The sequence below is a fragment of the Diadema antillarum genome, unplaced genomic scaffold (assembly GCF_040938485.1).
Source record: "Diadema antillarum isolate AM-2024a unplaced genomic scaffold, OU_Dant_1.0 scf00000215, whole genome shotgun sequence".
Taxonomy (NCBI): Eukaryota; Metazoa; Echinodermata; class Echinoidea; order Diadematoida; family Diadematidae; genus Diadema; species Diadema antillarum.
Window position 1 is genome coordinate 825,596 of NW_027271104.1, and position 72,089 is coordinate 897,684.

At 38.8% G+C, this 72,089-nt stretch overlaps 1 protein-coding gene across 1 annotated transcript; it reads right to left on the reverse strand.

Moving 5' to 3' along the window:
* Positions 1-4,667: 4,667 nt before the first annotated feature.
* Positions 4,668-42,740, reverse strand: LOC139724467 (ATP-binding cassette sub-family B member 6-like). The gene is made up of 20 exons (XM_071635604.1): positions 42,571-42,740; positions 41,065-41,565; positions 40,360-40,555; positions 39,252-39,350; positions 37,531-37,633; positions 36,781-36,870; positions 35,782-35,903; positions 34,757-34,866; positions 33,406-33,471; positions 32,586-32,711; positions 31,753-31,829; positions 31,233-31,296; positions 21,897-21,982; positions 20,383-20,440; positions 19,072-19,176; positions 17,783-17,856; positions 16,373-16,473; positions 9,633-9,745; positions 8,585-8,748; positions 4,668-5,970 (listed from the first exon to the last, which is right to left on the reverse strand). Exons 1-20 carry the CDS (start codon positions 42,706-42,708, stop codon positions 5,844-5,846), a joined length of 2,520 nt encoding a protein of 839 aa, XP_071491705.1. The 5' UTR covers positions 42,709-42,740; the 3' UTR covers positions 4,668-5,843.
* Positions 42,741-72,089: the final 29,349 nt, after the last annotated feature.

Sequence of the window (72,089 nt, forward strand, 5' to 3'; positions counted from 1 at the left end):
GAGCGTGTCATGCCGTCATAACTTTAACCCTTGTTCAATATATCATCATAGTAGCAAACTCGCAATGAAATACATGAACACCGTGTGATTCCAATCTTGCATTTTCGAGAAAGTCTGCTTTTAATGCGAATTGCTTCAGGTACAAATAATAAGACTTCTTTCTTAAATGATTATGGTGCTGAAAAGTTCCACCTTATCGAACATTAAATCAGAATTCCAGCATATTCTGACATTGGACATTGATCAGGAATAATGCAAAGATCAACCACACATCAAATGCGGTGGTTCTTTTATCTACAACCTTAACCATCCAAGGATGTAGTTTGCCACATAGTACTTTTCTCTTTACTTTTCTTTTTTTTTTTCAAATTATTACAACTCCTCAGTTCTGTCCAAATGATTACACTATAGAGTACCAAAGTGTGATGTCACTATTCATTACCATGGAAACAGTTTCTAAACAACCTCAACATTATACTGCCCTACTTTGGCAAAAGGAAGCAAGTGACATACCATCCGATGTTGATCCGATATTGATGCTTTCATAATTCACATAATGATCTCTTCTTCCAGGCCAAATTTCATGTAGAAACACTCATCCTACTAAGAGATATGTTAGATAAGACATCATGATAGTCCATTGACGTCAGTGTAAATGACAGACACATTTTGCTCTTTTACGAGAAATGTCACTTTTATCACTTGCTCCCTTTTGCCAAAGTAGGGCAGTATAGATGGTAACCATGCTCACACCTGGCTCCAATCCAAGCTATGACATAAGACTGTGACATCACTTCAGTACTCTATATGCCTCGAGAGGAAATCATTCCTTCAAAAACATCAAACAAATTTTGCATTTTTTAATTCCATGAAAAAAATATATATATCAAATGTGACTATTGATTACAAATTTGCATAACAAATCACAAACACAGACATGGCCATAATAGCAAGGTGCTCTACAAAAAGACTTTTCAGAGCTAAATACCACTTACTCTCCTCACTCTATCCATCAATCCACTACATCCATACACAAATTCAGACATTCATTATGTGCACACACACATGTGCATATTGTCAACCATTTTGTATAAATCCTACATCGAAATAATAATTACACATATTTCTGGTTATCAATCAGTCAGTCTGAGGGGTAGTATCTGCAATCATCATTCAACCACGCCCACTGGATTGACTGTTCTATGGCTGTGAGTAATACATGTACATTGTACACAGTGAAGTAAATTTGAGATGTACATAGAGTATGGTTATATGTAGCAAAAAAAGCTGCTGAAAACTGCTTATCCAATAGTGGCGAGCCAAAGGAATAAAATGGGAGTCAAAAGGAGCCCGAGTTTTTGATCCTAGCAGAATCTTCATCAGAGGCAAAATGACCTGACAAAGATTCTGTTAGGATCGAAAGCTCAGGCCCTTTAGAGTATGGTTATCTTACAAATGAGACCTGCACCATTTACAGGGGACTCCTGTTACAGCAAAGTCCTTGGGACCGGCAGTGTTTTCTTTTGCATTATATCAAAATGTCATCATAACTGAACAAATAAAGATACATCAAGGACAATTTTGGGACCTCAATTTTATTTTGTTGTATCTGAAACTTTATTATAACCATGTTTGTTATAATGGGAGTGCACTGTAGTATCATTTCATGATAGGATGAGATATGGAAAGCAAATTACACTAGGTATCTCTACAAAACATCCATCGATACCACACTGGCTCCAGACATCTTCTAGACCTGAACATACATACACACATACATACACCAGTCACCTCACTGACACACCTTATGAAAGACAGAATACACTGCAAGCTATTATACATTAGTTGTCTTGTCATACAAGCCCATTATACAATACAGTCAAACTTTTACACCATCCCATCTTTGCAGACATATACCATTGTTAACTCCTACACAGCCAATTACACTGGTGTTTTACACCAAAAGACCCTGTGTCTACCTTTAAAGTGTAATTCAGTCTAAAATTCAGGTTGGTTTCCATGAAAAGAGTAAATCAAAGAGTGGTGGAGGTTTCATCAGAATTGGACTTGAATAAAAATTGTTATGCAATTTTTAACCTTCCAACATCATCCCAGATCAGTGATTTACTATGTACATGTATATCATATCACAAATATATAAACCATCAAACCTGCTTTAGTGGCCACCTGCTATATGAGGCCACTGTAAAATTCCCCTTTAAAATACAGAAAAGCCACATTAATGACCCCCTGCACAGCGGCCATCAGTGTAACGTGGCCAGTGGCCACCAATTTCGTTTCCCTGCAGTGTATTGTATTAAACCCATGTTATAGTGGGCACAGACCCACACGGAACTGCAGCTGACCTGATAATTCAGCGAGATTTTCTGCTTTGCAGCTGTGGCGGTCATCTTATGACCAACAGTTTAGTGATCACCACTGCTGCATTCACCCAAAATTCAGGCCAAATGATATATTTGTGAAATGCTTCTTTGCTGTATGCACGCCATTACTGTGTAATAACTTGATCACTAACGGCATTCTTCAATACATGTAACATGTGCATATGTATGTATACATTATGCAAGTACTTACACATGTAGATGTATACAATGATAATATATGTACAGCTGTACATGCATGCAATACACACAAAAGTGGGATAACCTGTCTATAGCATCCACCTGTCTATAATGGCCACTCTTTTCATCTCCCTTTGATGGTTGCTATAGACAGGTTTGTCTGTAAATAAAACCATGTCCACAGTGTATTCTTAGTGGCAGAAATGATGATGTCATCACCTCACAAGGATCCATATGAACTGTACACAAATCTTCATTAACTTTTCCTATCTGACACAAAATGAACAAGGACACGATGTCCCAGTTATTTTAGTCTTACAGTAATAACCTGATGCGACTCTTCCACGAGAAAGTGTAGTCACTAAATCATCAGCCACAAACGCAATATCAATAGTTTGTTTACAAGCCAGTAGGCAAGATGTAGGGTGATTACACAATCGCCTATTCCAATTTCTATGTGTGGATACTACCAACATTAATTCAAACATGTGAAACTTTAAAGGGATGATATTATCGAGATGGGGGATAGTTGAGATGGGGGATTCAAGTTTTTGCAAGATAAATAGAAACCACTTATGAAATATTCAAGAGCATACAACTGTATTAAAAGCGGATTTCCCAGTTTATTTGAAGAAAATCGGCTTTGAAATGGCTTAGATACGATGTATAAAAAAAAATAAAGCAAAGTGGTCCTAATAAAAAGTTGGTCCCACCTTTTCTTGGGATCTTTGTGTTGGATATCTCAGCCATTTCATAAACAATTTTCATCAAATAAACTTTGAATTCCTCTTGGAATAGAATTGTGTGTTCTTTCATATTTAAAAAAAAAAAAGTATTTTCATTATCTCACAAATTAGTTGGAAACCTGAAACCGCATCTCAACCACAACTACACCAACTCTTTGAAATCCCACAACTTCCTCACTTCATGTTTGACTTAGATATTCTTCTTCTTCAATTCAACATGACCTGGAATTGCACTTTTGTTTTCCAGCTGCTAATCAGACACACAAAATGGATACAAAATTACAATGGATGCCTTGAGGTGTCTACACTTCATTTTTTAGCAAAATTCACAAGATATTCTCATCATCATGGCATCACAAAATATTGCAGAAAATGCATTCAAGGCATTCATTCATGAAGCCATGGCATGAAATGTTCTTTCATTTTTCCTAGCAATTATACAGCTTAATACTGCATGAACTTCACTGACCAATTTCTACATAAACCTGACAAACATGAGTGATTTCACTAGGCACACATAACTATAAACACAATGGAAGAAAGCTGTGACTATTAAGACTTCCAATAAGCATATGCACCTACAAACACAAATTCTCTATACCAAATAAACACACCACTGCAACACATTAGTAGAATTGGTAGATATCTGGCGGCGACCATCACTCTGAACAGAAACAAAGTAAGAGTATCAAGTGAATGTGGATAGCAAATCAAATAAAAACTTTGAGCAAAAGACAAAGGAAATATTCAACTGATGCAAAAATATATTCTATGCTAACTTGTACATCCCAACATTTCACATAATGAGCAGATAAATCTACTTCTCACTGAGTCAACTCCATACTGAGTCAACCTCACAAGGGGTTCGTTCAAACGCTCTCCTAAAGGGTACCATACTGTACCTTACCTGTGCCAGAGGAGCACTTGAATGCTTCCAAAGTGTACTGTACTGACTATGCCATACTGAGCTAAAAGTGGACCACTTCTCGATGTGCTTCAAAAAGTTCATCACAGATGAGTTAAAGGGGATGGCTAGTAACCGATCAGTGGGAATCTGTGGGAATGCTGAGGGATGATTGTTCCAATCCTTGTGGGATTCATTTAAGAGTACATTATATATCTACTGTTGTGTGAAAATTATTTGCTTCAGAATGGTCTCATATTCAAGTAATGTGCAGATTAATGCCCCGTCACTGACCAGGGACGCTTACATGGAAACATTAAACTGCACATTACTTGAATATGAGACCATTCTGAAGCAAATAATTTTCACACAAGAATGGATATATAACGTACTCTTAAATGAATCCCACAAGGATTGGAACAATCATCCCTCAGCATTCCCACTGATTCCCACTGATCAGTTACTACCCATCCCCTTTAACTCCACATTTAGTCAACCTCATACTGAGTCTACCTCACATGGAATCACCCTTATGTTGAGACAATCCTACATAAGTCAAGCACCTGGCCTTGATAATTCTGTTCTAAATGTAGGAAAAGCAAGGTAACCTGAAGAACAGATTTCAAGCAATACAGATTTGACACAAAGATGGTAGATAGGACTATCACACAAGTCTAAAGCCTACTGCCAGTTGATGAAGACCCTTCACTGTGTTTCTCATTAATATTCCAATAAATACAAACATTAGCATGATGTATGGCAACAAAGATATGAGAAATAACAGTCTGCCACATCACACTATGGTAGATATGTACAACTTTTAGAGGCTGGACTCATACACAGTCCAGTTTTACCCATCTTCCTCATTCATCCAAGGCAAATTGTACAAGAAGTCTCACACAAACTGTCTAACCTCAAGTACATCTCAAGGTTGCTACGGGCAACCTGCTTGAGGAAATATACAGCTTTGCATCAAAGCCTTTACGTGAGACTGTCATAAATTTCCCTGTTCAATTAATAAGTTATCAAAGTTAACCCTTTCTGTACCAGGAACTTTGAAGGAGTACCTGTATGTACAATGCTTTGAAGTGTACATACCAAAACACAGAAAGAGTCAAACACATGACTTTCTTCTGATTCACTTTATAATTCTTGGTGTTTTCTACCCTTATTCTTATCATGCTTCTGTGGGATTTTTCTTCTTCTGTTTTTTCTAGGCTCTATCAGGTAGGCAGTTTAGATAGCAAAACAATTCTTTGGCAACAGACACAGAGTCACCCTAAATGCAATGACTTCCAGGCATTCAAGGAAATTCACCTGTGCTGCATCTGTGAGTTTAGTGATACTTGCCTCTATCCAAGCTTTGACATTAGCACAAATATTATTAAACACACTACATACAATTACTATCTACCTATTACCACCTTGATTGGGACCTATGACTGAGTCTGTTCTGAGTCTTCTGGTCCTTGATTGGGATCTAGGACTGGGTCTATTTTGCGTCTCCTGGTCCTTGATTGGAATCTAGGACTAGGTCTATTTTGTGTCTACTTGTCCTTGATTAGGATCTAGGACTGAGTCTATCTGTGTATCCTGGTCCTGGACTAGGATCTAGGACTGGGTCTGTTTCGTGTCTCCTGGCCCCTGGCTGGATCCATTAGCAGCCTCATCCTCAGTCTGAAGTTGTTGTTGCCACATGTCCGCATAGATTCCATTTATATCAAGAAGCTCCTCATGTCTGGGGAAGAAAGATGGTCTATGAATAGTGATGGCCTTTTGAGACGAAAATATGACTACAGCTAGGCAAGGATTCTTACGTGGATGTGGCTTACACTTTGTTTCCATTTTCATGTTGTCATGATTTTGAACAAGTAGCTTAAAGGACAAGTTCACCTTTATAGACATGTGGGTTGAGTGAATGCAGCAATATCAGTAGAACACATCAGTGAGAGTTTGAGCAAAATCGGAAAATCCGTTAAAAAGTTATGAATTTTTGAAGTTTCTGCTCAGTCACGGCTGGATGAAAAGACTACTATAGCTTGTGATGTCACATGAGTACAACGATATAAAGAAAGAATAAAGAAAATTCAACATATTTCCATTTTTCTAGCATAACAAAAGAACACTCGACTTCTCTCTTTCAGAAGGCAGGGGGAATAATATTACCCTTAACATACGTCAGTAGCAAGTCAAAGAACTGTGCACTTTATTCAAAAAGTAAAGTTTTGTGAAATTCTCTTTTTATTTTCCTTATATAGTTGTACGCATGTGACATCATACACTGTAGTAGTCTTCTCTTCCAGCAGTGACTGCGCAGATATTTAAAATATTCGTAACTTTTGAACGGATTGTCCAATTTTCCTCAAACTTTCACTGATGTGTTCTACTAATATTGCTGCATTCTCTCAATCCTTATGTATATGAAGGTGGACTTGTCCTTTAATACAGGTTACAAACTCTTATGATCTCATTTTACTCTCCCACTTTCAAATGCATGCTTATATATTTTGAATTACATTGCTATGTTGTAACTGTCGTATCTGAAAGAATGTGTGGAATTGCAAATAGAATATGATTTGAACTGAAGTGAAATTGAAATATTCTAAAAGGCATGTAAACTTGTGGTATGGCATTGTTCCAAACCTGTCTTGCTGTTACGAAGTGGTACACCTGGCTATGGGCAGGTACTACCACTAGGTCTCACTATACTTAGGTATTCTTACTTTCACTGGCTTTCTCTGAATGAAATCACAATAATTATGTGAGAAAATCTTTGAAGGGCTGAGCTTTATAGGGGTGGAAACAATGACCAATTGATTGACATCTGGGAAATATATGCATTTTTTTTGGTACCCTGGGGTATCAGATGTCAAAACAGGGCTGAATTGGCATTGGGACCATTATCTCTGACTGCTAAAATTTGGCCGGCATGAAGACAGTGTGTACCTGTGCATCTCATTGTAGATGAGATGGCATTTAAAACGTTGTAACCCAAGGTTTGATGGTATCCTGGGATATCGTGTGGTGCATCATTTGTTTCAGACAATTCCTGAATTTGAAATGTTTAAACCTACTGACATCAGCAGGGGCAATATGGAATTGGATTTGAGGGGAGTGGAAACTGGGCAAAACAGGTAGACAAAGGTTACAAAATGAAGACACATTGCTAATCTAAATGAAATCCATTATTTATGTTTAATAGTCCAAGGGCTACAGTGCGAGACCAGTGTACCCTGCACATGGACATGTCAGCATACATTCACCTGTCCATCATGCATGTCTGTTGGTGCATATACAGTATCACACACATTTTTCACAATTCAAATTTGCATAAGGCAAGGATTATATGTGACTGTGCATCACAAAACTAACAAAAAGTTGCACGCCCTGATTTAACGTGAGGACCCAAATGGGTGAAACAGGTCAACATAGCCGCTCTTGAGTTTTGCATATTATATGAAAGAGCAATTCTTCTTCTACATCATTCCAAAATTGGAGATCATAAAATGAACGGGAAATTGTGGGGTTTTGTGTGTGTGTGTGTGTGTGCGTGTGTGTGTGTGTGTGTGTGTGTGTTTGTAGAATAGTGCGATTAGGTACATGTATGTCTTAGAGGCCCCTTCTCGTTTCTCAAAAATCCTTTACACACTCTTCACTTCAACTTTTGAAAGGATGCTACTATATTACTTTGAAAGTTGGTAGCAGTCATTGACAGAATGTATTAAGTGAGCTTAATATCAGCTTAATCCTGCTAATCCCTTCATTGTTGTGCTACAGTGTTCTACATCCTGTTTTTTGTTCCATTCACTGCATAGCTAGCACAGCTTGGCAAGATTAACCTGTTGAGGACGGGCTAATTTTGCTACAACATGCATTTCCCACAGACCTCTCTGCGAGTATACTCGGGACTCATCCTCAATGGGTTAAGCGCTTGAAAGACCCTTTACTTCTGAGCCTCTTTTCTTAGTACACATTTTTCCAGAGTGTGTGCTTTCTTTCCCATATTAAGATAGGTTAGGGAGTCCATTTGAACTGAGTTACACATCATTTTAAAGCTCAAAGTCTCCTCTTTCAGAATCTGCCCTTAACCTGTTGAAGACAGGCTGATTTTGCTATTAAAACACACATTTCCCATAGACCCTTGCCCGAGTATACTCGCGACTCGTCCTCAATGAGTTAGCTAAAATTCATATCTGGCGACTTTGTTGGTTTTGAGATGCAGGGTCACATATTCAAACTCCCTTGGTATGGGCAAGGCTTAGATTTTCACACTGACTTCTTGGTGAATTCCAGCCAAGGGTTTTGAGGCATTGGCAAGTTTGCCTGGCCAAAAGACAAGGTTCTCCACTCACCTTCCTTGCTCCACAATGACACCATCTTGGAGTACAATGATTTGGTCTGCATTGATGATGGTTGAAAGACGATGAGCCACTACAATGGTGGTCCTGTCTTGACACACGTTGGCGAGTGAGGCTTGGATATTCCGTTCTGTCTTGGTATCCAGTGCAGAAGTAGCCTGACCATAAGAAAGAGAGACACTTTATCGATTTTCCTTCTCAAACTGGGGCTAAAATTGTCACTTGTGCCAAATTCTGTCATCAAATACAGCTACTGATACTTCACAGACGTCAAGGACATCAGGGCTAATTTTCTCAGACTTCATGATTTCTTGTATCTGTGCATTTTCAAGAAGCAATATAATCATACCGCAATCCTCTTGTTAAGATTAGTTCCTTAGTACCTTGCATTCCTCATTACAAATTCTTGCTTCTAGAGAGGAATTATTTGTGTAATGAAAAAAGCAGCCACTGATAAAATCTCTATGTAAAATTTTCACTTGTCGTGTTGTCATATGAAGGCACATGGCATTGATGACAATAATCCCTGTCTGAGAACGGTGAAAAAAGCAAAATGAATGTAGTGTGCAGGGACTTTGAAAGAACAATGTTACCTTGAAAATGGAGACTGGATAAAATAGGATCCTGATAAAGTACATAATGAAGATCAAACAAATGGACAGTGCAATAGATTATAGTATAAAACAAAGACAGCAGTGTACAAGGTCAGCTTGTGGTTGCAGGAGATAACATGTCAATAGTTTTTATCAGTTTCATGAAATGATATGCAATTAGTTTTTATCACTGAAAACCGCCACCACCATAGACAAGAATACTGTAAAGCAAGATATTCTTGTGGCATGAAATTTTTGTGAATTGGAGCCACTGGCCCTTTTCGCGGCTCAAAATTTTTTTAATTGCCACAAGCATTCCATTCATACAGTGTAGACTAGAAGTTTTGTGCGCATTTTAATTTCATGAATCTTGGCTCTCGCCAAATCACGAAATTACAATGCATGCAAAGACTTCTGGCTTCACGGTAATTGTGATATCGCCTACTCACCTCATCCAATAGAACAAACTCTGGAGCCTTGAGGATGGTCCTAGCGATAGCGACTCTCTGCTTCTCTCCTCCACTCAGCTTCAGCCCTCGTTCTCCCACCACCGTGTCATAGCCTGTGACAACGAATCATCACTCTCGTTTAACAGCACTTATCATTTTTCCTTTGTCATACATGACATATTGAATAAAATTATTCCACAATTAACAACTTACTTGAATGCTGCAACAGAAAAAGATATAGGCCCAGAATTTTTACAGAGTCACCATGAAAAAGAGTAAAATTTCATTGTTAATTTCAGAATGAGATGTTATTCATTCCCTATTTTTTTTTCTGTTGAACCAACTTTGCAGCTGATAAGAGAATTTACTACCAAAATCATGTATTAAAAACCCTATCTGCTCTGTTATAACTCTGGTGTATCAACAATTTGACAATGAACTGTTTTCTTTTGATGATTTTTTACAAAAGTACCAGGAGCTGATACACTCCATATTAAATGGACCAACTACTTCCCTAAAATAGCCCTTGAAACTCCTAAAGACTGGGGATATGGGATTGTTTGTATGACCCTTCATCACAAAACCACCAAGAAGTTGCCAGACATGAGTTCCTACATAAGGGCAGCTTCTGAAAGAGTAGACACAAAGCTTTAAAATGATGATGTATAACTCAATACAGCTCAAGTTTCTTCCTACACTATCTAAATAATGGATAGAAAGTACACATTTGGGGAAAAGTGTTTACTGAGAAAAGGCCCTTTCAAATCTAGGGTCTATTCAAGTGTTTAATCCTCATCAAGCCCCACTCTGTGCAATGAATGGGACAAAAAACAGGATGTACAAATCCATAGTAACCACAACAAAGGGACTATCAGAGTGGGCTGAATTAAGTACACTCTATTCATAAGTACCTCCAACTTTCAAGCAGTAGCAGCATCCTTTCAATAGCTGTTAGAGTTGAAAGTGAAGAGTGTGCAGATTAGTGTTTTTAAAGGGGCCAGCAAAAGTATGCGTAATCACACCACTCTACAATTAACCCATTGAGGACGGACTGATTTTGCTACAACACTCATTTCCCATAGACACCTGCCCGAGTATACTCAGGACTAGTAGAAAAACTGCAAAAATTCACAATTTCCCAGTCACTTTATGATCCCAAACTTTGCAATTGTGTGGCAGAATTGCTTTTTCACAAAATATAACTAAAGACTGACCACACGGACAAAGTTCACCTACCTTAAGTTCTCATGTAAAATCAGGGCATGCAGCTTCTTCTTTTTTTTTTTTTTTTGCTTTTTTTTTTTTTTTTGGGGGGGGGGGTTTGATGCACGGTCACATATAAGAAAATGTTCTGCCCCTGGGCCAGCATAAATGTTCCTCTACCACATCATCATGTAAATCCAATCAGTGACTGATATTGATCAAAATATACAATACGGCATCAATACGGCATCTATACGGCATCTATAGGCGACGCGGATGCCGAGCTGGTTCTCACAAAAGGAGAGCTATTAAGGTCATTACTGGCAACAGAAATAGAAGAACAAAAACCAGGCCCTGCACCCCCCAGTTACAGAGAATTGAATGCGTAAGTTCCTCAAACTTGCACTATTTTACATTCCCGACTGTTTACCTCTGCAACCCTCGCTCTCTGAATAACAAACTGGATGAATTTGCTATCATCGTCAAACAACTGGGGTGTGACCTATGTGTAGTAAGTGAAACTTGGTTTCGAGCTGACCAGCCCGAGAGTGACTATGCAGTGAACGATTTCTTGTCCTACGCAAAATCGAGGACTTTTCGGCGTGGTGGTGGAGTGGTGATTTACGCTAGACCTGATTTATCACCTAAGACTGTCAGTTTTCTCCCACCACATCCTGATCATGAGATTCTATGGATTCAAATCAGGCCTAAGAGACTACCCCGTGACGTTTCGTGCATTTACGTAGCGGCTGTGTATTCCCCTCCCGCGTACGATGGCGCCGACGATCTCATCCAGTACCTCATGAACTGTGTCGACGATATAAACACTAGGCACACAAACGCTGGTATCATGATTCTTGGTGATTTTAACCGAGCCGACATCTCTCAGCTTACATGTACGGGTGGTCTTGTTCAAGTTGTGAGGAGTCCCACACGTGGATCTGCCATATTGGACCTCATAATCACAAATATGCAAAGAGAGTACTCCGCACCAGACATCCTCTCACCTCTAGGCACTTGTGGCGATCACAATGCTGTGCTTTGGAAACCATCCTATAGTAAAGGTGAGAAACCAAACAAATTGGTCAGTAAAATCACTCGTCCCATGAAAGACTCTGCGATTCGTGAGTTTGGTAACTGGTGTTCACAGCACAACTGGGCTGAAGTCACATCCCCTCAGCTTTCTGTCCAAGAAAAATGTGACAATTTCTATGAAACCCTGCGAGAGAAAAGTGATGTGTTTTTTCCGCTGAAATCAACCAAAATGCACTCAAACGATCAACCATGGGTAACGCCTTTCCTCAAAGCGTTGATCTGTCAGAGACAACGAGCATTTCGAACAGATGAGAGGGAGTGGAAACGATTGCGTAACAAAGTTCAAAGGGTGAAAGCGGAACTGAAACGCAACTTCTACAAAGAGCGTGTTCTCAAATTGAAGCAAGAGAACCCATCAAGCTGGTATAGACATATCAAACTTTTGTCATCTGCAGCGAAACCCGCAAGTACCATCACCATACCGGAAATTCCTGATTTGGACGATTATGCTGTCGCTGAAGCGGCCAATAACCACTTCGCAAGCATCAATCTCGACATACCTGTACTTGATCGTGAGAGCTTACCAGCATTCTTGCCCGCCCAACCTCCAACATTACTTCAACCGTATGAGGTCTTCAAGGAGCTGAAACAAATCAAACCAGGGAAATCAAGCGGTCCTGATGGAATACCCGCACGTCTTGTCAAGGAATTTGCTATTGAGTTGGCAACACCCCTCTGTGAGGTGCTGAACTCTTCCTACCAGTCAGGTCTTGTCCCAAAGCAGTGGAAAAAGGCAATCATTGTTCCCGTGCCTAAAGAGAAATCTTCCTCCTCGATTGAGAGACATAGGCCGATCTCCCTGACTGATCACTTTGCGAAGATAGCTGAGATTTTTGTTTATCGCCATCTGTTGCGTCACCTGAATCATCAGTTAGACCCGAACCAATATGGTGCCAGAGCAGGTCGCTCCACAGCGCAATGTCTTGTTGACATGTACAACTTCCTGTGTGAAAACGCGGATCGCCCTAAATCCATCACTTCCATCGTCTCTACTGACTTCACTCGCGCTTTCGACCGGGTAGACCACTCAGTCGTGATGCAGAAACTGTTCGCTTCCGGCGTGGCTCCATGGTTGATTGAATGGACGGGCAGTTTCCTGATGGACAGACAAAATCAAGTTCGTTACCGAGGCGTCCTCTCACCTCCAAGAGCGATGTCGGCTGGTGTCCCTCAGGGCACCCGTCTTGGTCCCCTCCTGTTTCTAGTTCTCATTGATGATGCACTGCGTGATTCCTCAATTCGTCGGTGGAAATATGTAGACGATATGTCCCTTGGCGCTGTTGAAATCAGTGGTGCTACGCCCAGTGTGTCCCTGCAACCTGTTTTGTGTGACCTGGAAGTTTGGTGTGGTCACAATAATGTCATGCTAAATCCACACAAATGTCACATTATGCGTGTCAGTTTCCGCAAAACGCCACCACCTGATCTTGATCTCATTCTGTGCAACGATGTTCTGAAGGAAGTGTCAGTCATGAAATTGCTCGGTGTGGCTATCCAAAGCGACCTTAAATGGAATCACCATGTGTCCTCCATTACGTCACGCGCAGCCTCTCGCCTGTATATGCTCCGCAGACTGAAACAATTCCGACTTCCTCCTGCTGACCTTGTGACAGTATACACTGGATACATCAGACCCCTCCTGGAATATGCCTCCCCTGTCTGGCACTCCGGGCTTACTGTCGCTCAGTCATCCGCCATCGAACGTATCCAGAATCGAGCACTGAGAATTATCTTCCCTGGAAATTCCTATTGCACTTCACTCGAGCTAGCGGGGATTCAGGACTTGGCCTCAAGGCGTGTCAAACTCTGCCTCTCCTTTGCCAAGTCTTCCACTAAACTAGAGATTGGAAAAAACTGGTTCATGCTTTAGTACGATTGCGCAAGATCTTCAAGACATACAAAGTTGTACAAAGAACCTAGGTGCCGCACCAACCGTTACAAAAATAGCCCAGTACCATTCATGACTAAACTACTGAATTCTAAATGATGTTATACAGGTCTTACATTTTGTTTTGCATCATGTTCATCGGCAAATATTACTTCCTTGTAATGTTTCCTTGTATTGTGAGCAAAAGTCGTCTCTTAGGCTCGGAAATTGTTATCATAATTGTACCTTTACTCATGATGGTATTTTATGCAGCCCCTTGTGCTTTACCGTATCATTGCTTTCTTTGTACGATACTATACAGCATTTTCATGTCACGAGAAGTATAATAATCTCACGCAAAACAATTTTTGGTGCACGTGTATTTGGATGACGAACCAACGATATTTTGATCAAGTTTTATGACCATTGACTGGTTGTCCCCCTTTTATCTACACGTCTATACTGCATTGATGATTTGTTTATACAATGATGCGGGGTTTATATGACATTTCATTTTGTAGCTTTCGATTTGCAATGGGTAGGTTTTTATTTCCTGTTGTGTGTATGTTACGATGTATACTCCTATTTCCCGTTTTCTCTTGGCCTTTCCGGCTTCTCTCATTTTTCGGCTTTAAGCAGTGCTTTTTGTACTGTATGATTGTAATATGTTTGTTTTTTTTTTGATGCAATGATAATCACATTTAACTGTATATATTTATTTTACGAGAAGAAGAACTAGTTTACCCAACATTATGTCTCATGTCGTATTCGGATAATGAGTTTCGTGTCACTTTGATCAATTTTATGCTCATTGATGTGATCCCTCTTTATTTCTTCCTATTTACACCACAAAGATGATATCTTTTGTGTAAAGAGGTATAATGTACGCGTGTAGAGTCTGTGGCTTACACTTATGAAAGCGTTAATTTTGCGTGTTATTTCAATTATTAGATAATCTGTTTGTTATGATACACAATGTACAGGTGTCACGTGCCTCGCAGAACTGTATAATACTTGCTGCAGCCGACACTCCGATTCCTATTTCTCTCTTAACCTCCCTTGGTTCTTGCATGCATGTATATCCCACCCAATATTGTATTGGCGCTCTGTTGGTGTACACCTTCTTATTTCCTTCTTTTTTTTATCCTCTCTGTTTCTTCCGCCCTATGTCTCCTTCCCACCCATACCCCTCTTTCCTCATTCTTCTATTTATCTCTACTCAACCACACCAATTCATTGTCTGGAACATGTTTTGCTGTTTTTCACCCTATTTGTTTGGGAGTGGAATTATATATACTTTGCACATTTTAGAATCCCCCGTAATTAAGTCAGTGCAATATACAGTGTATTTCAATAGGCATTCATTGTGCATATCTCCCGAGAAGAATCTCATTGATCAGTATAGGCTTTGATGATCAGGTGCACGAGAGTGATCACTGGGGTGTAACGAGAATAGAAAATCAGCAGGTCTGATAATGTACCAATATGTTGTGTGAGCGTAGTGGTGCGTATGCAAAACATGAGAGAAAGAGCGAGTGAAAGTGACAAAGAGCGAAAGGGCGTGTGATAGTGTGTGAGGCAGGCGTCGAAAGAGAGTGTGTGAATACCGAACCATGATCATCTGTGTTTTTGTTATGAGATTATGTTTACGGCTTGCCCAGTCTGTAGGTCTACATGTCCTGTCGTAAGACCTCGTTTCTTGATGTCAGTATTTTACGTGTTTCATTTGTATGAATACCTTTTTTGTAATATCTATTGTCTCTTTTACGATGTAATTCTATGTGCAATTCAGTCGTATGACTGCGAGACATGAATACTTCAATAAAATACCATTTATCTATATAGATGTATTTGATACCTTTGTGTTTTATTGCAGCTGATTGCTAAATTGCCTTCATCTCCATAATTAATCACTGATTATTCATTGCTTTACCACTAGCCATGGTAAAAATCATGGGCATACATACGCAGGTCGAACTTGAACCAATGACCTCCTGATTGCCAGTCAGATGTCACATCCACTAGACCAATGATTCTTGAATCATTGATCTGAATAAATACACAGTATCTGCTGCTGTAAGGGATCAGACCCATCACTGGCTATTGGGCAAAAGCTTGGTAGTCTAGTGGATATGACGCCTGTCTAGTGATCACAGGGTCACTGGTTCAAGTTTAACCCAAGTAAAAGTATCATGAATGTCCATGATTTTAATCATCGCTACTACAAAACACTGAATACCGGTAATCACTGTTTATTTACATTGCTGAAGGGCAATCTATCAATCAGTGGGACTACAAAACAGCTTAGCATAAGACTCATTTGAATGTTTCTACAACAGCTATATGACACTATACAAATGCTGTGGATCATCATCATCATCATCACCATTATCATCATCATCATCATCATCATCATCACCATCATCATCATCATAATTTGAATACCTTGGTATAGCGCTGAGATTCAGTAGATGCACTATGATGACAGCTTATATCATAGAGTTTTTAATGTGAACAGCCCTCACAAGATAGGGAAAGCTAAGGAATGTGACCTGGTAGATTATAAAGCATTTACCTTCTGGAAAAGACTGGATGCGGGCATGAATGTCGGCTGCTTGCGCTGCTTCCTCGACCTCATCATCAGGACAATTCACTTTACCATAGCGAATGTTATACCTAAGGGGAGGCGGCAAAAGAGTAAGTATAGGTGTAATCAGAACAAATGCTACAAAATAAGCAATTCCTGCATGTTATTAAAAAGAAAGGCTATTTTAATTGCAACAATGAGAGGGAGTTAAATGTCTACATGTTGCTGCTGTCATTGATGATCATGAGGATGATGAGAATGGTGCTGATGGTAATGATGATGATGTTGACGATGACGACGATGACAATGATAATGATGATGACAATGACGATAATGATAATGGTGATGATGATAATGATGATGATGATGATAATGTTGGTGGTGACAATAATGATGATGATGATGGTGTTGATGATGGTAATGATGACGATGACGATGATGATGATGATGATGATGATGATGATGATGATGATGATGATGATGATAATGGTGGTGGTGACAATGATAGTAATGGTCATGTATACGTTCCTCTGTACTGGTATTACATGATTCAATGCCCATGCTCACATGATTCTCAAACCATACAAACTGCATATATAAGCCATACCATCTAGCTTCAGGGGCTTTGGGGCTTCTTTGTTGTTGTTTCTTTTTTTTGTATATCAATCTAACACTCATTCTGGATTGTACAATATGGCTCATGACAAATTTTTAAAGCTTTGCCACCATATCAGTGTCCTCCAGCTAGTTCGAAAAAGATGCAACATCTACCTCTCAGAGAATGAATGTATGATGACCAGTGCTGCGGTATTTGGTACATCAGTGTACCAACTATATCCACTATTTTCAAGAAGATTTTGTTGTGTTACCCATAGCATAATACTAATGCCCTGCCACAATGGTGGTGGTTTAGGCAGTGCATGCATGAGTGGCTCAGCAGCTGCACTCAGTGGCAGCATCAGCAGTACCACTGCACTATGCCTTATCACATCACATACGCTGTGAAAGACATCATAGGCCGAGTGTGTGGATTGTGTGGATTAAAATGGTCTTCACCTGAGTCACTGACCAAATTTATCACATTTCTAGAAAAAATTCTAAAAGAATCTTTTATCAATTACATAGAACACCTAATAATAAGCATGAACTGGCATTGGGATCGTTATGGCTGATCGCTAAAATTTGGCCACAATGATAGCAGTGTGTATCTGTACAGTTTGAGAAAACGAGGCGGAGCCAAACAATGCCATAACCCAGGTAACGGTTTGCCAAATCATTTGGTGATGTGTTCTTCATGCTGATTAGCACCATAAATCCTTTCTTGCCCTGGTACCAGGGACACCCCTCGATTGGGAGGAGCATCCTGTAACCTAGCGACATAAATTACTGGATGCATACCTGATGTCGTTGTTAAACAGTACTGTGTCTTGGGGCACAACACCAATCACTTTCCTCAGTGATCGCTGGGCAACCTGTCATGAAGCAAAAAGGTGACATCATGAGTCAGGGGTCAAACAGCAGTAACATGCACAAATCCTATCAAGTGATTTTTCTGCTACATGTACATGAAAAAGAAAAGTTTAAAGGGATGGTACAGTATTGGTGGAGATGAGAATTGGGCTTTTAACTTTTTGTGAGATACCAAGAAAACACTTATGATATAGTACAGAGCATACCATATTAAGAGGAATTCAAAGTTTATTTGATGAAAATTGGGTTTTGAATGACTGAAACATCCAAAAACAAAGTAAAACAAAGCGATCGTAATAAAGTGTGGGTCCCACTATTAGAATCACACTTTTTTGGATATCTCAGCCATTTCAAAACCAATTTTCATCAAATAAACATTTAATTCCTCATAGAATTACATGCTCTTTCATATTTCATAAGAGGTTTCTCATTATCTCACCAAAAAATGTTAGAAACCTGAAATTAGGTTTCAACCAAAACTATATAATCCCTTTAAGGACGCTTGTGTCAATATTGATCTTAAAATCAGGTACCTTCATCACGGGCAAATGCATTTTGGTAGAAGTAGCATTATCTCATTTTGGTATTTCCTGCTATTCTTCAATTCCATCTGTATATCCTCAAAAATGTCACTCTTTATATGCCACAGGTGTAAATCCTGTGTGCCACATTATTCTGAGACTGCAACATATATGCCCTGTCAGAAAATACTGTTTTTCAGAGCCATGTAACTTTTTATAGAAGCCTTTATACTAGAAATGCAGTAAAGCAAAGTTTGGGATAACATTACAAGCTTTACTAAGATGTGAACTTCATGAAAAAGCTGTGGCTACGACGCTTTCAATAATAATACTGTCGTGGCAAACTGCATTTTATCAATTACTTTAATTTGTAAGAGGTTGCACATTGACTAAATTTGTAAAGTTGACATGTTGTTTGACTGAGTCAGGCGAGTGAACGTGACACAGAAAGAGTTAAAGTCTCTCATGACAAACTTCTATGTCAATTTTGTTTTCCTGGCACACTAGTTATTAATTTTATATGGTTGACATCACTGGGATGAACCTCTCTTGCTTAACCCGTTGAGGACGAGTCCCGAGTATACTCAGGCAGGTGTCTATGGGAAATACGTGTTGTAGCAAAATCAGTCCATCCTCAATGGGTTAAAACATCAGTGAGTAAAAGGAGAGGTGGTTGATTGGGAGGCGACCACACACCTTGGAGATGTCTTGGTCATCAATCTTGATGCTCCCTGCCTGGAGGTCATAGAACCGGAAAAGAAGCCGGATAATGGTGCTCTTCCCCGCCCCAGAGGGACCAACCTGTCAGAATCAAAGCAAAATATTGATATTCTGGTGAGAAAAGGGAGGTTGTAAAAGTTTTAAATCAGGGCACCCAATGGGTGCGGTCAGACTGGCAAAAGGTCGAGAAGTTTAACATCGCGAAGTCTTCGCAATCTTTTGTCGTGCGATCACACTGGTCACACTGGATCAAGAAGTTTGGGTCATTGGTTCGTGCTCGCAAGAAAGGAGAAAGAGTCTGCCGTCCGATGGCTAGTGATTGTGATGTACAACCAATGCACGCACATCTATACATAACAATGGCCTCGCGCTTTGGAGACACCACCCGCAAACAGATCAAGAAGTTTGTCAGGGTGAGGGAAATATCCCTAGCTGGAGTGGGAAGTTTTGCGAGCAATTTTGAGAGGGAAGTTTGCGGTCACACTGGCAAAACCTCGAGATCTTAAAGATCTCGATGTTAAACTTCTCGATCTTTTGCCAGTCTGACCAAGCACGTTTGAGAAATGGAGTTCCAACTGGCTATAAGCATTCAAACAGCTGTCGGTTTTCTTTTGATGTACAAAAGAATTCCACAAAAGTATTTGTGACTTTGACGATCAGGGTTCAATGCCACCGTCTTTCCGAGCAATGAGATGATTCATTTGGAATGCTAACGTAATGTCGGCTATATTTTGTTTGTTTCTGTATTAAAGGAGATCAAATTTCGGCTAATGATAAGGCATATGAAAAAGAAAATAACTCCTTTTGTGTGAGGATGTAACAGCTGTGAAATGAGGGACACATGTCAAAACTAAAACAGTTTTATCTTCACAAATATTAAAGTAAACTACCTTGAGAAATGAAGTCTATCTCTGTCACAAATCATTTGGGCATTTCACTCATTAAAACAAAAGACTGAATAAAAGAGGAATTTCAAACATTGAAGGGCCAACCTGAAACAAGTTTTGATTGGTTTATAGATTGTTACACCAATTTGACATTTGAGTTCCAGGTATTACAATTGTACGAGAACAAAAAGAAATACTTGGATCACTTAATTCACAGTTTCCTTCATCTGTACTTGTCTTTTTCATGAAAGATTGGACTATTCACAAAATATAATGACAAATGAGCTAAAATGGAACATTTCAGGATACACACTGTACCATAAAACACTCAACACCAAACACAACATTTACCGATCAAGAAAACACAACAAAAACCCAAGACAAATGATTTTACACTTACGATAGCAACGACCTGGCCTGGCTCCACATTGAAGGATACATTGCGTAAAATGGGTTTCCTGCACAGTGCAGGGAGAAGAAAAGACAAGACGAAAATTAATGACTTTACTTGCACACAAAAACTGATTACATTGGATTTACGTAGAAAATTATTTTCATTACTGAATGATCAATTTTCACATGTATACTGTAAATTTGGAAATAAAAGTGGCAAACATTTTTTTTCTTCTCTTATTTATACTTCATCTGTATCATTCATGTTATCTTTATTCAGAGATGTACACACTGTGCTGTGAAGTACTTGTAATTGTGAAAGTGAAGGGCAAGAATTTTAAATTAGCATAATTGAATACATGGAAATACATGGCAATTTGATAATTTCAGTCAACTAAGCCTTTAGATAAAGCAGTCTTTTACACTCTTAGTAACAGATACAGCATGAGATAAAACTGACATAGAAAAATGCAAATCACTGTATTCTCAGCTTTTTCTCTGCATTCTTGATTTCCACTGAAAACAGTTCTTAAGTTTCTACATATGTGTGTCATAACATATAAGTTTGTCCTATCACAATCATGACATGGGAAGCTTGTACACAACAGTGTAGGTTTATTTGTTTATTTGTTTGTTTGCTTGTTTGTTTTTCTTGCTCCCTGCAAGGTATAGATACTGAAAAGTCTTCAATTGCTTTGCTTACTCTGGTATGTGACACTGTACCGTATGTCCCCAAAAAAAATTATAACGGGACCCTCCGCAATGATATCTTTAAAAATATTGAATCAATCTAAATACAAATTATGGGTATGAAACTATAACTCATTGCCCACATCTTACAGAAAACCCCATTCGATTTGCTTCAGTGGTCAAAGAGAAATGAGGAATTTTTAAGAGGATGTCGGAAATCTCTTCCCTCCAAGTTCTGTCTATTGTATTCACACACAAGAGCATCGAAGTGTTAAACTTGGAAGAATCAGACTCATGACATGCTTTACAACAATCCACATTTCTCTGTGACCGCTTAACCAAATCGAATGGGGTTTTCAACAAAATAGAGCTAAAATGTTATATTTTAAGACCCTGAAGTAGCATTTAGACAGTTTAATCATATTGGGTGTCATCAATGCGAAAATCTGATTGCAACTTTTTGGGGGGACATACTGTAGAGGTATTTTTAGCTGATTATACTCTGGTTATAATTATAGGCATGCCATTATACGGTAGGTGCCAGCAGCAGTAGACTGTGTATGTAAAAGCATTATTTGATTGTATTTTGATGGCAACATCTTTCTCACATTTTACATTTCAGCCTGAAATTTTGATCAATGGATATTTTAAATGTACACTTTTATAAATTAATAGCAAGTTGAGAGGGAGTGAATTTGCATAACAAATATCCATGTGAACAATCTCAGGCTTACTATCCAATCTTGCCTCAAACATTGTACACAAGCAGGTTATTGCTGATAATGGCACTGATGAGGGTAAGACAGATAAAGGCTACACACGTGTACTTACTGTTCATTATAGTAGAAGCTCACATTCTTAAACTCGATTCGACCCCGACGGACAACCAAATCCCTTGCTTTGGGGTCATCTGAAATCTGGCATTTAACAAGAGAGAATTGAAAGGAAAGGTAAACTTGGACACTAAGGTATTGCCTTTGGCTAGTTATAGTCTGCTGTAACTGGTAAACCGTAATGCTACATTTACACCATGTTCCCAGTGGCCACAGCAGTCATGTTTCAGGCCACCGTGGACAAAATGGGATGGACACATGACAACGTGCTGAGTCGGGATGGAGAAATGTGACAGGCAGTGATTGCCATGGATGCCGTGTCAGATTTCTTAACTGTCAAAAAATTTGCCACGGCAGTCATGAGGCCAATGAGAAACCTTGTAGACTGTAATAAAACATGGAGAACACAACAACGCGTGACAGCATATAACAGGCCGTAAACAAAACTTGGACGCAGTCCGCAGCAGGATGCGACAGAAAATATTGCGTAGTCTAGCCTGACCAGATGCCACAAGAACGGCCTCTGATAGCCACACGTTCACTGGAGCGAGAACTGGAATGAACAACACTAGAATAAGTTCACTAGGGGAAACAGCAGAGAATATCCCATCTACCCATGGCACACTACGTTTTGGGCCAACAGCCGCCGGGAACATGGTGTAAACATAGCATTATACTTAGTGGAGCGGCATAGCTTGAAAAATTAGAGGAATTGTGCATTTTATGATAAAAGCACCAAATTTCGCACACATCTTGACAATGACATTTGAAATAAATTCAGATATTGGGCCATCGTAAATAGCGCCCTCAGCGGCCGTGGCAGCCATTTTTCAAAAATGGCCACCATAAATGCCATTTTTCGTAAAAATTTACAAGTTTCAGAAGGGAAAATCAATAAGATTTTGCAAACGAGTAGAAAATAACATTCGAAATAAATTTAGATATTCTGCCACCGCAAATTGCGCCCTCAACGGCCATGGCAGCCATTTTTCAAAATGGCCGCCATAAATGCCAGTTTTCGCAAAAAATTAAAAATTTCAGAAGGCAAAATCAGCAAGATTTTGCAAACTAGTAGGAAATAACATTCAAAATAAATACAGATATTGGGCCATCGTAAATAGCGCCCTCAACGGCCATAGCAGCCATTTTTTTCAAAATGGCCGCCATAAATGCCATTTTACGTAAAAATTTACAACTTTCAGAAGGGAAATCAATAAGATTTTTCAAATGTGTCGGAAAAAGCATTCAAAAGAAGTTCAGATATTGGGCCATCGCAAATTGCGCCCTCAACGGCCATGGCAGGGATTTTTCAAAATGGCCGCCATAAATACCAGTTTTCGTAAAATTTTACAAATTTCAGAGGGGAAAATCAATATGATTTGCAAACGAGTGGGAAATAACATTCAAAATAAGTTAAGATATTGGGCCATCGCAAATTACGCCCTCAATGCCAAGGGCGGCCATGTTTAAAATTGGCTGCCATAAATACCACATTTTTCTCTGAATTTCCTAATTCCAGAAGGAAAAGTCAATAAGATCTTGCACTCAATTTAAAAATTTCGTTTGAAATATATCCTGTGCCTTTGTATTACATTACTGAAGTATCGTAAATAGCGCCCTCAATGGTAATTGCAGCCATTTTTCAAAATGGCCACCATGGATTCCATTATTTATTTATTTCCTGGGGGGCATTTCATGAAGCATTTTGGTCGGATATTTTTCTGACAAACTGTTACAAGCTACTGAAATCCTTGCATCTGATTGGCTGAGAGCAAATTTGTCCGACAACTTTGTCGGACAAAATGCTTCATGAAATGCCCCCCTGATTTCACAAAAGGAAAAGTCAATAGATTTTGCACACAATTTGAAAATTATGTTTGAAATAAATGTTTGTGTTAGATTATTATAATACTGCCCTCAACGGCCGCGGCCGCCATATTCCAAACTGGCTGCCATCGTTGTAATCATTTTGTTTTAAAAAATGGTAATTTCAGAAAGAAAAGTCAACAAATGTTTACATAAATCATGTTTAAAATCAAACAATATATCTAGATTGCATTAACTCTAGAAATTGTTCCTTCGCAAATTTTCAAGAAAAAAAATGCTAATAACGGTAATTGCAGCCATTTTCCAAAATGGCTGTCATAGATGCCATTTTACTTTTATGAAGATGTCCTAATGCCGGAAGAAGACAATAAACATTTTTTGCGCAAGTTGACAATTATATACAAAGAAGTTTAGACATTGAGCCATCATAAGCTGTGTTCTCAATGGCTATTTCAGCTTTTTGTCAAAATAGCTACAAAACACTCTTCTTCTTTTTTTGTCTTGAAAATTTGCTTAATTTCAGAAGGAGAAGAGAGTAAAATACTAACAGAGACATTATATAATCTGAAATATGGTGTTAAAGAAATCATTTGAGGAACAAGTAAAATAAACAAGGCAAATGCTTAGCGATTATATCTCACCAATAATGAATGCATATTTCAGGTGGCAAACATGAAAAATTTCCGAAAAAGAGTAATATGAATATCCAGGGATAATGGCGCCATGTATTAACTTTGACAGTAACACCATATAATTGAATATATGGGACTATATGACGTGTATCTATTCTAAAATGTTACTTCCTAAATATTTTTAAGACAGATACGAAAAAAAAAATGGCCTTTCATTTTACGAAAAAAGTTACTTACTATGCTTCCACAAAAACACATACCTTTGATATCCATACTGTTAACCGTCACACGCGAAATACTGCAATTAGAACTAAACTGAAAACATGAATTTAAAACTAACCCATGAATAGAACCTTTTTTTTTTAAATTTAATTTCTTTGAACACCAGATTGCATTAGATATAATGGCTGTTTAGCAGTGTTCTATTGCTTTCTCCTTCTGGAATAAGCAAATAAAAAAGGAGTGTGTGGAAGCCATTTTGACAAAGAGCTGTCATAGCCGTTGGGGACGATGTTTAAATGGTGGCTCAATATCTTCATTTCAAATTCAAATTCAAACTTGAATTCATTTGAATGTCTTTTGTCTTTTTGCACAAGAAATTGTATTGTATTGTCTTCTCTGGCATTATCATATTTTCAAGAAATAAATAGCATCTATAGGGGCCATTTGGAAAATGGCTGCCATGGTCGTTGATGGTGTCATTTGTAATGACCTCATATATCATTTTCTTTTGAATATGATTTTCAACATATGTACAAATTTAATTGGTTTTCTCTCCGAAATTAGCAAATCTTTCCACAAAAAAAGTAAAGAAAAAAGAAGCAGACATCCATGGCGGTCAGCATGGCCCTTGAGGGCGCCTTCTAAGAAGGCCCTATACTTAAATTTATTTTTAAGCATAATTTTCAACTTGTTTGCAAAGTCTTATTGACTTTTCCTTCTGACATCAGCAAATTTTTGCAAAAAAAAGGGGGGGCATCCATGGCAGCTGATTTGAAACTTGGCTGCTATGGCTGTTGAGGGTGCACTTTTGGATGGCCTATTATCAAATTCAGTTTGAATGTAATTTTCCACCTTTGTGGCAATTCTAACTGACGTCTGCAACACTTTACGAAAAAAAAAGACATTCATGGTGGCCATTTTGAAAAATGGCTGCAATGGCCATTGAGGGGGCAATTTGCAATGGCCCAATAAGTTTACTTTTGAATGTAATTTCCCACCTGTTTGCAAAATCTCGTTGGCTTTCCCTTCTGATTTTAGTAAATCTTTTCGAAAATATAGCATTTATGGCGGCCATTTTGAAAAATGGCTGCCCTGACCGTTGAGAGCATTGCTGATGGCCCAATATCGAGATTTATTTTAAATGTCATTTCCCATTTATAACCAAAATTTCTTTGACTTTTCCTTTTGAAATTAGCATTTTTTTAAATGAAAAAGTGGCACTTATGTTGTCCATTTAACAAAAAAAAAAAATGGCTGTCATAGCCATTGAGAGTGCAATTTTCAATTGCCCAATGTGTGGATTTATTTTGGATGTAATTTCCCGCTTATTTGTAAAAAAGAAAAAAAAATGGCTTTCCCTTCTGAAATTTGCATTTTTAAATAAAAAATGGCATTTATGGCGGCCATTTTGAAAAAAGGGTACCATGGCCGTTGAGGGCGCAATTTCCGATGGCCCAACATCTAGATTTTTTTTTGAATGTAATTAACATTTATGGGCAAAGTCTTATTAACTTTTCCCTTCTGAAATTTGTAAAATCATCGAAGAAGTGACACATTAGACAGCCATTTTGAAAATGGCTGTCATGGACGTTGAGGGCGCAATTAACAATTGCCAAATATTTAATTTCATTTTGAATGTAATTTCCCACTTGTTTGCAAAATCTTACTGGCTTTCCCTTTTGAAGTGAGCAAATATTTTGAAAAAATGACATTTAGGGCGGCCATTTTGAAAAATGGCTGCCATGGCCGTTGAGGGCGCTATTTCCGATGACCCGATATCTAGATTTATTTTGAATGTAATTTCCCATTTGTAACCAAAATCTTATTGACTTTTCTCTCCTAAAATTAGCAAATTTTACGAAAACATGGCATTTATGTCAGCCATTTTGAAAAATGGCTGGCATAGACGTTGAGGGCGCTATTTACGATGGCCCAATATCTAAATTCATTCTGAACATGATTGTCAACCTGTGTGCGAAATTTGGTGCTTTTATCACAAAATGCACAATTGTTCGGCTATGCCGCTCCACTAACTATGAAACTTATAATTAGCGAAACTTTGCAAGTTTACATGCATGATGACATTGCCATGTTACTCGGTGTACATAAAAAGTTGCTCACAGGTTCAAGAAAACATATGAATATGCTGAGGAAAGGCACTTTAATGTTTTCCAATGATATTTGATCTTCATCATATTATCAATCAACATATACATGAAGACTCATCTTTTGAAATTTTTGAAGGCTTTGTGGCAGTAGAATGGTGAGTGGCAGAAGGCTTATTAAACCTGTTGAGGATGGTTTTATTTTGCTACAACATGCATTTCCCATAGATGCTTGCCCGAGTATACTCAGGACTCGTCCTCAACAGGTTAACAGTGCACCATGCATTCTTTCTTGGATATGTATATGGCCCTGACCATTCTTTCTTGGGTATGCATATGGTCAGGGCCACATACCAGTACATACCAAGGAAAGAATACATGGTGCACTGTAAACCTTCTACCAGTCAAAACACATCTTTTCTCTTCTGATTCAATATCCTTTGAATATGATACAGCAGGGATCTCGCCAGCGTATATCACCCTTGTCGGCCCCGACAAGCGTGCGGTTTGAAGAAGCAATTGCCGACAAGGGTAAAACTTGCCGACAAGGGTAACACCACGCGTGAACTTTGCGACAAGGGTAACTTGCTTGACGAGCTAAGTTCGGACTAATTTCTCGCCTTTTTCAGTCTTTATTATCTGGCTAGAAAAGAAGCTAGATGTTGAAAGCAGCAGCAGTTTACATACTTATACAAGCGCAAAAATTTATCTACGCAGTCACCGCACCGATCACAACAAAACGGCTCAACAGAGCGACGTACAATTGTACTAGTTGATACACACCACATCACACACTTGCTCACTCACATGCGCTCTGATTTGGGATCCACACACACATGCACAAGCACCCAGCCGGCCAGCACTTAAAGCCGCCTGCGTGTACAACGGTACAGTGTCTTGTGAGAGGGAGAGAGAGTACGGAAAGAGAGGGTCGGAGGCCGAAGGAGGCTGAGGAAGGCTGACACGTGCTCGCTTATTGTCACGCTTGTTGTCGGGTTACGCAAAAACAAACGATATGAAATGCATGCCCCCCTCCGCCAAAGGTTGTATTTTTTTTTTTTTTTGGCTGCTCTGGTTTGTTTGTTAGATTGTCTGCCTGTCTGTCTCTCTATTCGCAAAATCAGTCAAAATTTGGGAACAGATTAGGATGAAATTTTCAGGAACAGTTACAGTTGGTTGGTAAAATGGCGCAAGGAATAGATGATTAAATTTTGATAGTGAGCGGGATTTATAATACCATCAATCACCACCAGGATCCAGGATTTTTAGACTTTGTTTCGTATATTTGAAAGGATTCGTATCAATTCTTTAGGAAGCTGGCCATCGGCAATGACGCAAAATTAGATGCGTTCAAAGCATTGCCGCAGAGAGAAAATTAACTCCATTTTTCGTTAAAAAAGAAAAGAAAAAAGAACGTGCGATGGAGTAAGCAAATGCAAATTGTTATTTAGGTTTTGGTAGTTTCAGTGAGTTATTTTTTTTTTTAAATCTAAAAAGCCATGCGTTCCATTTTAGCCTTTTCAATTTCCATGAATTTGTAAACGTCATTCGTGAATATTCCATTTTCCTTCTCCGGGCCGAAATTTATAGTAATTCTGTCATGATGGTCTTTCAAGTTCAACGTACGTAATGCTCCACGTGCTTCTGGGTTGGTTTGTTAAAAGGTGGGTTAGGGGGCCTTCCTGGGCAGAAAATAAATGGATGATCATTCATCAATATTCCCAGTTGGTTTACATGCTATGTACACGCTGTTTGCGACCACTGAAGCAAGGTGGCAGTACGTGCGACATTCTTTATCTGACACCTGGCTTTCGTGGAAATTTCATGGAAATTTCCACAAGCCATGATATCAAGATTCCCCACTGCTTGAGGTCGTGCTTTTTTTTTAATTCTTCATTACGAACATCAATTTTTTTAACTTGAAAAGAGTAGATAATTTGCTTCGAGGACGTGTTTCTTTCTCTTTTTTTTTTCTTTTTTTTTTCATTGCAGCGTCGGTAACATTTTGTTTTGTTCATCGTCCGTGCATGGCAGGGGTTCATGGGAGGAGAACGATAGGAATGACTGGGGAGAAAATAAACTGAAAGAAGGAAGCATCTTTTGAGCGAGCTGTCTTTGTTTTTCTCTACACCAGCATCAGTTATCGCCACCAAGGTTCATTTTTATTTTCGTTACTCCGACAGATTAATGATAAAATGATGCTAGATTCTTTATTCTGAAGGTTCATTAATCCAAAAATGATTAAGAAAAAATGTCCGTTCATTTCACGACGAAATCAGTTTTGTTATTTCGAACGTTCTGCCAGTGAAATTTCGGAATAAAACGACGGCACAAAACAGCGTGTTTTCGTACTCTAAGGGTCTGTTATTCCGACAGAAGTAGTTATGATGAAATAATAAATTGTAGATTCTTTATTCTGAAGGTTCGTTAACCGAAAATTGAATAAAGAAAAATGTCCGTAAATTTCAAAACGAAATCAGTGCGTCATTTCGAACGTTTTGCCAGTGAAATTTGGAATAAAACAACTGCCCCCCCCAAAAAAAAAACAGTTGCACTTTTCTTACTCTTAGGGTTCGTTACTCCGACAGATTAATGATAAAATAATGCTATATTCCTTATTCTGAAGGTTCGTTAATCCAAAAATGATTTTAAAAAATGTCCGTTCATTTCACAACGAAATCAGTTTTGTTATTTCGAACGTTTCCGTCAGTGAAATTTCAGAATAAAACGACGGCCCCAAAACTGTTAGTTTTCTTTTACTCTGAAGGTTCGTTACTGCGAAAGAATAACGATAATACTTTAGATTCTTAATTCTAAACGATCGTTAATCGGAAAACGATAAAGAAGAAATGAAAACGGTTATAGTTTTCTTACCCTCAGGGTTCGTTACTCCGAAAGAATAATGGCAAAATAATACTCTACATTCTTAATTCTGAATGATCGTTAATAGAAAAATTATAAAGGAGAAAATATTCGTTTATATCCAAACGAAATAAGTTTTGTTATTTCGAATGTTCTGCCAGTATAATTTCGGAATACAACAACGGCCCCAAAACGGCGTTTTCTTATTCTGAAGGTTTGTTATTCTGAAACAATAACGATGATAGATGATAGATTCCTTTCTGAAGGTTCGTTGATCGGAAAATGTAAAGAAAAAATGCTTGTTAATCTTCGAACGAAATCAGTTTTATTTTGAACATTCATCTGTACTACCGACCTTTGGTGTTGTTGTTGTTTTTGATTACAAACCTTCGAAGTACTCAGTAATGAATCGTTTCATTTTATGATTAAACAAACCTTCGGAATAATGACCATCATTACATTTAAAATTGTATGATATCTCTTTGATGTCACGGCCAAACTACCGCAGTATACCCAGAAAGGAAAGTGCAACGATGTCCCGAAAGTTCTCGATCGCTTCTCGCGCATCTGCATGCAATAGGCCTACCACGTGGTCGAGCAGACGGCGAGAAAGCAACACGGCGCGCGTTGTTGCGATGCAGAGGCGGCTAATTATTGCAACAGTGAAACAGGAAAGGCCTAAAAGAAATCGGAACCTCCACCATCGGCACCTACTTCTCTTTCATTAATTATTTAGGAACTGCCGCTAACAAAAGGTATGGAGTTTCTGCATTGTTCGTGTGAGAATATGCCCCTCACAACGTTCATTACATCTCCGTGAAAATGTCGCATTTAGTGGCATTTTAGCGGCGATTTATCTGTGTTGTATTGAGCATTAGCGAAGGCTTCCGCACTTTGCGCGGGAGGGGCAACCCCCCTCCCGTACCCACCCCCAGAACAGCGCACATAAATGCCGACAAGCGTGAAGAAATTCCTGGCGAGAACCCTGATACAGCTGTTTGGGTTATAAAATTTTAACACCTCCATAAAATTAAAGAATTTGATAACCATTTTATGAAACATTACCATGTTCTTCAATCAGCCCTGTATAAGACATCAATAGAGACACATCGTCGATGGGGTGACAAGACTTTGTACCTCAAAATATCGGTGAAAATCACTTTTCTTCTGGATTAATGGTCAGATAATCAATGTAAGTGATGTTCTGTCCAAATCCTAGTTGTCTAACCACAGAAATGAAGCCACTGTGACTAGTCAAAAGAAAAGCAATCCCATTTACTATTGTGCTTTGGCTGCCATGTTTTTTCACTCTCCTGAACATTTGACATTTTTTAGATACACGTATACGGTTTTTTCACTCTAACAGCGATATGTGAACATTGCATTTTGCCAAAAATGACTTGAAGACTCAAATCTGCAACAACTGGTGAAGACTCAAGTCTGAAACACTATTGGTGAAGATTCTGCCAAGACTGCAACATTTTATACCAAATTTTTACACCTTGTGGCAAAAGTTATTCCATAACAATGAAAAAACATGTTCCAAATGACCCTCACCATAAATGCAAATGACATGGACTACACCAAATTAAATTGTAAGAGCTAAGTCTCAAAAAATTGAAGTCCCTAAAAACAAAGGCATTCTTATTACCGGTACTTTAAAAATAGAACTGGAACTTAACTTACATCTTTCTTCTCCTCCAATAAATCAATCATGTTCTCCATGTCTATGAAGGCTTGTTGGATCATCCTGACGAAAAGAAAAATGAAATAATGATTGACAAATTTGCATTTCAAATAAAGCAGTCTTTGTTTCTTACCTGCCCGAAGTGTTCAGTTGAAAACATCAGGACAAAATTTCATTCATTATGCAAACCATACATTGTTATGTATGTCTCATATTTCCTCTCTACACAAATGTGAAAATGTAATTTCTTACAAAAACATTCAATTTTGACAGCAGTATGTTACATGTATGACCGAGTTGAAATGATGCAAGAGTTTCTTTGTGACCCAGATAGACGGATGGATAGATAGACAAATAGATAGAAAGACAAAGAGATAGACAGATAGATAGATGGATAGATAGATAGACAGAGAGTAGAGAGAAAGAGAGAGAGAGAGAGAGAGAGAGAGAGAGGTTGCTTGAAATCATTGGCTCCCATGCCGCTATCCAATAGCATAATTATGAAGTTTATTCACTCACCTGTAGTAGGTTCCAAAGAAGTTTAGAGGGCTGTACAGCTGCATGATGTATGATGAAAAGAGCACATAATCTCCAGCCTGGTGGTAAAAAAAAAACAAAAAACAGGGATTGAAAAAGGCATGTTTCTATTTTCTATTAATACACAGCTTTGTCATGAATACAAAGTGAGTATAACTTTTGCTTTCCCATATGAACTTCTATCAAAAAGAGACATATGCTAGTATTAAATTAAAAAAACAAACACTAAAGCAACCCAAAGTAATTATTGATGTTTCAGACATATTTCAGGGAATCCCTGATAAGAATACGGCATTGTGTCCTTTTCATCCATGATTCTTTGAAAAAACCCTGAAGAAGCCTAAAGATGGATTAAACTTTAGTGCAATGATTTTACCAACATAATGAAAAACCAGAAAGATGAAATTTTCATGAATTGGAGCAACATTCAAGAACTACAGTACTGGCCATGACAAAATTATAAATATACCATACAACATATACAAGTGATACAGGGATTTATTGAACACACACTGGCAGTCGATACAAAAACACAGAATAAAACCGAATGCGTACTTGACACACTAAAAGTATGCTTACTAGTAGTTGACTTTGAGAGCACTCAGACTGACCTGAGATGTAACGCACAATTGTGTACCTAAAAACTTTCGTGAGCATTTACTTTTGTGAATCTCAGCTCCTCGTGAAACTTGGAAAAGTGCATGCAAGCAAAAATTTCTGCCTTTACAGTATTTGAGTAGTACTGTGGTATGTTTGCTTTGTTCATGTGCTCGATACAGAAGCCTGCTGTGGAGGGCTGGCTATTTGCCACTTACAGTGAGTTTATGTTCGGTAACAAGGTGTGCACACAGCAAACAACCAACAAGAAGTCCAGCGTTGATCACAATATTCTGGGCCGAGTTCAGCAGTGAGAGAGAAGCCGTCGACTTCCACTCACTCACCTGTGGGCAGGAAAGACATATGGGATCTCACTTTAGTTTGGAGATGAAAATCTCACTGAACAACATCGGATGCAGAGATGGTTATGTTGTCTTCAGGGATTTACAATCATATCTACAATATAGGGATAAAATCTGGATTACTAGCAGACACTTTAAGACCCAGAGAGTTTTGGTCACAAGAAAAGCTGGATATTTTCATGAAGGATTTCAACCCAGAAGGGGAGGGAACAAAATCTTCAGTTTTACACATTCAGCCATTAACCATCCTACTGATATAAAACGAGCAATTCCATTCACAAAATACTACTATCTAGCAGAGATAATTAATAATCTCTTTAAGCTTATAACATCTGGATGGATTACTAAGTATGAGCACCTGGTATACATCATCATGATTAATGCTGAACAACGTGACTCATCTATTATCTCAAAGCCAAAAATTCCTTACTAAGCCAAGTTTGAGTAGAACTTAACGACTTGCCAATATTTTCTGATGGAGGCGCGCTAACATTTTCCCATGACTCATGTGACTGGTCACCTGACACCATGACTGTAAGATTCCATTATGCCTACTAATCCTTAACTAATCCATTCTCATGCTGATTCTCCCTAGCAATGCTTCGATAAAGAGTTCCACTTGATTCTTTGAAATGTAGGGTTTGTATCACTGAAAGAGAATAGTTCATGAGTTTACCTGATAGCTCACGATTGCCTCGTTGTACATGTTGACTTCAAAGAGTTCATTGTTGTAATATTTCACCTGTGTAAAAGGGAAAAAAAGGAAAATCATTATTTTCTGTCAATGATGGATGGGGAAAAAAAGCATTAAAACAGTTGAGTTTTAGATATTAGACTTTTTTTTAGAGTAAAGAGAGACATAAAGTATAATGAGCTCCTATTCCCAAATGCAGTTTATTCTATAGTTATAAAACATAATTACAAGACATGGCCTGTACGCACCCTTCAATGGTATTTTCGGTGTCACGTACAATTGCATAGATTTAGTGATCACATGACATGCTCACAATGACAGTTTCAAAATGTGAAAAGTTTAAGTGATCATACAGTTTCGGTTAAGACCTAACTTCAGGTTTCTAACTTTTTTCGGTGAGATAATGAGAAACCTCTTGTGAAATGTGAAAGGGCATGTAATTATGGGGAATTCAGTGTTTATTTGATGAAAATTGGTTTTGAAATGGCAGAGATATAAAAAAAAAATAGCAATCTTAATAAAAGGTGGGACCCATCTTTTATTATGATCGTTTTGTGTTATTTTGTTTTTGGGTGCCTCAGCCATTTAAAAACTGATTTTCATCAAAAACTTTGAATTCCTCTTAGAATGGTATCCTCTGTACTATTTCATAAGTGTTTTCTTGGTATCTCACAAAAAGTTAAAAGCCTAATTCTCATCTCCACCAATACTATACTATCCCTTTAAATGTTCACAAGATTAATTTTTCTTCCTGAGCCAATACCTGACCAGGGCTAATACCTAAGTAGACTTGGGTTTGACTTTCCGATGTATGTTTGATTACATCTATTTTTACGCGCAGATTAACTCACTAGAAGCAAGAAATGATCATTCCTACAGACTGAATATTTTGCCAGTAGAGTTCAAATAGGGAAAGGATTAAAGAGATGGTACAGTATCGGTGGAGATGAAAATTGGGCTTTTAACTTTTTGCGAGATACCAAGAAAACACCTATGAAACAGTACAAAGCATACCATTTTAAGAGGAATTCAAAGTTTACTTGATGAGAATGGGGTTTGGAATGACTGAAACATCCAAAAACAAAGTAAAACAAAGTGATAGTAATAAAAGGTGGGCCCCACACTTTATTGGAATTGCTCCGTTTTGGATATCTCTGCCATTCCAAAAAAATTTTCATCAAATAAATGTTGAATTCCTCATAGAATTATATCCTCTTCCCTATTTCACAAGAGGTTTCTCATTATTTCACCAAAAAATGTTAGAAACCTGAAATTAGGTCTTAACAAAAACTGTACGATCCCTTTAATGACAGAGAGCAAACTGAGGACTCACAGTTTCAAAGTTCAGGAGTGAATCCACCGCCTTCTGTTTCATCTTATTGTCCTTCAGATTCATCTCTCGCCGAAATTTGGTCCTCCATTCCGTCACAGCAACAGTGGCAACTTTAACAGAAATCACAATATTTATCTTATATACTTCAACGGAAAGATCATACTATACACAATAGCGCAATGCATGATAAAAATCATGAAGATGAATAGAAGCATACGCAGTTCCTTCAGACAATGACAATGCATTGTAGTCTCACATCAATGCTTGAAGGTTAAAAACTGTACTAACTGCAAGATACCTTGCATAACTCCTCTACCATACCAGGATAGTTCCAAGAAGCCGCTGAAAGGGATTAATACTTCAAGGTTCAAGGTTCAAGAACTGACAGGATTAACTCAGATAGTACCACATTCAGCCTATTTGAATACAATGCCAGTGGTATGTTGAGATTGTCCCTTTGAGCAGGTCCAATGATAAAACACACTCTTTGATTTCATTGCCATCATTATCATTAACCAGCAAGTTATATGTTGATAATACAGACTGACTCTATGAAAAATAAAACTTCATGTGTAAACCTTGTTACACATTTGTCAACTTAATTTGAAGCAAATTTGAAATAAATATCAAAGAGTTACAAATCAATTCATCTAAAAATGAACCATATTTAATAGGTAGCAACAATATTCAACAAAACACATTACCATATAATACATAATGTGCAATAATATCTACAAGTGTACATCATGTGTATCTGTGACTGGGAGTACATTTGTAGATGTCTCTTCATAATGGTGGATCAATTCTAATAGGTGTAAAATACTTTGTATCGAGATGTTACTGCCCTTTCTTTCATTAATTTATTAATGACTATATATGCCGACAAAATGAAATATGATTATAATGGATTCCAGCCTCTATGCCACCATTTTGCAGTAATTAATGGGCCGTGTGATTTATTGTAATAAATACAATTGAAAGCTCTTAATCTGTGCAGCGATGCTATGAATGTGTTTAGTACTTACAGATGTAGAAAGCCATGGCGACAAAGACAATAAGACCAAACCAAGCATTGAATGCTGTGATGAAGTATACCACAGCAATGGTGATGTCAGCTATGGTGGGCAGGATGTTGAAGACGATGTAACTAGGCAACGGAAAAATACACAGGCAACATTTCTACCGTCATCATTGTCATACACATACACAAACAAATATGCCAATAAATCATTCATATTTCACTAGTGCCATTGGTGTCATATACACGGGTGTGACAGTACTTGCAGAAAAAAAATCTGAAAAAAATTTGAAACTTAATGGAAAAAAGTCTGAAGTACATCAAACTGTGAAAATTTCAATGCATCTGAATTGCTAAAAGTCTGAAAAAGTGGGTTTTGGGCATTCAAAAAAAAAGTCATAAATCACATCAAAATCTGAAATCTCACACTCCTGCAAACATTCTGCTCTCCTTTAAGTTAGGCGTTGCATCAAAATTATGACGAGCAGAATCCCTCAGGATCCTGCAGTATAATTGTGATGCAACGCGTTAACAACCTGATGACAGCATGATGAGAAAATATTAGGATGATTGAATTGATCTTGATTTGATGCCCACCGGGGTACATTCAAAAACCGTGACTAGTACAGGCCTGCTAGAATAGAATTGCCCATCAGCAAATAATGTACACCAAAGCATAAACTCATCAGCAATGTTCAACTCCAGTCAAGATTTTTCAGCTGTGTGTGTGCCTACATAGAGATCAGAGCTAAAACTGTGCTATGTCATATCTTAGGTTTATATCTATAGTGCTCAGTAAATTTTCAGGTACAGCGCACTCCCGTTATAACAAACACGGTTATAATGAAATTCCGGTTACAACGAAGTAAAAATTAAGGCTGCAACATTATCCACTCTATGTATTTTTATTGTTTCTTTGTTCGGTTATAACAAAAGAAAACCACCGGTCCCAAGAACTTTGTTACAATGGGAGTCCACTGTACTGTATCTCCATGTTTTGCCTCACCTCAGCAGACTGTTGATGCTAGTCGTACCTCTGTCCATCATACGCAGAACCTCACCAGTCTTTCGGTTCAGATGCCATCTCAAGGAGAGACTATGGAGAGAAAAAAAAGAGGAATAACAGTACAACTATCACTCAAAACCGATGTCAGAAAGATTTTAAAGAAAAAACTTTAATCATATGCCCAGATATCTTGTTCACCAGACGGTTCTTTCAAGACTGAAATATTCAGAGAAGTGCTACTAAACTAGTACACTGCAAATGAAAGCAAAGAACTCTATACACACAAGATTATGCAATGCAAAGTAATATTCAGCACCTGTGTCTATGTCATCCATGGGATGATGACAAATGAATAACTTTCATATACCAGCATGTAAATATGCCAAAATAATAATTTACAAATCAAAACTTCAAAATTTTCCTACATTATATTAGGTGCATTTCTCTTCTTTCAAGACAAAGTAGGTACGTGGGAATGATTTTCTGTAATATCAGAAATGTTCATGTGCATTTTCATTTTGCCAATTTTGCGAAATCCTAGATTCACAAAATTAAATTTCACAAGAAAGTTCTTGTCTAAACTACAAAGCACTGGATGCCAGTGGCAATTCATGAAAATTTCATGCCCCCCCCCCCAAAAAAAAGGCAGTTCTCTCCAATTCATGAAAAATTTCATGTCATGGATATTCTTGCTTCACAGTATTTTCTAGAAGGCTCTTCTATGTTTTCAGACCATCTTCAGATGCTCACTTGTGGAGATGTTCAAATAGCCGCACCATAATACCCTTGGTAGTGAACTGCTGGACTCGTATCCATAGCAACGACCGCATGTTGCTGAGGAGACCCAGGCTCCCTGTGGTATATGACAGATATTTGCAAAGACATCATACACAGAAAGTACATGGGTATATATATCACGATCCTTTTTTTCTCTCTTTAAAATACTTCAAACCAGACAACTGTCTAAGGACAAACTTCTTAGCACTGGATATGTCAAAAAACAGTAATAAAAAAACATAGTAAAACAAAAATATTTCATACAAAAACTAGATATATCGCTACGGCTACTGATATGCCTCCGCCATAATGCATGGTTCTCCTAATAGGTCTATAGTACAATGTCTTGACAATGTGTGATGACAGTTTCACACAATTGGCAAAATATTAAAATGACAGGTTTGACACAAATGTGCTGAATGTTCACTTTCCTAGAACTAGGTTCAATTGGATGAATGATTAAAATGTCAGAGTGCAGGTATTTGGGGAACTGATGATTTTTACTTGACTTTTGACCCTTTTATAAGTTTATGCATTGAGTAATTTTCAAGGTATTGAGAAAAAGTATAATTTCAGTATCAAATGGGAAAATAGCATTATCTAAACCTGGCCTTTGACCTTTGACCTCACAGTTCCAAAGAGAATCACTGTTAGGTTGAACATGCATAAATATGTAAGTTTCATGATGATACCTTGAGTTACTTTCGAGATATGGAGGAAAAAGTGCAATTTAGCACTTTCACTTGACCTTTTACCGTTTGACCTTTGACCTTTTGGCAAGAAACTTCCCCAAAAATATATATAGGGTAATACATGCCATACATCAAGTTAAAAAAAAAAAACCTTCAGGCATATTGCATTTTAAGGAAAGTAGTGATATTTTGAGGAGTTGACCTTGACCTTTGACCCCCTGACCTTTGACCCATGACCCCCAACTTCCCTAGATAATCACTGCCCATCGGTACAAGCATATATACTTGAAGATACCTTGAACCATTTGCGAGATATGGAGAGAAACATGAAATTTCAAAATTTTTTTCAAAAAATAACCTGTGACCTTTGACCTTTGACCCTGTGACCCTAAAATCCACACAAAGTATTATCCCCCAAGGATATACCCTCATACCAAGTTTGATGTAAAACCACCACACGGTTCTTGAGATATCGACAAAAACAAAACGGGACGTACGGACGTACGGACGGACGGACGGACGGACGACCCGAAAACATAATGCCTCCGGCCACTTCGTTGCGGAGGCATAAAAAAACCTGCCAGTATAATACTGTGCTGGTAACAACTATACAAAAAGAGATCATGTCATTAAAAATCTTGAAAATGCAATTCACTTTTAAGTCAATCAAGTATACCGCAGGTAAAGTTAATATTCGTGAATATTTGATCAGCTCAGTGTCCAATTTATGATTTATTATACTAGAAACTTACAAAGAAGGACAATGAGTCAACTATTGATTCCGCAATCAATAATTAGCACACCAGTCAGTACAAAAATGGTCATTTTGGCCTTCCTGGTCATAAGCAAATCTTTTGAAATTTGATATCACTTTGCTCATCTACGTGAACACATACACTGTATCACAAAGAATCTTTATAATCAAGCAAATAAAACAAGTTTAGCCAGTCTCTCTTGTCTTCAATGAGTTGACGAGGAAACTAAGTTTGAGTGAAATCTTACCAAAACCTCCGCCCTGCAGAAGTTTGCAGCCAACATAGAATAAGATGAAGTTCAGGGGCATTTTTGGCAATCCAGGACCGGTTGCAGACAATGCATCAACTGAAATATAAGAGGTATTCACAGAAACACTACGTCAATGTTGCATCCAGCAGAGGTGAAGATATCACTGTAGTCACGAGGTAACATTATCCGGGGATTTGGGGCACACGTACTGGCTCTCTTGTCTATGTTTAGTCAGCTTATATCATAGAACAGCTACAGAGAATTCTTCAATGTCATTTGTAGAGAGCTCTGTGTTGATAATTACTGGCTGCATGTTGCCTTACTGACAATAACCACTCTAAACATGCTATTACCTATTTGTAGCAAGAGTTTGTGCACTTAATGGCAGGAGATGGCTTTTAGGTAACTAACCAGGCAGAAGTAAATTTTGAACCGAAAATCACAAGTACATTGAACCACAGCACAGCATATCAGCACAAGGGCCTTTAGACATGTGAATTACATCTGTATGACTGTCTCTTACTATGCTGATGAAAGGCATATATCCATATCCTACTGAATGATACATACTGTACACCAGATCCTATTCTTTTCCTCAGATTGAATAATTGCTCACCATGCCTATCTCCTATCCATGCATCAGCAATATAAGTTGTGGGTTGGTAATTATGCTGAAAGATTTCTTTTTAGTTCAATAAAATGCACTAACAACTGACTAGTATTTCTTCTCATGAATTAAAAATCTTTCATATTGTTGGGTTTAATTTGACAAGTAGAAGGGCATACTGTCAAAGTGAATTCCATATAATTTGTACAACTCCTTCAACTGCAAGAGACTGGTTCCTAGAGTCAAAATAGTGGAGGCAAAGGTTTTTCATCACATTACAATTTGTCTAGTCCAAAACTATGGAACATTGTAATGAGCAAATAAATTAGACATATCTGTTTATTCAGATATGTACATCAGAAGTGTTGACATTATATATCCAAATTTTCATTTTGAGAAAGAGAGAGAGAGAGCTTTGCTAATGGGGTAGATTACTTCTACCACAAACTGCAATGGCTAAATTAAGCAGCACAAGGCAACACCAGCTCTGATACGTACCTATCTCTTTGTTTAGGATGGGTACAAAGACATTGATCACACGGCCAGCTACAAGAATCATGAAGCAGACCAACACTCGTAGCTGCATGAGGCAGTTACCCTTGGGCCAGACGTAGGGCCAGATCATACGCACTTTGGACCACACGTTGGCCCAGGTGGACGGATTTTCGGGCCCACTGGACGCTGGTTCATTGGTCTACACAGGTAAGAAAGAGTTGGAAGGAAAGCTTGGAGGCCCTGTATATCACAAGTTGACATATTTGAAAAATTGCAGTTTGGCTTTGGTGGAACAAATGACAATCAACAGAAATCTAGGTGAGCTAGTACCTGTCACAGAAGTACAAGGAATAACAGCTTCTAAAATGATTCTACAAAGACCATCTATTGCAACTGATTGACAAATTGCCCTACCTCAATGTAAATTTGTCAATCTGATTTGTCAATCAGTTGCAATGAAAACATATTGACAGAAGAATTTCATGAATTTGAATATGGACCATCTAGCTCTGCATTATTTCAACTGCAAATCATCAATCTACAACTTATGTTTGCCATTGTCATTTTCTTATAGATCAAGATCCCTTATAAAGTAATGGGGCAGAAGATTTAACATGAACATGTATTTCATGGGCAGGACATACCCCTATATAATTTACCGCTACTCATGAATGAAGATGGCACAAGGACCCTGCAAGCCACACTCACCATCTCCCGAGCATCGTCATTAATGATCAGCACGTAGCTCTTCTTGGGAAGACCTGGAGCTCTGAGACCTAACACAAAGAGGAAGAAGGTGAGGATATAGCGACACACCCAGAGCCCAAGCATGCCTTGCTCAAAGCTGCCTTCATGTTTCCACCAGTAGTGGGGGCTCTCCCATGAGATGAAGGCCAGGTTCTCATTGATGAAGGCCAGCGTCCAAAACAGGAGCAGGATGAAACCGTGACCTCTGACACGGTTTGACGAGAGGAATTTAGTGCGTTCGAGGAAGATGACAAAAATGGAGACGATGTAGGCTGCCATGTAGAAACAGGTGCCGAGTTCTATGTCACCGGTCAGCGGAACATGAAGAACAGCATACAGGATTATTCTCACAATGTACTGGATGATCATGGCTGTAGTAAGGACAATCTGAAAGTGGAACCATTTGGGGTTCATCCGGAACCTTGCCTCCACGCTCACTGCTCGCTTCCAGAAAACCAATACCTAATGGCATTGATAAAAAGGCCAGGAAACAAAACACAGGAATACATTTTACCAAGTATTAAAATCACCCTCTCTGATTTCATTAGTAATCACACACATTTCAACAGATGATGATTACAATGAAGAACAATATATTGTATAATGTGCAAAGAGTAATTAAAATCTTAAAATCTTGAAAGACAAGCATTGCACAGACATGGTTTTATAATCTTCATTTATGCACAAAGTACTGGTACACAATGATCCTATCATTCGTCAAATTACAAATCTCCTTCTCATACAATTTACATTTCCATGACATCGTAACCAATGATTATCCTGACAACACTGAAATAATGCAACAAAAACAGACTACGGCCAAAATGCTTTGTTTTGTATCGTTTTGTTTTTATTTTTTATTGTTATTTTTTTTTCAATGAGATGCACATTTTCCATGTCTCTTTCTGGTCTCTATGGACATGACCTTTTCACTTTATAGGTCACTGAGTCAGTAGCTTTGGAGAGACATCGTAAACTTTGTTGTCGTAGGAGAGGATTGTCTATGTCAAAAAGTTTCATTTCCCTGTGCTACTCTGTGACAACACCTACAAGCAGTCGAGGGAATTCAGTTGCCATCCACACTGACACAGACATACACAGCACTGTCATGAAGATGAAGATGAAACTTTTGCGTATCATTATTCTTTCTTAGAATTTTGTTGATTTTCAATATTTGACATGTCTTGATAAATGTTTTTTCCTTTGATTGATAACAAGTTCATGCATTGGCTTCCCAAGGCCAACCATGAAGGGACTCGAAACCTCAATCTTCCAGTCTTCATTGTTTTGGTTTTTGTTGTTGTTGTTGTTGTTGCTGTTGTTGTTGGTGGTGGTGCTGTTGTTGTTGTTGTTCAAATGGTCATAAATTAGTCTTCACCACAGACTGTGACACTAATCAAAAGGACATACAACTACAATGAATTTGTCCTCTCCTGTCTACAAGAGCTCTACGACTGCTTTGATTACCTGGATTCCTCCCAAAACGACGACAATGAAGAACATGATTGATGAGATGAGGGTTTCCATGAAGCATCTTGACAAGCCCTTGTCCACCCAAATGGGCAACATACTGGTGTTCCCGGGGCAAAACGGTGCATCCGCCATGGTGGATTTGATGGTGGAAAAAGTCCAGAGAATGAGACTACACTGTGCCGCTTGGAAGAGATGACCTCTTAGGAATGGAGTGCCTGAGTGTGCAATCTGTAGTGAAGAATGTGGGATACGAACAGAATTTATCATTTTATCTTCTGACCTGCTACTCCTCTACCAACACTATACAATATACCAGATACACTGAGTAGTTACCAACACAAGTTTGCATTTTCAGAGACTCCAACTCTCCCGTTTTCGACGGGAGATCTCCCGCCGAAAACCCATTTTTGCAAAATCTTCCGTTCTCTCGCTGGAGATTTGATTTCTCCCGCCCAGGCTCTGTGTCTCCCGTTGGAAAGGATTTCTTACTTATTGCTATTGTATGTTGACAAAATAAGCCTTAGATAGCACCAGAGAGTATCTAGAACCCTAGGAACTTCGCACTTCACACACATCAACTTGGAGTCTCACGTTTGCTAGGGGTTTCAGGCAGGAGAATCTCCAGATCAGAAGGTGCTTTGGGTTGGAGTCTCTGCATTTTTTTGATAAGTTTTAACATGTCTAAAGTAGCATGTGTAATTACTAAGTATTTCATCATACTACATTTATAGATTGCCTTAAATCTGTTCAAAATCATTATTTCTGAGACAGGTAGGAAATAGATCATCTGTAGTTGCTTGGTGGAGAAGCTTTTTACATGAAACAAAACTGCAAAACTCGTAATATAAATACCAAATCAATCTCAAAATTTCCCAGTTTATCATCATGTATGGCTGTCTTGAAAAACAAACTGTCACAGCTAGATTCATTGAATGAAACAAGTCAAGAGCAGGGTATCATGTCAGACCACAACACTATAGACTGACAGACCTGTATGTTAAAATGTACACAAGTCTGAGTGTATAATTATGTGGAGGAATTCAGTGCATGTCAATGTCTACGTGAGTGATATCAATATTTTAAGGTACAAGTGTAGTCTCAATCACAGCCAAGAGCTCAATTGACACTCCATATTTGCATGCATGACTGCCTGGTGTTAAATGCTATTGACATTGGTTCAGTTCCAGACATAGTCATACGCTTGTTTGTTACTAATGTTAGGCAACTAGTTATGGGCAAAGTCTAGTCTTGCTGTATAGAACCTACCAGTACTATTATTTAATAGTCTTCTTGGCAATGGCCAATCCAGAACACTCATCATCATACTGAATAAATGAAATCAACTGAAGAAATGTAACTGTTGTTAGCACACCACTAGCATAGCATGGTGGAAATGTCAGTACCACTACAAGATGTAAATTAAATTCCTTGGTTTTGTTATGCTTCTATCTGAAGAAAATTAGGTGCCAACACTTAGAATTAAGGATTGAAAAACATTGTCAATCAAAGAAGTGCGGTGAAAAAGTAATAAATTCTTCAAAATTTGTCTAAACAACAGCAACATCTTCCTGTGATACCGGGTGGTACCGGTAGGCCTACTTGAATAACCGTCTTGATGATATCAATTATCATGATAATTGTAAGTTGAACAGTGCCAGTGGAAGAAAACGTACTGTTGCCTTTTAGTTTTAGCATTCTTGTTTTGGCCTACCTCAGTCTATTACTCTATCATTGTCTATAGGGTTTACAGTTACACTTTACAGATGGTACTACATTATAGTACATAGTAGTAAAATTCTTCTAAATCTAGATCGACAGAGACTGTTCTTGAGCTGTAAGCTATTCTAAAATGCAATACTAACGCTGGGTCGTTGGAACTGGAGCACTCCACGACTGTTTGGGAGCGCGTTCGGGCTGTTCAGTTGAGTTTAATATGCCCACTTTTTATAAGAATGTGCGCGGCTGTACTGTGTACATCACAGCAAATGGAATAATCAAGAAAAGAATTTTCATGTGTAAAATACACGGGCACGGTGGGAAAGAAAAAATTAACGAGAGCAAATAAAACTGCACAAGGAAACAATAATAGGGGGCCTAACGTTAACGTTACATGTTTCAGCCAGCCCAGCACTCCCTGTTGTAATGTTGGTACTACGCTCGCGTTCCTGACAGCTCCACGACTCGGAGCGGCATGGACCCGCCAGCAGCGATAGCGGAGCCCGCAGGGAAGGCCACGGCAAGCAAGGGGAACAACTTACAGCGACACCGGTACAACAGCAGATCTACCGTCTATACTGCAGACTGACAAATAATGCATGAACCCTGAACGAATAGCATAATAGTTCCCACATACTATACTTTTCAGAACCAGCAAAAAGATTAAAAACAACTCAGGTAAACTTACGGGAGAAGCTGAAATCGAAAACTTACTTTCACGTTACCCTCGCTGGTCTGACGCTCATGTAACACACACATCACATCACAGCGCAGAGAGGGCGATAAGCGTATTTGTTCTCCAAGCCGTTTTGATATTTTTCCTCTCTTCCGTTATTTCCAGTCAGCATACATGTCGGATAGGACCCTAATCCTCATTTTTGTCAAGTCATGATTGGTTCTCCAGTATTCTACAAAAATCTCGCTAATGCATCACACAGGTGTGATGTCATAATGTTGTTTGGTACAGGACCGGAGGAACGGGGGGGGGGGGGGGGGGGGGGGGGGGGGCTCGGACCCCCACTTTTTTTTCTTTTTTCTTTTTTTTTTTTGCACAATAGGCCTACATATAGGAATACTATAGGGTGTAACCACTTTGGGCCCCCCCCCCCCCCCCACACACACACTCTTTTTTTTTCACCCCGGAAGTGGCATCAGAAAAAAACATAGAATGTGGTTAAGCTTTTGATGTTTGCCAGCCGATGAAGTGTGGGAACAGGCTTCTTTTTTTTATTTTTTTTATTCATTTATTTATTTATTTATTTATTTTATTTTTTTTTTTTTTTGGCTTGTTAGCTGATAAAACCCGGAAGTGGCAACAGAAAATATAAAGTGGCCCCCTCCCCCTTTAAAAACATGGCACCGGCCATGTGGTATGTGTGATGAGAATTATGAAATTTGTAATGTAAACATAATAATAATAATAATAGTCAGTTCTTAGAAACGCATAATACCATAAGATAGTCTCTATGCGTGTACAGAATAATGGAACAAAATCTATCACATATTTCTCTATTCAAACATGTAATCAACAATTGTCAAAAACATACACACACACACACACACACATACACACACACAAACACTTTTTAATGATATCTAACGGATCTATATGGGGCCTACACACAATATTATGTATAATTAGATTTTAATTATACATAATATTGTGTGTAGGCCCCATAGATTATATGACACACATAACAGTATCAGTATGATGTCGTCATTAGGAAAAACAAAACTTAGGCCTACCTGGTACAGTATACAAATAATGACTGCTACGAGGGGCACAGTTAAAATTATGGGCCCAAGGTGATATGAAAACCATAACTATGCCCGAAGCGAAGCTGAGGGCTTAGTTATGGTTTTCATATCACCGAGGGCCACATAATTTTAACCGTGCCCCGAATATCAAGCTGTCATTATTTGTTTTATATACCGAAAAAAATATATAGATTCCGAAATCGAAAATATAGATTCTAGTCTCTACAGCACTCGTAATCAACGCTGATCGACAGCGCGGCGGTCGTATCATTGGTGCGTACATAATCCAGATCTATGTGTACGGAGTTGCGCCAATTGTTGGCGATCCCCAGAGCATTATTTGTGATTTGCATAATATCATAAATAAGTGTGTATTCCCTGAGCAAATGGAAATTGCTAAGTTCATTTCCTCTCTTTTTTTTCCTTTGGCGAACTTGATTCTAGCAAATGCCGTCAAATATTCCTATTTTCCACATCTGAAATCCTTTCAAAAGTAATCTTCAAAAGAATAATTTACTTTTTCAGTACAATGTCACTGTCTATGTCCCATGTCCTATTCTGAGCTTTTCTTGCCGAGTTGTTGGGTATACCAGTCCTTTATATGTATATATGGAAATGTATTCCTCATCCATTCATTTTTGATTTTCTGTGAATGTCCAGCAAATTACCAGCACTGCTTTTTAGTGGTCCCCTCCATTTTCTGCTGCACCTGTTTTAAACTTTACTGTTCATTGTTATGGTAAGCATATTCAAATTAAAAGAATAATAATTGCTTATCAATTTTGCTCTATTGTCATCTCATTCGAATACCTTACTCATTTGTCTTCCGTGGCAAAAAAACCCCCAACAACCAAGACTAATATGAATAGAATTGAATTGAAATGAATTAAATCAAAAAGAGGATTGAGTAGAGGTACGATAATATTTCTGAATGTTTTCGTAACGTTTTCTCGTTAAGTGACAGCCGTACTGTACACACAATAATCATAACGAATACGTCAAAATTACCAAAGAAAACATACCTGTTACGCATCATGGGACAAAAAAACCCCACAAACAAATAAACAAACGAACAAACAAACAAAACAACGATGCTCTTGCAAGGATATAATTATAAACACCCCTTCCCCCGAAATCATCGCACCCAGTTATTCAAAACTGGTTTCGAAATCAAGTATGCTCGTCGTCACCTTGGATCAAAGAGAGACTCTTTTTGGCGGGTTAAATTACACATCGGTCATTACTAACTGTGCAATGTGTCAAGGAGAGAGAGATAGATAGAGAGGGGAGGGTGAGAGGAAGAGAGGGAGAGAGGCCTTAGGCAACCGTCACGGGAAGGGAAAGACATTGGAGAAGCCGTTCAATAATATCCTCTCGTCGGAATCGAAATTATGTCATAAACAGGTGGTTCACGACTTGTGAATATTGCTTAATTCACTGTGGACCAGAATGTCAACAGAGTGTAAAGCTGCCATTTTCTTTAATTCAGGGAATACAATCCCCAAGCATGACCACAAACGCGAAGGCTATACGCGTTTTCGTTTGAGACGGATTGACGAATATCTGGACATTTTACTCACTATACAACTGCTATAGATGAGCTTTAAAGGAGACCTCCCGATGATTTTCAGACGTTTACATTTGAACAATTATAGATTAGTTATAGTCTACTGATTACAGAGTTTCAGAATTTATAGTGATTGGGATGAGGAATAGGAATGTTTTCAAAATGTATAACAAATTGCAATGAGCAAGGACGATGACATGGCAGCGTTGCCATAAGAATGCATGAGTTGGGGCTCAAGGAAACAGAACAAAAGAAGAAGGCATGCATAGATTATACACAGGTGAACTTGTCAAGCAAGCGGTATTGTAATGGAATTACACTTACATATCAGCGTAATTTGCTTAAGATTTTTTCAGAGTCATGGTTTCTCGGATCAAGGACCACAATAAATTCCAAAATTCTATACATGGAGCTGTTGATTTATGTAGGCTACTACATGATGTGAAATTATGAAAATCGTCTGGAATGCTCCTTTGAGGATTATGTGTTGGTGATGTAAGTTCAGAATGCTACTCACTTAAGACATGGATCTCCCGTGCTCCTTTCAACACACCTCTTTTTGCTCATTTTTAGCTACGATCTTCATTCGAAATGTTCGTTGATTTTCCCGTTAACCATCAACATGCAGTACAGGGGACCGATTCATGAAACTTTTTGTCAGTGATTTACACTGACAACTGTTAAAAGCTACTGAAATCCTTGCGTCTGATTGGCTGATAGCAAATTTGTCGGTGAAAACCTCCGACGAATTCGTTGATGGAACGCCCCCCAGATTTGTACTTCCTTTAATATAAAGGAATATGCGCAGTATGCTTTCTAAATCTAGACCCTCCCCCGTATTATTTCTCGCTTGGTTGTTTTGTTGAGGGTAACAGTCAAGCGGCCTTCCCTATATCAACTCTCATTCATAAATACGTAAATATTTTCTTCTACCTCAAATGTGAGTTGCCATTGATTTGGAATACTACGTGTCTAACCGTGAAGATATAAAAGGTTATGGAGGAATAAAAAGAGACGCGTAAAAAGGCTGAATGAAGCAAGAGGCAGCTGCTCGTCTATACAGGTTTATGGGCCGTGTCTGTTCATGCGTCATTGAGTACTAACGTGACTATAGAACCAATGGGGATGTTGTTTATAGTATCAACTCCACAGCATACATTCCTGCCTGTCACAGTCCAGACGAGCACATGCACATTGGACAGTATTGCATGTCGTACACGTATCTGTGATTTCCTACTGGGTTATGATTTATGATTACGTTTTATGTCCTATTAGACAACAATACCTTTTGCGAGGTGATTTACTGCCGTTACTGGCGATGACGTAAACAAAGCCCCTGCAGTTAAACAGAAATAAAGGGCCTGTTTGCATGCGGATAATCGAAGCCAATTTATGTTAACCCGTTGAGGACGAGTCCCGAGTATACTCAGGCAAGTGTCAATGGGAAATGCATGTTGTAGCAAAATCAGCCCGTCCTCAATGGGTTAAATGAATCGCTTGTAAATTGCCAAGTAACTCGCTTGTCTAAAAGGATAGAATAAGATCTTATAGGCACATCGCTCCTTGATCAAAATGGGAATAATGATTAATTAGATAAGCTATAAATTGCAATAGCTGCTTAAATTTGCATAACAGATCTCGAATAGTTGAGAGGCAATTATTCAAATGAGTGATCTGATAATGTCTGCTTAAAAGTATAAAACATGATAGTTTCCTGGATGAATAAGTTCAAAATAATCATTAGGATTTGAGTCTGGGACATAAACTCATTGAACAAAAAACAAACAAACAAAGAAGGAAACAAAACTCTGGAAATTTCAAGATTTTGTGTACAAACTCTATGCACCTTGTAAAGTGATGACGTCATCAACTCTGTTTTGTGAAAATTAGCGAAATTTCACAATTTGATTACTTCCTTATCCTTAAACTGGTCCAACATGTCGATTAAACAACAACAACAGCAGCAACAGCAGCAACACACAGTAAACAACAATCTCTGCTATTACACCAATACTAAACACCCATGGCCGATTTACACACACACACACACACACACACACACACACACACACACACAACAAGTGTTTATAAAGCATTTCAATGGAAATTGATGTGTCAAACATCGGAGGTGTTGCCAGGATTTAGCAAACGAAAAATCCCCCAAGCATGGCCGTGTTTTCATCTGATACCTTATAATCTAATTTTGTATACAAGTACGGTAATGGAATCGAGTGCATGCTCGTCTTAATACGAACAGACATTCTCTAACACGCTTCCTGCGAGGATGTGGAGCAAAACTTCAAGTAAGCATGCACCGCTGTTCTTGTAGATACCATTATTTGCATATCAAGCGTTGACGGAATCATTACGCATCAAGCTATAGAAGCACAGAGCCTAGATGGGTGAATTCGACTTTGTTAGCCTATATTCATCCGTTAAATGATGTCAGGTTGAAGCTGTTATGCATACGAAAGCTATTACTTACAACAGATCGTGTCGGAACCACTTTACCGATGCGTCCCGTTATCCAAGAGCCCGCGAAATCTTCACGACTGCCTCGATCGCGATCCCTGCCTTAAACCGAATAAATCTCAAGTCGTTCAGTTACGTGATACCATCTCATATCGCCAAACGTGACATGTCTATAGACAGAAGGCAGCGTGTTTTTCACTTAATTCTCACAATGCCCCCGTCCCACTGGAGCTACCGGCATATTAGTAGTTTCTCAGAATTTTCTCTATACGAGATATGAAGAAAATGACAAGATATTAACAGTGGGAAATCTTGCGCTCATAGATTCTCGGCTATATCACTCCGCTATAATACTGGAAGAGTGGGAATGAGGGTAACTTTAAGGTACAACAAATTTGGTGAAAGGCAAATCAGCGTTCGTTTTCCATCTCATATCGATTTTAATAAAGTGGCAAAATGATGGCCGTGGATGACTTCCCTGTGTCAATCCAGTACACTCCTCCTATTGACCTTTCCGTGTGAATTCTCTTCATATGTAAGTCTGACTATCCCTGACAGCCTTGTCTCTTTATAAAGAATCAAGACATAGAAAGGTCTCTGAATGACATTACAACTTGAATGTGAATACCATTTCAATGTAAATGCATGAAAGCAGAAACGAGATTGCTGGGGTATTGGGCCCCACACAGGATTGTGTCAGAATATTAATTCCTCCCATTTATGTACGACTGAACAAAAGGATGGTAAGCCACCGGAGATCTCTCTAAAAGAAAAATGACAACTGTGGTTACGGAAACGTAAGCCGTCTGTCCAAAAGTAACAGAAAATAGTGGACATAATCCAGACTGCATACATTTTAAAGAAAGGTGCCATGTGGGCGTGGATGATATTAAAACTGAGGTATATTCTTGCAATGATTAATTCATTTCTCCTAAAGGGGAATGGTACCCAATAATATGTGTGGAATGAATGAATGCAGCAATATTAATAGAACACATCAGTAAAATTTGAGGGATATCTTACAATTTGTGAAAAAGTTATTTTTTTTTAAAGTTTCGATGATGCCATCGCTTTGATGAGAAGACTACAACGTGGCAGCACGGCAACGATACAGGGAAAATACATTCATAAGATAATTCCACGACACTTTTTATTTTAACAAAAATAAAATATTCTCCCGACTTGGTACTAATATAGGGCCTATGTTATTAAAGGGCAATATCATTTTCCCTGCTTTCTGAAATAGATTAGTCACGTGCTCTTCCAATACGATAGAAAACTGAAAATGACTATGTTGAATTCTGTTTATAATCTTTATATCGTGTCCTGCATTGACGTCACGGATTGTTGTAGTCTTCTCATCCAGCGATGGGGGCAACATAACTTTAAAGATTCATAACTCTTCAACGGGCTGTCTGATATTCCTGATACTTCACGACTGTGTTCTACTAATATTCACATTCACAAAATCCACACATATTATTTGGTTATATCTTTCCCCTTTAAAATTACACAATGTACTAAAACTGTCACAGAGCCATGCAGGGGCGGATCCAGGAATTCCGTAAAGAGGGGGCGCCTTTACAAAATTAAAGGGGGCGCAGGCGTCCCCCCCCCCCATTTTTTCTTTTTATTTCTTATGTTTTTAACAAAAATTAAAGAGGGGGCGCGTGCCCGGTGCGCCCCCGCCTGCATCCGCCACTGGGATGACATTTGTTTCTATATAGCCGCCACTTCGATATTGTCATCAACAGTTAGCAGTAGTGCTCCTTGTGCAACATTTCCCATTTCGAGTATGGTAGGGTGAGATGAAACACAGGTGGACATTTTAGCGAGGTGCACGAGTGGAATCAGGCGGAGATTGCCGTTATGCGATACGCCTGGCTTCCGCCATATGCGTGAAACGTGATATTAAGAAGCACTGCGCAACATTTCCAAAGATCCATACTCGATAATACCGACAACTCGCCAGCTTGGGAAACCCGGGAGTTTTCCACACGAAATGGCTGCCGATCGTGCGTTTGGTTAAATGGAACAATCATACGATGTGAAGGGAGATTGGAAAACGACAGGCCCTATACGGTGTCTTATCACTTAGCGGCGTCCTGCGCTGCAAGGAAGACCATGCAACCGTCGACCTTTCACTTTTATCTCCCTTGTAATCAACACGTAGGTTGAGTAAAGAAAGGAGCTAAAAGTCCTTGAGTGTTTCTGATATAAAAGACTCACAATTGAGTTCGAAAAACAATAAGGACGCCCTCAATATGCAACGAACTCACAAAAGCAAACAAATGAACAAACTTGCTCTATTTCAATATTATGGCTATATTACTATATTGTTTGTCTGACTGTACTTTTTCTAAAGGTAAATTGAATAAATAGATTTTATGACAATCCACAACGGTTATGATGTTTTCTAGGTCTTATTTGCTAAACGTTAAGGTAATAACTTCATAATTTCAAATGTGTGTAAACTCTCAACCTTGGCCTTTCAATCTCCTTCCTTATTTTTTCATATTGTAATTATCATTATATTGTTTACTCGTATGCCAATGAAGTTGACATATGATATTTATCATACATATTTATGTATATATGTGTATACATGTTAACACGATGGCTAAACAGAGTGGTAACTTTCTTTTCATACGCTCATAACATCATTGAAGCTCAGCGATAGTGGACTTTTGTATCAAGTCTCTGATTGTACTCGGTAAATTATTTCAGTTTGTGAAACAAGTGGTTCAATGAATTCGTACGAACAGGCAATGCTGCCAAGACCCATAACACTGCCTACGAGGATCCATGCAACATCATCATCATTACATCATCATCATAATCATTTTGCTACCTTCAACATTTTCGATGCATAAATAAATGTTTCATTACAAAAAAAAAACTATGCCATTATTAATCAACTTTCACGAAGTCATCTAACTGTTTATACAATGGACATACGATGTCATTCAAGGAGGAACAGCCGTGTAGATAAGACGCCGTGTGGGTCAGTGTTTGGGGCTGCATGGTGAGGAGTCCATGAATACATTGTTTCTATGATTGTCCTGAAGACTTACGTTCATGGTCCCTGGCCCTATTTTTAGATCGTAGATTGATCAAGTCACTTCTACTATGAACAGGTGTAGAGAGGTACGCGGTATTTAGTTTCTCGGTGTTTTACAGTAGCGCGCGGTGGTAATATTTGAGGTTACGGTGCACTTTCCAAGTCAGTTTGACTTTTTGTTATGTGAAGTGGAATTTATGCCATTGTGTGAGAGATTGAGAGATTTGATTACCATCTTTCCTAGGTCTGTACTGTTGTGAATGATTGACCATTCGCGGCTCCTTTTTCTAAAAGAATGTGACTAAACGAGAAGAAGATATTATATCCAAGTGTGAAAATTACCGCACCATACTCAGTGTATGCAGACCGACCAATTGGGCAGTGGTGGGACGGGATACCAAACAAACAGGCACAAGACAACGAAATGAAAAATGCAGTCGGTGCGACTGAAATTAAAAAAAAAAGATTTTACCGTCATTTTGCGTTCCTGTGTGCAATTCGACTATGAAACGGATCTCTTTAGGGAAACAAAACGATGGAAGTGCAGTCCAATGTTCACGGAAACTACGGTTATAAAAACTGTAGTTCTAAAACAATGTCATCATTTTCAACTCATCTTACAAACTACAGAAGACAAAGTTGATATGTGGTGAGTCACTTATCAAGAGACGCAATAACCTAGAGAATGTCTGGTAGTCTGTTGCACTGTCTAAATCAACACATATTCATTTCATGTTGCCTGGGATTTGACGAGGAGGTTCATGTGAGCGAAGAATACAGAGAAAGAAAGAGAAAAAAAGGTTGGATATTAAATGAAACTCGGAGCCCACGTCTCGTCCAAGCCTCATCTCCAGTATTATCACCCCTGCGGCATCGGGCGTATCGAGGGGCCTTCATCGCACGGGGAGATCGGAGGACAAAGTCTGCTATCGTCAACTAGCACTTGCGACGCAAAACAAACAAATGTGGACTATAGAAATAAATTCTTCTTTCGTCTTTCATTTCAGGCGAAGCTTACATACTTTCCCCAGGATACGAACTGAGACTAGAGAAAAATAAAGAAACAATAATGATAGGATAATATGGTCTTATTGACCAGGGGGAGCCTCTTCAGTGTTACACTTTTCTCCCAGAGTGTTCTACCATTATTATTGCCCCCGCGTTGCTAGGTAATTATTTACACGCCTGGATCTAGACATTGTGGGCAAAACATCTTGCCCAAGGATAACCAGCACCGGTCAGGATTCAAAACTTGAACTTTTGTTTAATTACAAGGTCGTAAAATAATTTGCCTCTACACCATAAAGTTTGGAGCTTAATTGAATGCTGGAGAGGCCCGCCTTTGTCTCTCTTTGCATCGCTCAGACTTTACTACTGCACATTATACACAAAAGCGAAGCCAGCAAGAAGGTAGCGATAAGTTTGAGAGTGAAAGATTATCAGTATCTTTCATTCAACACAAAAATCTATTTTAGAACAGCAGAATTAAACACGAAAATCATTGGCAAATTAATGTCAATACGTGCCTGTGACAGTTTTAATTTGAAAAGAACATTTTTTAAATGAGATAAGATGGTTCTATCGTGGATGGTAAGATTACAGAGATTTCGATTGTTTGCCTATTTTATGCGAGGGGAAAGTTGACCTACATCTTTGAAGAGCTGAGCCATCAGCATTTCGTGAGACAAACATTTCATTTGCAAGAGATTCTCTCTGTGATCATATTAATGAGGTGAGCGTCTTCCAAGCGCTGGACAGGAGTCTCTACGAGGCGCTTGGGAGTAACTCCTCAGGGTTTAGTGCCTTGTGCCGCCGTTACCCTTTCGGAAAGAATCGACGGTTCTGCTCTATTCATTAGTTTTACCTGTCCAGAGCAGCCTGAGACGCCTTCCTTTCAATTTCACTACAAATGTGGTCCACTGGAGCAAATATCACCGATGGGGAAAGGTTAAATAATGCCAGGATGCGTGGCCACATTGCCGCTAATCGATTTCTAGTGTCGAACCATGTTCGCGCGTCCATTAGAAGCCCTCCTCAACCAGGTACGGAAACCCGAGACCGCTCCGATTTAGTGGAGGAAAAAACTGTGCTCCACCCAGGGGGTACGGCCACTTCCCCTTCCACCGTCAAATGCCGAAATGGGCGTAGCTTATTTAGCCATATACCGACCAATAAACCTGTACCAAAGCTCAAATCATCCCCTACCGTAACACCTGATGTCCTGCCTCTCACTTAACTCTTCCATTACTTCACAATTTTTCAAGACTTCATTCCGACACTGCCTTCAAGCTAAACTATCCTGTTTGTTTATTTCTTAATAAAATCAATCTTAGTAAATAACGGACTTGCTCTGGAAAAGGAAAGAAACATATAACTCGCTAGAAGTGAGTATTTAGGACGAAATGACAGAAACGTTCTGGCAACGGCAATTTACCGTTTATCTTGATAAAAATTGTACAAAGTAACAACGAATGAATAAGGTTTGTTGATGGGAGTACCCATATTGATTAGCTGTCACAAAGTCAAACAAAGTTTTTATATGCCTAGAGTGCAACCACACTACAGAGAGTGTTCCATCTCCCTTGCGTAATTAATGCCCATCTCCCTTGGCTGTTGTAACATTGAGCATCTGGTATCACAGTAATACTACTACTACTACTACTACTGCTGCTACTACTACTAATGATAATAATAATGATAGAAATAATAGTAATAATAATAACAATACATACATACATACATACATACATACATACATACAATCATATACATACAATTTCTATAGCGCCATTTTCCATTCTGATTGAATGCTCAAGGCTCTTTACACCAAAGCAAAAAAGACTGAAAATACATATACTATAAAAGAAGAAGAAGACGAAGAAGAAGAAGAAGAAGAAGAAGAAGAAGAAGAAGACGACGAAAAAGGAGACATCAAAGTCTGTCCTCAGAACGCACTGTCAAACAAATAGAATTTTAGGTTACTCCTAAAAGACGTTATGGAGCTTGAGTCTTTCAGCTCACGTGGATCGTTAAATGAATTCCAAAGTGTTGGTCCAGCGTGAGCGAAAGCTCGTTCCCCTCGAGATTGCCTACAAAGCGGAATATGTACGAGTCCAGAAGTTGAGGATCGAAGAGTTTGCGTAGGTTGGTATTGACGAAATAAACATACATAGTAATCAGGAGCTGTTCCCTCAGTAACATGATAAACCTGACGAAATATCTTAAACCTATATAATACGCTCCTTTACAGACAACCAACGAATGAAGACTCTTTAGGATAGGGGTAACGTGACTGCGTTAGCTTGAAAACGAAACGATGCATGCAGCGGCGTTTTGTAGTTTTTGTAATTGGGCAATTTGTGAGTAGGATGAATCATGCGGCATTCCTCTAATAAAATATGTATTAGCATCTCTTATTAATAACCATTTTAGACAATTTCATTCGCATGCATCCTCAGTCTTCATAAGAATTTTCCTCAAACTAACAAACACCCTAATGGACCATGTTTCCGAACAAACCGTCCTATATAGTCACGTGACCCCATCAGATATCTTGTACATTACGCGTGACGAAGCGTGATATAGAACTTGAAGAATTTGCGGAGAATATATATCGAATATCATCATAAAAAGCCTGATCATTAATCTTTTCTTGGTACAAATGGTAAACGTTATCAAAGCCACAGCAAGGGGAAATCTGCTCGAGAGTAACCATTTGCCAATGAGCTCCAGTAGAGTTAATAATCATTGCCTTCGAGACGAATGGAACGTTATTCGCCTTACCCCTCTCCCTAGATCCTCCTACGAGGTAACTGCACATATCAACAGTAACAGTACCTAGATAACAGTTCCTGCCCGCCACATATTGCGTGTTTTCTCCCTCCCTCTCTCTTTTCCTTTCTTGATATTCCTCTCGCGTCCTCCGCAGCTGTTATCAAACTTTTCATTATCGTCATATAAAGAGCAATGAATTCGATATTACGCCTCCGCCTACAAACGCCCGAATGATACGCAATTTATTTTGTTAACTAACACGTTCATTGAATTTCCAATTTCCGCTTTACGTTCGTCCGACCAGCAGGCCAGTGTTGGTGAATTTAATGTCCGACCGTCTGCGCAATTGAAAATTTTGGAAGCTTGACAAGATTATCCCAGTTTTAAAGCTGAAAAGCCTATGTCACGTGACTCCTAAATCTATCAAGCACCTGACTCAGGTATAACGATCTGGTGATTTTTATAAAACCGTTTTCTTTCTTTTTAAGTACAGTTTCAGATTGCAAGAGAACGTGATAAACACGTTTCGACAAGTAGCAAAAGTCGATGTTGTTTCAGAGCAGTGTGCGGAAACACGTAAACGTGTTTATGTTTTAACTCTTTGTTTGGGTAGTAAAGCCGTTTTCTACTCTCAATCGCTCTTTTTCCCCGGAGACAACATTTCCAGAATTCTCCACAAACATAAGCTGATTGTATGATCATCGCTGTAATCGTTTCTGTTAGAAGCATGAAGTCACATTCGACAACTTCCGTCTGTTGCTTGAAGGCGTTGCAAACACATGATACGTACATTATCTAATTGAGCTCTCGAGAATGCCGATCTCGCAATTCGCAAATTTTTCCTTCTCCTTCGGGAGAATTCCTGGTCATCCCATTCCTCCCTTGGTATAATTCTTCCCAGCAGACGACACTTCTGATGATGAAATCCCGTTTATGTACAAAGCTAGTGACAGAGCATAAATGTTGATTTATTGTCACCTGACTGGCACGTGATATCGGTGCCTTGCATTACGATCACTTAACCCTTTGCGTGTCAGTTGAGCGCGTACAAAATACAAGAATACCATGCAGAACTTTCACAACTTCGTTGAGAATGTCAACAAACAACAACTATGGCGTTTGACAAATCATTTCCCCAAATCATTAGATCATGATAGATTTTCATCCTTAGGACACGCGTCCACGCTTATAACTGTGAATGAATAAAAGAATGAATGAGATCATCAGCTTGCCCTCACATGACGAAAACATCAATGAGTTAAAATCGACACGATTTCTTTTTCTTCTTTTTGTAAGCACACGGAGACCTTCAAAAATGAGCAAGGCAGGGGTTGAAAAGTCAGCGGTACCCGTCTACTCTTAAGTAATGACATAAACCGGAAGTTTATTCCATTATCGACTCGCGCGAAATTGGAAGACATTTCCACCGGAAGTGAGCGGAGGCCTAGGCAACGGAGCGCAAGGCATTCTGGTCTAAGCCTCTCTCATCCTACACGAGTCACATGTCAGCAGGGTCCTGGCTGATCAGTTCGAAACATCGGAGATGTATCACTAAACAGTCCTTGTAGCTGTTGTCACTTGTTGTTAACTTGGGTCAGGTATTAAAGGCTGACATCCATTGAGATGGTTAGTTTATGATCTCTACCTCTTCTACAGCACTGTTCTAATGCATTAACTAATCAAACGGGTGACATTGAGAATTGAGGCAATCTAGTGTGTGATAGCATTGAGATATCATAAAACATGCTCTTGAAGAGCTTGGTGCTGCAATACTGCTATATGTCAAGAACAATACAGTTAATGCACTTCTGCCAATGCGGTTATTTTCATTGCCGAAAATTTCGGAGGCCTCAATTTTTTTTCAAGCCTTTGATTAACGGTATTTTCACAAAAGCCTTGATCTATGATTATATAGACAGCTACAGAGTAATCGTACCTATTATAAGCTTTTGAGTCTCGACCCTTAGTCATAGCTACAACTTAATGGTAATGACAAAAAAGGATAATTGATAGTGTATTTCTAAGGTATCGGTGTAGATTGAATGAAAGTTTATCTGTATATAGCACATGTGTACATATCTTCATACACTACAAAAGTTAGCGTAACCATAACAGCACAGGACTGTAATGTGTATACGCAATTTACATGTTCGATGGCATGTAAAGACACACACACACACACACACACACACACACACACACACACACACACACACATATATATTATTAGGAGTATATATCATACAAGCGTACCTTATTCTAAAGAAATACCATGAAAAAGTCTAAAAATACGAATATTCTCCTTTTCAAATAAAGTTTTGATATTTTGTAACCGAATAAATGGTTACCTTAGCGATGGCCGCAGCACGTAGATATTCAAAATACGAACAACAAACCTAAAAATAGCATTGACTATCATTTTATTTAGAAATTGTTTCCATGCGCTCGTGCGAAAACAAAAACAAAAACAAAAAGAATCTGGAAGAAGCTAGGTTTTCTCATAACGATGAAGACGCCATAATGAAGAGAAAGAGTAGATACCTGATAGTTTTCCTCTCACTAGCTTATGCAGCCAGATATCCTTAATTGGTACTTGAAAACTTCCATTGCTTTGGGTAACCACGGAGCTAATTGAACCCAGTTCCTATAGACCTTCTCATCATCGTCTCCCTGCGGATCAAATGATATTCATTTCGTTGAACTGAGAAGCTTTGATGCTCTCGTCGAGTTATCTCTCACTCCGGTCGGGATTTTCTAGGCAATGCCCTGAGTGCAATTACCGACTAGTGGTGTGTGCGGGATGCGCTGGTTGGTCTACTCGGTGCAAACCTTAAAGCCTGCAGGCAGTATTCGAATTATCACTTTGGTATTTCACTATGGAGATGGTAATTCAATCCATGTGGAAACACGGTGGGGGAAAAAGGGAGTAAACACGTTTTAACAATCTCCTATCTGATGCAAATGACGGTCATCTTGATATTCGCCAATGTCTAAATAGAAACTAGTAATTTACGCGGTTGGGGGAGTATTTTCGTAAATTGTAATTCCCCATACTCTCCCATAGTATCTCATATTGCATCCCGTTGTTCAAAAGAGCGTGCTCAGTCTCTATCTATTATTTTGAATGGTTTCTGTTTTGCTCTTTTTCGGGGGCGGGATTTGTGGCGGTCATTGCACAGCACGTAGGTTATTTGCCACACCTACGTGCTTATTTATCAATGTCTTTAATCAATGTGTCGTAACTGTTGTGGGCCGTGCCGGAGTAATTCATGTATAAACAATAAGCTGGTTGGATTTGAAATAACAATGCGTATTTCATAATATGTTCCAGGTATTGTATAACCTTATTAGCATTTTTTCTTTGATTTCACATGAACTTCAGCAGGCCCTATATCAGTTTTATGCATTTCTATGATAAAAGCGTGTGACAACGGTGTGACATATTTCACTACCGCAAGCATTACTCTTGCAATGAACCTGAAGAAGACTTCCATTGCATGGTGGAAAAGAGTTCGAATCCATGACACGTCGGGTCTGATTAAAGTATACAAAATATTTAAATGATTATTTTCTGTGGGGAGGGGGAGGGGGGTTACAGTACGTGGGTGTAGAGCTAGACGGGTTTTGATGGTTTGTCTCAGCTTCAAATCGGCTAGAGGTCTGACTTAGTTATATCGTACCGGCGGCAATGCCGACGGGCCTAATATCATCCTAGGCAATTATTCATGGATATTGTGTCCGCAGCGCTAGACTTAATGGATCACGACAAAGGAAGGAAAAGGAATATTTTATGCCACGTGTGAACATGTTGCGATCATTGAGAGGGTAAAGTCTACATTTTTTAACGATCTGGAATGGGCTAGCAGCCTTTGTGGAAATAGAGTGAGAATTCCGGTACGATAATGACTTATTTTGCTGCGACACTATCGTAATGATGATAGATAAAATTATGGGTAGAGCATGACCTTCCAGAAAAGAAACAGTACTTTAGATATTTTTGAGGAGCACTGTGTATTAGAGTGCAGATGCTACGTTACCTTGATTGCTGTTCACTCATTTTTTGTATTATGAGGAAATTTGGGTGAACCGATAGGTTGCGGTGCTTCAAACTATTCTTTACTCTAGGTACGCGATATCCATATACATTGTACAAAGGTCGCTGGTCTCAATTGGCTTTCGTTTGTACCATCGTTGGTTCGCTTTATTGTTTGTTTGTTTGTTTGTTTGATTGTTCATTTGTTTGATTAATAGTTTTACATACCATTGATTTTACGTGTCTGTCATTGGAATACAGATACATGTACTTCGGCTGTAAAAATGAAAGGATTTCATATCTACGTAAGATGTAACTTTACAACAAACACATAAACACATCTTTTTTTAATTTCATATGGGATATTCGCTATTTCATCCCGTTTTTACAGGAGTAGTGCATGTATGAGCTATTGATAAGTCAATGTCTGGTTGAGATGATAGATACTTAGGTTCAAACGCATATCACAGCGTCAAATTCAATGGAAACGGGTGGACTGCAAAAATAGTACTAGTGACTCTACACTGTTCAAAACAGAAAACTGATATAACATCAATAATGTTGTTTTCCACAGGCAAGTTTTTTAGGAGCATATTTGAAATTGAGTGACTGTTTATTAAGGTCTTGTTGAATGAACTGAGACTTTGAGGGTATCGGTGCATCTCGAGGTAAAAGCTAACTCTTGTCCCATGTCTCTCTGAAAGAAATCATTCGTCCTAAACAGCAGCCAGGCTGACACCTCGTCAGCTTTCAATCCCAGCCCGTGGATACGAGTTAAGTCCGATCTGCCCAAGGGGAGGTTGTCATGGTTTACTGACGATCGAGTAAACAATCTATCGGAATATCGAGGTTCTTTCGATGTGCAGCTAGGGCCAAAGGGTTTAAAATGCTTCAAAACTGAAAGCACTTTCTTTAAACAAACAACTTCAAAGCTCCTTAAAGGGAAAATTCCTCACACCCCACCTCGAGTCCCCCGCCCTCCACACACACACATTTTGGGAAAGTAGAGCACTATTATAGAAGAACGTCTACGGTTTGACCATGTTGTAGCTTCATGGTACGACTTTCTAACATGGACATTTGTATGGAATGACGATGGCATTTGCTTTAAATAAACATTACTCATCTTTGCTTTACCATCATAATTGTAATTAAACTATATTTTGAGATATTGTGATTTTATAGCATGCTATGTTTTGTACATTTATATATTTTGTTAAAAATGAAAATGAACACATGAAATAAATGCAAATATATTCAGTAGACGGACGGTTATCAAGCTTACCAGTTTTGTTTGTTTATTTTCTATCATTACAGGGCTGTAAAGAACCGTTTTACCCAATTCGACCTTTGAGTTCAATCATTGTCACCATAATTTGGGGTTTTTGGTGGATTCTGAAAGAAACGTCCTTCTTTGATGTTTGGAAGCATTAGGAAGCATTAGGTTCAGCAGAGTGCTTTAAAAAGTTTTTGAAGACTCCTTTGTTGGTTACCACCATGAGTTATGAGTAAGACGTTCTCACAACTCAGGGTTTTTCACTTACACTTAGTGTAAAAATTGTCGAATCAGCCAGCAGTAGCTCTAATTCCTTAGACATAATCATAAACATAAGTTTTAGGCTAACGTGATCATTACCTTACGGGTTATGTTCGTTATTCCGATGGTTTTTTAACCTGAAAATTACAAAAGGTTGGCTATTTTGAAGGTTCGTTAATCCGACAATGACATAAACTTCCTTATTCCGAAGGTGCAATAATCCCAAAAAGGTGCATACTCACGAACCTTCGGAATATAAATACGCACCTTACTTCATTTCCGGATTAATGAACCTTCGGGCTAACAAACCTTCGTTTTTCATTTTCGGATTAACAACAAGCCGAGTGCCGAAGCTCTCGTATCGGTACAATGAACCTTCGAAATGAGAAACTGTAACCCACTTAACAGCACAGGTGCTACGGAGCTTTGAACAGCCGTTTTGGTTGACAAACAATAGATCCTTAACTACATTTCACCCTTCCTCAATAGTCGCATCCTTCCACGTTTTTCCCCTCATTATTTGGTGGACAAGGAACATAGAATGCGGATGAATGATTCATATCATTTTAAAGCTGGTAAGAAATCCTAGCTTTCAAGCCCATTTTTAAAATACAGGTTATGTATATTTAGAATGCAAGAAATAATTATTCCAGTTAATATACAGTGCGTATAAAAAAAAGGTAATCCAAATTTGGAGAGCTACTATTTTATAATTGTCAGCCATGGAGAGCGCAATGTTAGTTGCGAGGAAAGGGGAACTCTTCCTCTTTCCATTAATACCTAATTATGTTGACAAACGTCATGCATGACTGAGCGCATAAACTTTAAAGACAACAATGTCAAATTGCACTTTTTCCAAGTTTGCGTGTTATTGTGAAGGAACAATGCATGTCTCACTGCATGGATGAGATCTGTCAATGAAAGTGGTCAAATCGTCAGGCCAGCCTGCACGATTGCAAATTCGTGTTTTAGGGTTTCTTCTAACGTTTTAGGTTTATAACCTTCAACATGGCCACATTCAGGCGAAACCATTATCCATTTTACTCTCTTCATATTCAAGACATATATGGTTTGCCACTGGGAGCTATGTGCTGAATATGAACAGAGAAAAATGGACTGTGTGGGTTGACCTCTGTGGGAGCGACCAAGTTATCGCACAAAAGGCCATGTTAAAGGGTATGTACCATAAAATGTTTGGAGAAAATCTAAACACCAATCCTAAACATAAATCCTAAACACAAACCTGCATTCATACAGGCTGGCCTATTTGGCAACTTTCATTGACAGATCTCATCCATGCAGTGAGAAATACATTGTTCCTTCACAATGACACGCAAACTTGGAAAAAGTGCAATTTGTCATTGTTGTTTTTTAAAGTTCATGTGATCAGTCATGCATGACAATTGCCAACATAATTAGGTATCAATAGAAAGACGGAGAGTTCCCCTTTCCTCACAACTAACATTGTGCTCTCCATAGCTGACAATTAAGAAATGGTAGCCCTCAAAAGTTGGATTACCTTTTTTTTTTGATACGCTTTGTATGAGTAAACATTAAAATAATGTTAATGTTGTCGGATGCTTTGTCAAGAGAAATGACTGCACGTCTATGGACAAATAAGGACTATTAGATTTTGTCCTTTATAGCAATGCCACACAAAGTTGAGTGATTTTCATTTCAATGCGTTGCGAGGCTGAAATAATTTGCCTGATTAAAATTAGTCGGGCATTTGCTTTTATGATGATGTGCATAGGAGTAGTGACTGAGATAAAGTGTGTATAAGGGTGTGTGTGTGTGTGTGTGTGTGTGTGTGTGTGCGTGTATGTGAAAGAGAGAGAGAGAAATTGCTTATGTGATAGAAAGAGCAGTCAAAGCGAAGATAGATGAAAATGGAAGGGGGCAGATAAAAGGCTTAATGTGATTCAGAACCAAAATTGATTTCCTGTGAATCTAATCTTGAAGTAAATGTGCCGTGATTTCTTATGACTATTGTATTTTGGTCGTGTAGATGAAGGAATATTACGTAAGGCAGATGGGGAATGGGAATTGAATGCGAATGCGACAGAAACATCTATATGTAAATGCACTCTTTGTATTAGAAATGAGCCTTATGAAAAATAATCTTATTGGAATCACAAGGAAATGTGGGTTCATGTACAATTCCGTATACTTTCAATCAATGATTTCTCCAATTTTACGCTGACAAAGCTACCAAGTATCGACATCACGCTTTGATATAGAACAGGCATCAATTACTTAGGCAACGAGGTCACTGAATATGAAGACGGTTGGGTTAAGAAATAAGTGAAAAATGGCGGATAGTGATGCTTTCAAACCTCCCGCCCGGGGCAGGGGCCGTACAGACGGTGGAGAAAACCTGATGGAGCCCTTTATAGCTGCAAAAGAAGACTCGGAGAAGCTTGTCACATCGTATTGTGAAACACGTGTTCTTAGCACTGTAAGCAGGGCTAAGCCTCTCCTCACAGATTTAGAGTGATTTATAACCGAAAAAAAAGGGGAAGGAAAAGAAGTCAAAAAGTTACAATAGCCGTACTCATGGAATACATTAAGGTCGAGGAGTACATTAATCTGTAACGAAAACCACACATTTTGCTCTCTAGTGAATGTTGGTGACTGAAAAGCTGCCTCAGGCACTGGAATATCAAGTAGATATTGACATTCAACGTCAAGAACCATTGGTCAAGCTTTTCTCCAACTCAGATCGGGACAAGAAGGGTAAAATAAGGTGAGATACCTTCATTTTAAATCCCTCCTCTGAGATGCAAGGATTATGAAATGTAGTTCACCCTTTCGACTATCACTTCTTGTTAAGCTTTCCTGTTATCAGTTCCTGTAATCAAGTTTATCTGATCAAACTGCATACGTTGTGAATTTGGTCACATCAAATCAACCTCTGATGCAATGTGGCAACGCGTAAACACAATGTTGTATATGAACTGAGGTAGAAATGAAATGCTGAAATTTGCTCTTTGGCAGACGACAAGTCTTTGTGCATATCAAGATAGCATCCACACTGTTTGACACAATTCACTTTATCAATCTTCTTTGCAATCAGAATTAAAGGGAAAATTCTTTGTCGTTTTTCATTATCATTCCATCTCCATGTGCCCCTCTCAACCTTATCGGAAACAAAACACACTCACACACACACACACACACACACACACACACACACACACAACACACATACACACACACATCTTCATTCCTTTTTATTTACCATAATTTCCTATGACGAACCAAAATACAAACGGAAGGATTTACTCCTGAGTGAATTACAGTGTGTATCGGAAGTGTTCGATTAATTCGACATCAGAACCATAATTTCAGCTTCATCCCATGATTAAAATTGGAAACAAGAGCAAATTCTCACGAGGCTAAGCATTTTTGAATTGATTATGATTCCCCATTATAAGTCTCCATCTAGAGACCATACCATTTTGAGTCGTCGTCCTGCTGAAGTAGGTAACATGATTTATACCTATCACACATCAGCGAAAGAAGTTATCCATTAATCATGGTAAATTTTTAATTCTTGTGCAAAAATCATTTTGTCTTTAATATTGACACCCCTACATTTTAATGCATGTCTTACCTAACGGATAAAGTTACAATTAAATGTCTGACTTTACTGAACGAAAACGAAAAAAAAAAAATGGAGATGCAGAAAAGTCAAAGGTAATGGTCAAGAGCACGACTGACATCACTGCAAACATAAACTTGAATGGCGAGCCACTGGAAGAAGTGACCAGCTTCAAATAATTGGGAGTAAATCTGTCAGAAGACGGCACCTGCACAGCAGAAGTCCGAAGCAGGATTGATTAAGCAATAGCTGCATTGGCCAGACTGAACAGGGTGTGGAAGAGTAACATCAAATTCCACATAAAATTCCTGCTCTACAAGTCCCTAGTGGTCCCCATCTTTCTATATGGATGTGAGACATGGACACTGATGGCAGAAACAAAGAGGAGAATCCTGACATTTGAGACAAAGTGCATGAAAAGACTGCTCTGCATTTCCTAGAGGGAGCACAAGACCAACTAGTCGGACCCTATATAGTAATGATGATGAAAATGATGATGATGATGATGATAATAATAATAATAATAATAATAATAATAATAATAATAATAATAATAATAATAATGTCATATTCAACCACGGTAGCCTCTTCAGTGTTGCCACTGCTCTACCAGAGGACCCTGTTATTATCATTACTCCAACGTTGCCAGGTACCCATTATACACCTGGGTCGAGAGGGGCATACTGGGTAAAAATATCTTGTCCAAGGACGTAAGCACTGGGCGGGAATCGAACTCGGGTCCTCCGATCAGGAGTCGGGAGTCTTATCCACTATGCCACATATGAACCCTACTGGCGACTGTCAAACGACAGAAATTGCATAATTTGGGTCATATTGCCCGTCACAACACCCTTTCCAAAACCATCTCACATAGTACTGTTGAAGGCGGGCGCCGGCGATGATGGCAGAAGAAAAGCTGGTTCAAAAGATATAAAGGATTAGACCAGGATGACGATTTTGGATCTCCTCAGGACAGTTGTCAACCTGACGACCAGGAGTATAACTGCTGCATCTTCATCATGTCCCCTAACGACTCCGATGGATATGGGAAATATTAATTGATCTATTGATATTTTTGTATATCTAAATATTATATATAATTATCTATTATAACCATTATATTCATATGCATCATACATGGTATACAAACATTACTAGTATGATATCTCCACGCAAGGATGGCTATGCATTGATATAGTATGATGACTGTGCTACAGCCAGAAGCTATTATATTACCAAGGGGGTTCATGCACCAGAGCTCGATGTTTGGTCACATCACAGTCTGCAAATGCAGCTGGATCGCACTAAGCAACCTTCCGACCTATTCAAGACAGCTGTAACAGAATTTAGCGACCATCAATCAACTGTATTATTCAGTTTCCGGGATTACCTGCACTGACAACTAGATCGAGCACGTTTGTTTTAAGCATATGAATTATTACATCTTTCTTGCACCATCTCTATTGCGGTGACGGCAGAGTCTAGTCTTTTGGGTTTTTTTTCAAGGATTTAACCTTGCGGAGTTTTAAATACTCGGGGTTAACTTTAACAGATACAGTATGGCAAGGTGAAAGCGAAAGGTAGAATATGCACGACTGTAACTGGAGTACTGTAAGTACGTTTGATGTCAGAACGTGAGCAATTAGCTAATTGGGAACTCTCTCCTATATTATAGACACGTTAGGGTGTGGTAAATAGCGAAGTGATTTGTTCATCAATTCCACTTTTAACAATCTACTATCTGCAAACCTTTATCATATATCTGTTTAGATAGCTGAGAAAGAAGTCTACCGGGTTCAAATACACGTAAATTCAGTGCGCCTTGCGCTGCCAGTCTTTGAGGTGAAGGTCATTCATGACAATTGTATAGGTGTTGTGTTTTTTTTCTAAGTGACTTACCGGTATAACGTCTACGTTAAAAAAACACACAGCACCCGATTGAAGCCTACTACCCTGAAATTTAATAAGAACAGTCAAATTTCTGTTAGCCTTTCCTGAAATTGAGGAATTGAAGAGCATAAGAAAAATTATGGAATTTTTCTTTTTATACTACGTCGCATCCAGAAAGCCTTAGTTTTTTTTTTTTTTTTTTTTTTTTTTTGCTTTCCACGGAAGATTCCTCAAAATGACAAATACATGTACTTCATTCGGACCATGACAGGGCGCCCACAGCGTTGAAAAGAAAGGCAGGCTTATAATTTCGTTTTGCTTCTTGTTTTTGTTTTTATATTACTATTTGGGAAATGAGGGATATGAAATGAAATGACAGAGACACAAATGAATTGACGCACGCACTGACGCATACAATGGAATGACAACCTGCTTAATGATGCAGACTGGTGAAAGGAAAACGCTATCGATTATGGACCGCTAAATGGAATCGGATCGAATTAGCCGCAGAGGCTTCGTCAGAAAATGTGCGTGTACTTAGGGGAGCCGACGGGCTAACGGTGGGATATAGTTCCTGTGTGTACTCTTGGGATATTTGTTCACGTGTTTCGACATTTTCTTACCAGAGAATACGAGAAATGGATTCCGGCGCCTTAATTAAAGTGACTCTTGTGGAATCCTTTCTCTTGGTTCTCGTCCACTTACGGCAGACCATGATTGGTTGGTCCTTGATAAGCGAGAACCATTACACGTACCAGCGATGATTAACGAAGAAGCACACAAAAGTGAAAGTGGTGTCACTTAATACGAATGTACACATTACGTTGAAGAAAATCATCTTTGCACCGATTTCTCAATTCAGAGAACTTCAACCAAACGTGAGTGAAGTCCTTCGGTACACTGACACGAACAAGTAATTATAGTTACTAATTTACTAGTGTGTGTACCTTGGTAAATCTCACATAAATCACACATTAATTCATTCTTCAATATTGGGGGAGTCAAATTAGTAGTCTAGGTCTTTATCCTTTAAATTCTCTGTGAGCATCATCAATCGGAATGGTATAGCCATCGTAAGACAGAAAATGTAATATGAAATCTAACATTAAAAATGACAAGTTGTCTGGCTTCTGGTCTGTTTCGAAACGAGAGCTAAACCTGAGGGTTTTACGTCACAATGAAGGAAGTCTTGTGCCTGGCAAGAGAATTCAGAACAACAGGAGTAAGCTGCTTTTCGGCTATGCATCCTAAGAACATGACATGATTCATATGTGACTTGAACGGCTTAAATTGTCAAAAATCATGGCACCAAAGCCACTTGCCACTGACAGCCGATACGTATGTAACGTTTGTTTAGCCTATCCATGAATAAAAACAAACAAACAAACATACACACACACACACACACACACACACACAACGCCACAAACGCACCATGCACATAACCACACGCTTATACACACAAGTCAAAGCGCACAATAGAAAACGTGCAGTTCCTACAAACACAGGATGTCGTGAGGGGCCTTTTATGTTCATATCACGAGGAAAAAAAGTAAGCGTGTCATCTAAATTCGAATTAGATGCTCTAAACCAGAAAGAGATCCAAATCTGATTTAGACGACGGTAGACGCGAACAAAGGGTTCAGAGAGCGATTACATACTTACTTTTTTCAAATTCTAGATCACATAACTTAATTTGTGGGCCATTTATGGAAATATTGCATTAATGGGTACTTTTTAATGATACAATTAAAAGGACCCTGTTCTGCGAGTTCCTCGCCATCCTCACAAAAAAGATGAGGAAGAGAAGCAGACCTTACCGGATGCAAGGAGAAGATGTTGGTATTGATGTAAGCCGGCAGCATGATAAATCTCTTCCGATAAGATGAGAAGGGTATTTAGGCACCCAATCTCCAGCTGTCGTTTCCGACGGAAAGGAATTTAAAGAGAAGAGGACAAGTGTGCCGCTACATCCATGATGCACGCTTTGCCTCGGGTGCGACAAGTAGGAGCTGGAGAGCGCGGGTTAAGCGGCGCTATTAACGAATTTGTTGGCCAACACTTCCAGTCGTGTAGCTCGTTATGACGATCACGTTTCACTAAGCACAAGTCGTTGTGCCCATCCCAAGACTGCTCGCCTGAATGTAGCATCACAATCTTGCTTGTATCCAGTGGCCATTACTATCCTATTCCTCCTTGTGCCCGTCATATTCCAAAAGTGAGCTGAGATTCTCTCTAAACATTGTTTGCTGAGGCAGATTGAGTTCTCTCTGCACTTCTCTTCATGAACTCTGCGAGACAGCAGCTGTGCAGCGACATTTCAGTTTCCTTGCAAGAGAAAGATGAACCTCATGTAAACGATAAAAGATGAAGAGCCGAACGAAGCTGGGCCTTCATTCTCAAAATTCGGGGAAAAAATGGAGTAACTATCTATTCCTCGCCTCCTTTTCAAAGACGTCAGAAATACCATGATATGATCTAGCATGTCTGATGGTGTTAGAAGTAAAAAAAAAAGTTTTGTGGGATCTCGGTTATCAAATTGTATGTCCTTTCAGGAGAAAAGTTACAGGACATCCCTTTCAGACTATTGAAATTTAATATAAGCAGGAACGGTCTAGTTCTATATTATGTTCAAGCAAGGAAGTTGCATGTTTTGTGAGGATTATTTTTGCATTCAGTGTTGTAATAGGCTTTGGCATGAAGCTCTACAATACGTTTTGGTATGTCGTTATGGAGGGCTTAACTCTTCCTGTGCTAGTGAGTCAAAGGTGAACAATTTCACGGACATACATGTGAACTGGAAATCATGTCACACAGGGAGTTAATGGACAAACTTGAAATCGTCTCACACAACGGTTTGCCATTTTCATGGGAATGCCTGTATAGTCAGTCATAAAGATGTGTCTATGTGATTGTACGTATCCTAAAATATGAAACAATGTGCAAGAGATTTGTCACATGGACAGTAAACGAAGATTTTTTGTCGAATATTTGCAAGGCACAGTCACACGTCACCATTTGATTAACATCTGACATTCATCGTGATGAATACTGATGTGAAATAATAACCGCTACTCACATTAACGTGCCGATAATGTGACCAGACAGCAAACTCGCTGTATGCTGTGAATGGCGTCAGTCTGGCTATAATCGACGAACATTCTTTAAAGGCAATGTCGAGTGTTTCTGAGCTATGAACGTGTATCCATTCCCAGCTGAAAGCTTTAATAGAACCCAGAAGAATCCCATTCTGTCTCTGTTTTCTGATTAACCATTTGCGTGCCACGTTAATTTCCACTCCGTACAGCATGTATGTACAGGGGCGGATCCAGGAATTCCGTAAAGAGGGGGCGCGTTTACAAAATTAAAGGGGGAGGGGGGCGCACGCACCCCTCCCCCATTTTTTTCTTTTTATTTCTTTTGTTTCAACAAAAAATAAAGGGGGGATCCGCCCCTGATGTAAAAGTTGTGCACATTGGACTCATAGTCACAGGAAGAGGTAATGACGACTGTGTATAACTCAATATATTTATCGTCTTTTTTTGTAGCCACGTACTCTTTACCCCGTGTTAGCTGTCTTGAAACTCATGAGGCGATTTCTGAAACATTCTATGTCTGTCACGTTATATCCGGTACATGAGAATGAGCTAAAAAATGTTTGAAGGCACTTACGGGACATTTGAATTTAATGAGAAATATTCATTAAAAATTGCGATAAATCTTCCCACATCTGGGAGATGTGAAGAGTGTTTCAAGAGGCACCAGGGAAAAGGCTTCTTTCGGCGCAAGAGAGATGGCGACGATAATTGGCTCGTATTAAAATCCTGGCCATAATTCGATAATCACTCGTTGGGGGCACATACCTGCAATACCGCCACCGCGTCGCATGTCATTGCAGTCCCTGTCAAGCTATGCCAGACAATGACAAGAGTTATTTCATATCTTACTCAGATTATGTGGCCCCGGCCTGTGTCGGCTTGTCGGCGCGGCTCTCAGCCGGGTGATTAGGCGTCGTTAGGCCCATGCTTGATGATGTTTATAAAGCTGTCAGCGGGCACAACATGCTTCGCGCTTCATGGTCAATGAACTACACAAGGATGA

Coding starts and splice junctions, on each gene's coding strand:
- LOC139724467 (XM_071635604.1), bottom strand. CDS start 42,708: ATGGCGGATGCACCGTTTTGCCCCGGGAACACCAGTATGTTGCCCATT. Junction 34,867..35,781: donor CGCCATGGCTTTCTACATCT/GTAAGTACTAAA, acceptor TTTCTGTTAAAG/TTGCCACTGTTGCTGTGACG. Junction 31,830..32,585: donor TTACCGAACATAAACTCACT/GTAAGTGGCAAA, acceptor TTTTACCACCAG/GCTGGAGATTATGTGCTCTT.